The sequence below is a fragment of the Protopterus annectens genome, chromosome 10.part0, assembly GCF_019279795.1.
Source record: "Protopterus annectens isolate FY-2018-M chromosome 10.part0, PAN1.0, whole genome shotgun sequence".
NCBI classification, from domain to species: Eukaryota; Metazoa; Chordata; order Ceratodontiformes; family Protopteridae; genus Protopterus; species Protopterus annectens.
This window is the reverse complement of record NC_056744.1, coordinates 687,141,307-687,213,395: the sequence shown is the minus strand read 5'-3', so window position 1 is coordinate 687,213,395 and position 72,089 is coordinate 687,141,307.

The following is a 72,089-nucleotide window of genomic DNA, read 5'->3' as shown; positions in this document are numbered from 1 at the left end:
GTCCCCTAATGCTCTCGTTTTTTCAATGTCTTCCATTTTTCAAAAGTATTAGAACTCATATCATTACTATTGATGATACCAGTAGTCTTTCTATCCCTTTTCCTCTTTTTCTTGGAAATTACAGGTGTCCAGTTTCCATCATTATTCAACAAATTTATATGAGAACTCAAATCACCTATTCTAAATCAATTAGTGCTGTGCAATTTTGTTTTGGTAGATCACACAAATAGCCATCAGAAAGATCAATCAGATTTATATTGTGACTAGATACTTGTAGCATATCTGTTTGACAGCCTATAGAGCAAAACATAACAGCAACACCAACTTGTTTTCTCTTAGTATCTCACTGTTTTTATTTTTTTTTTAATTTTACAATTCCTGTTCTGGTCATATTTATGACAGATTTCCTTCCAAAGTCTGTTAATTTGGCACTCTAGCTCATCTAACAATGTACATTTTTGTAGTGAAATCTAAACTATAAAATGATTTCTTACTCAGGCTGTACATACCACATTTACAACACTGGAAGAAAGCATTAAAATCCAAAAGAGACAAAATCAAGTTTCTGAGCTAACTATTCATGTTTTAAGTCTAAACTAATTATATACATTATAAATATTTTTCTTATACAAAATCCTGTCAAAGGCTTCTTAACTATAAATTATAGCTTCATAAGCAGCAGCAAGAACCTGAGAAAACTATGATAACTACTGTTAGTTTAATCTCTAAAACAAAAGACAAGTAAAGAATCCATAATGCTATTAACCTATTTATTGTTTCATTATATCAGTTTAACCAAATCATGTGCAAAGCTGTCTTTGCATCTGCTTTTTCTCATGGCTATTCTTTTAAAGGTATCCAGATTCTCTTAATTGACTGACCTGCCTGTCGGTCAAGTGTAAAATAACACCAACGTGGAAAATAAAAGAAATAAAAAGAAGCTGGTTCCCCAATGTCTTTAAAAAAACAGGAGAAAACTCACAGAGTAATAAAAAATCAAATTAGCAGTTTTCTAGTGCCTAAGTAAGGCTGATGTACACAAACAAAAATATCACATTTCCCTATTATTTATCATGAGCACAAATGCTAGCCATTGCTTGTTAAGCACGCAAAGCAATAGAAAAAATGTTAGCATATTTATAACATTGAATTAGAATGTGCATATTACTTGTTGGGATACATTAGATTCTTCACATAATATGTATTTCATCTTATGCCTGGGTATTATAGTGATAGCCAATGAGTGATGACAATATATGAGTACAGTGTTAAGCACGTTGATACATTTGATATGTGTACAAAATGACAATATTCTGTCAGTTTAATTTACAAAATTTGTCATCTTCCAAGTACATCTTAATATATGTAAGGAATAAAATGTAATATTTCACATATGAAATTTGAAATAACATTTGATATTTTGCCTTTATGAACCAGAAATGAAATTGCTTTACAAGATTATTTAATGGATGACAAAGAACAGTGTACTTTTTGATTTACAAGATTATTTAAAGGATGATACAGACAATGCATTTCTTTATTCTACCAGTTTGCTATTCAGTATAACAAATGATAACAATTACAGGTTTATCAGTTTATACATTTATAGTTTAGCTTTATCCCCTTACTTGAAAGCATGATTATGATTTGGTAGGTAAACAAATCTAAAAGTGAGATCTTAGATGTTTGATGGATGCTATTATTTTGTAGTGATATAATATACATATTTTTCTATAAACAATCTTTATATGCATTTTCTAAAGTAAAGGAGCATACTGCAGTTATGAGACAGGCCAATACTATATATCAATGAATATGTTAATGAATACCATACAAAGAAACTCTTATGCTTTTTTAAGTAATCTCACAAAGACTATTCCAAGAGAAAATATTGCTATTAGCTAACAAACAAAATTCATGCTGAAAAAGCTATGCCACTGATTTCCATCTACCTCAGAGACATATAGCAAAGAAAAGTAAGAAATGATGAAATAACACAAATCATGGATGCTATCTACTGGGCAACAGAGAGTGATTGGATAAGGTCCATGTAAAATGATATTACACTGATTTATAGAAATGCAGTGCTAGCACCTAAATATGTGATAAGTACTAGGCAATTAAATGCAGTACTGCATTCACTGTAAACATTTCTGAATAGTATAAAAGACATAGGTTATGCCTTAATTAGACCATAAAATGTTTATGTGTCTTGCTTATAACTTAAGTGTATTATACCATCTTCATGCCTCCATGAGTGCTTTGCACTTCTTGTGATGTCTATGATGCCTTCATTACTCCTAGCACCTATATGTGCTAAACTGCCATATAATGTTAATAATCTCCAGGATCCATTTGGTCTAGCAGTATTAAAGGCTCAGTTTTTTTCCTAACATGTCTGACTTGATTATCCAAACAATTTATTTCTACTGTACAACTGAGATTGTGCTAGTCTTCTGCTGGAACCCCTCTCTTATCAAGATCAGATCTTATCAGATCAAGTACAATTTTAAATACCACCTCTCTTCCAGCATTTATAGAGACAACCTACATGCACTTCTTTCTCTTCTAAAGTGCAATATTATTTTGTCTTTTGTGATGACAGATAAACAGGCCCTGGGATTCATTAACAACCATGTAGGCTTCGCACTAAGCCTACACGATTTAAGAGGGTTAGTGCGATGAGCAGCAGTGATAACTGAATATGCATGCTGTTCATCACACCTACATGTTTACAAGTAGGTTTTCATGGCTAGCAATACCGTTTGTGGCCACGGAATTGTCCATGCAAGCATGATAACAGAATGTAAACAAAATGGTTTGCCTATAGGCAAACCTCAGATACAAGCACTCGCTGTAGTCCAGAAATATTAAAAGTACAGTGAAAGGATTCTGAAGGAGGAGAAGTGAAGTAGGGGAATTGTACAGAAATACTAATGAGTTGTACTACATAACTGAATAATAGGCAAGGGGAAATGGGTAAAGTGAATGCATATACTGCAGGCAAATGTGCTGAAGTGCCCAAGAAACACTTCTAATATAAATTCTGCCATACAATTTAATGATAATCAATGTCAATGACAATGCCTGAGTTATGCACATAAATAAAGAGGGGCATGCTAACGAAGGATCGGATGGCGATATAAAGCTGCAGTGTAACAAAAGGGAGTTAAAATGTGATATACATGTTAACAAAATACTAAGTTGAGATAAATTAATGCATAGATTGTAGTTATTGCATATAAGATGTATATACAGGAAATTTATGTAGGCAAGCTGACTCCACTGGTGCATTCTCCACATTAACATATATACACAAGAACAAATGGACCTTACAGCTGTAATGTCATACACATCAGAATTGGACAGGTTTTGCAAATAAATGTCAGTGGCACCCACAGAACAGGGGTTTATCACCTATAAACATGTAATGGACAAGAAACTGTTGTACAGTCATGTAAATGCTAGATGGCAATATAGTAACACTTAACACATGTAATTGACAAATGACAACACAGATTAAAATGATATAGCTATACTGGGCATGCTCACATGGAATTACAGGGAACAGCCACATAATACCAATTCAACAGCCCCAACACACAAGAAAGTGTTACAACAGAGGACCAATCACAGTTTCTGATGGTCTGGCATGCCATATGGTAAGAAATGTTTACGGAAGCCCTCATCTGCCATTAAGCTGCAGAGTGTAATGAAAATAATTACAGTCATAAAGAAACAGCCTACTATGAGAGAAGAAGAGGAGCCCACCCTAGAAGAAGTAAGAACAGCACTAAGGAAGATGAAGTCAGGGAAAGCAGCAGGCTCAGATGAGGTTACAGCAAATATGATAAAGATGCTGGGTGAGATGGGGAGAAATGACTCCTGAGGGTACTAATAACAGTGTGGAGAGAAAGGCGTATCCCAGATGACTGGAGAATAAGCATACTCATGCCAGTGTACAAGAACAAATGGGACAGCCACAACTGTGGGCAGTACAAAGGCATCAAACTCCTATAACATTGCATGAAAGTTCTGGAAAGGGTGATTAATAAACGGATACTCAGAGTAGTAGAATGTAAGATAGAAGATGAGCATTTTGGATTCAGATCAGGATGCAGCACAACTGACCTGATGTTTGCATTGAGACAGATACTGGAGAAGAAGCTAGAGATGAGGAGAGAGCCCAACTGGACATTCCTAGACTTGGAGAAAGCATATAACATGGTCCCAAGAAAGCTGACCTGGGCAGTACTGCGGTGGTTTGAACTCCCAGAAATATTTGTAGAATTATTGCAGGCTATGTATAAGGACCCAATGACTCAAGTATGAAAAGTGTTCGGCCTCACAGAGGGGTTCCCAGTGGGTGTGGGTGTACATCATGGTTCAGCTCTGAGCCCACTGCTGTTCATACTGGTGATGGGCTACATTAGCAAACAAGTTGGAGGGAACAGATCAACAAAGCTGCTGTATGCAGACGATGTGGCAGTATAGGCAGACTCTGAGCTAGAACTTCAACAAAGGATAGGAGAGTGGAATGCAAATCTGAAGACACATGGGATGAAACTAAGCATAGATAAGATGGCGGTAATGGTAGCAAATTGGGGAAATCAGAAGAAGCTGAGAATAGAGATAGAAGGGAAGATAGTAGAACAGATAAACAGTTTCAAGTATCTGGGAGGAGTAGTTGAGGAGAAAGGTAGTCTGAATGAAGAGGTCAAAGCTAGAATCAGAGGGGCTGCAGTCAACTGGCATAGAGTATCAGGTGTAGTCAATGACAGAAGAATGCCAAAGAAGCTGAAAAGTAAGGTGTACAAGACACTGGTGCAACCAGTACTACTGTGTGGTACAGAAACCTGGGCAGTCAAGGCAGAACAGTTGAAGAAACTAGAGGTGATGGAAACGAAGTGCCTGAGAAAGGTGATAGGATGCACACTGTGGGACAGATGAAGAAATGAGGACATAAGAGCAGAAGCCAAAGTAGCTCCAATTGCAGAAAAGGTGAAATAAAACAGATTACGGCGGTTTGGACATGTGTAGAAATGTAGAAGACAATCTGGTGAGGAAGATTTGAAACAGACAGGAAGAAGGTAAGAGGAAGTGAGGACATCCAGCAAAGAGGTGGATGGATTGTGTAAAAGAAGATCTGTGACAGTCAGGCATGAGTGTTGAAGAAGGCAGGAGTGTGGTACTGAATCAAGAGAGTAGGTGACAGTTAACACAATACCCCAATGCCATGTAGAAAAATGGGAAAAAGGGGGCTGCTGCTGCTGATGATGATGAAAGAAATGTCTGGATGAAGGCATGCAATACAGAGCATAATTATTTTGGCAATAGATAATACCTGTGAGCAATGAATGACATTATAAACATTTGCATCATATCATTTTCAAATACATGCCAGGAAAGATATCAGAGAGAAGCATACCAATCATGGACACCACAGAAATACACATATTTGTTATGTTATGAAGAACATCCTGGAAGGCCTTCCAACACTTTCCTATCATAAGGGGTATGGATGCCCTACCTTGTAGGACAGTAGCCTGAAAAAGGTGTCTCTCTGACTGTGCCATAACTATTGTCTGTGTGTAAGCCACTGGTAACTGACACAGTTGTCTGACAAACATATGTAATCAGATTTAACCCCTACCTATGATATTAGGCTCTCAACAGACTCCTGCAGTGACTGCAGAAAATAGCAATGGAGGCTGTCAAAAATAACTGAAATTGATGTGTGCAATAAGAAAGGAGTTACAGGTATAATATGAACAATCTGATTTACTCAGAATTCTGAAAATGAGCTACACATGTTACTGTCCACACAACAATGAGAAGTACAATATAAATGCTTCTTTGCCAAGGAAGCTGTTTCCATCATGTAGTACACACACTGTCCAAGAATTGAACCACAGTCTGCCTATGCAGACGTATGCTATACAATATTCAATATATGTGCCACAACAGCACTTGTAGCATGACATACCCCAAATAAACATTTCACTGCCATGCAGTCACAACCTGTGATGATATATCATTGTCCAACATAAAAATGGACAGTAATAGCTAGATACAATGGCATTTGTGCAGCATCAGTGCATTCATATAATGGTGTCTTTTCAGGAATTAAACAGCAAGCTATGTGGCTCTACTGACTAATGACATGTCGATGAGCCACGTGCGCCACAGTGGAAGTTTTAACACAAGTGTAATACTCCACCTATGATAACTTATTACATCATATGTACATGTTGTAAACAATCTCTTTAAGATAAAAGGGATGGTGAATGTCTCTCCCACAGTAAATGTGCACATTATATCTGTGGAGGGATGCCATTCATGCATTACAGTTTAAGGCCACATAGTGCTAACAATCACTGAATGTGGATGTTGAACACCTAAGCATTTGATTTAAAAAAATACATGATATTGTAGAGAATGAATGCATCACAGCAGATTTGTCACTACACTTGTGAGGCATGATGGTATGGCAAGGTACTGCATCATGTTATTGCTGCAAGGGATACGGGTGCCTGCAATTGCTGTAGTAAGGCAACAACATATAGAATGTAGTATCATTCCCTTGTGCCAGAGGATAATGCTTCCTTCATATGTTATGTAAGGACAATGTAATCACATCTCATCATTACTCTGAATAAAAGCATTGCTATCTGAAAAATGATCATATATTTTTGTAAGAGGAATCAACATCTATATGTGTACACAGCAGATGTGTTTGACAGCAGTGCTAGCAACATTTATGGTCACAATAAGACTGACACAATGAACTACCTCCCTAAGATCACAAGCTACAGTTAGTGCTTGAATCACAAGTGCCACATGACATGTTGTGGTATATCTTTGAATGAATGACATCACCACTGTTTATTAGTTAGATGTTTATGCTAAAAAGTGTTTCAAGGGAACAATAACACTGTACAGCTACACATGCTACACATCATATATGTATTTGAAGAATAGTATACACAGTATGAGGGTAAAAGACACACTCACAGCTGGCCTTAAACATCCTTCATATGTAGTTATACACTGTACAAATCACAGTATCAGGGTCAAGCACCACAGGAGAATTTGCACTACAAATGTAAGGTAATGCAGTTATGGTAGTATTATGTAATCATTGTGTGACCAAAAAATATTCTCCCTGGGGATGTTAGGATTTGCTAGTGTAACACTATGCCAATGTAAATCCATCTCATAAGTGGAAGTGTACATAAAGGTGGTTATGAGGTGGCCAATGGTATATGACAGTAATCATAGTCACACAATTTTAGCAAGGATGGACTTAAACCACCTCCTTATCTAGTTATACAAGCTATACAGCACATCATCAACAGACAGCTCCACAGGAGAATATTGAGTAAAAGTGAGACATACAGCATCTATGAAGGGATGACATCAGCACTGCATTGCCAAGGAGATTTGTGTGGTAAAATGACTTGTACAGTCATCTGGGGTTGTAAATGTTGCCACTGCAACTGTGTGTAAAGCAATCCTGAATTAATTCACAGTCACACACACACAGTTGTAGAAGTTAATCACTGCTGTATTTGAGAAACCTACCTCCCTATTTACACATTCTAAAGAATAGTGTAAGAAATGCAAACTCCACAGAAGTCTGCCTTTTAAAGTGTGAGAGTGTACTTTAGAAAGAATGACCTCATTGGTGTGTTGCACAGAAGAAGTGGTTGTGAAAGGTGGGATAAGGGGATGGACTCATCTACCAGTTTAAAAAGTGTCTCCAGAGTAGAAGTTGACTGAACACAGCTGTGTTGGAGGACATGCTCACCGGACTCTATAACCCCCTCACACACACAAGTTCCCCACATTTAGTGTTGAACCTCCAATTTATGTAGTTACACAAGCTAGAGAGGACAGTATCAGTTGCGAGTGCCACAGAAGAAGTTTGATCCATAAGGGGAGAGAGAGTACACTTTTGACAGAATGATCTCATCAGTGTGTTGCAGAAATGATGTTTCTATAAAAAGTGGGACAAGAGAGCTGTGTGTAAAGTGAAATGAATCCCCATCAGGAAATGTGGATACAGCACAAAGAATTACACACACACACAAACCCAAGTTCCCTGCATTGGGAATCCATTATACAACATGTTTATACAATTTAGAGAACACAGTATTAGTTGCAAGTGCCATTTCAGAAGTTGGACTCTTAAGGGGAAATAGTGCACTTTTGATCAAATGATCTCATCAGTGTGTTGCGTGGATGATGTTTCTGTAAAAAGTAGGATAAGGGAGCTGTGTGTAAAGTTAAATGCATTCTTCTCATGGGAAGTGGATACAGCAATAAGCATTACACACACAGATAAGTTTCTCACATTGGGCATTAAACGTCCTATCTTTGTAGTAACAAAATCTAGACAGCACAGTATTACTTGCTAGTGCCACAGAAGAAATAATTTTCCTAATGGGAAAAAGTGGCTTCTGACTGGATGGCCTCAAAAGTGTGCTGCAGTGAGGATGTTTCTATAATAAGTGGGATAAGGGAGTGGTGTGCAAAGTTAAATGTATTCTTCTCACAGGAAATGGATACATACACACACACACACACACACACACACACACACACACACACACACACACACACACACACACACACACACACACACACTTATTTATTTATTTGTTTATTTATTGATATTTGTTTACAGGGAAAGTCCAAATGGTTACAGGTGTCATTTTTCAGCACAGGCCAGGGGAGAAAAGTTCCAATGTATTATATTGAATGCAATCAATATTAACAATAACAACGTTTATAGAGCAGTTTCAGTGAATAATTTTTATAGATAGTCAGAAACATTAAATTTTCAAGCCTTGTACTGAGATTTTACAGATATAAAAGTGATGCATGAAATAGGTAGGAATAATTTAAGAAATACAACAGAGTGAGGTATTAGAGGAGATAGGCAAGGCTGAGTGTTAGCAGAGAAGTAATGATGGAATAGTAATTTGGTTGTGCTAATTAGAAGTAGGCATAGTAGTTTAAGAAGTACAACAAAATGAGTTGTTATTAGGGGATAAACAGGCTAGCGATTTAGTGTTTTAAAGGGAGACATAAGAAAGGTGATGAAAGGTGTTGGAGAGCTGTGTCCCATATTAGGAACAGGGACAAAGACATGAGGCAGAGACAAGGTCTTTTAGAAAAGCTTTGAAAAGATGAAGGTGTGTAATAGACCTGGTTGATATCTGAATTTTATTCCAACGTCTGTCTATACTGTTGGAATAGAGACTGACACAAGCAGCCCTTTGTGGTTTGTAGATGGCAAGCAATTGCTTATTATTTGACAAAAGAGGACTATTTAGAAAATAATATTGTAGTGGGGGTCTAATTGCTGGGCAGGTGGACTGGTGTGGGCAGAGCCAGAGCATGGTGAAATGGGGCCCTAGGCAGAGTAATGGATCAGGCCCCCACCCCAGAGCACCACCCCTGCAGCCATTCCAGTTTTCCATTACTTGTCTATTTCTCCCTTAAAATAAACACTGTCCAAACCTGTCAGTCTGCATACTATGTTCTTCTTTACTTCTACAATGATTACATATATTTAGATTTAATTTAAAACTTCTATTTCAAATTTTATAGCATAAACATTGATAGCTTTTTTCTAAACAAACAATACAGTCTCACTATGAAAACAGACTTAGCATGAACATTAAACTTATCTGCCCTCGAAAATGACATTAAAAGCCACATTCAAAGAAAATGCATCTGGCAGTGGTGGATTAAGTTTACCTTTGGGCTGTTTTCAAACCATAGGCTCTTAATACACATTTTTAGGACCATGCATGCATACATACATAGATGTGTTCTTTGATTCACCTTCCTGATTGTATGAAACTGTATTGCTTGTATAATACACCACTTGTTAGAATGTGTTTTAAATTTGTAGTTTTGAACATTTTTTCAGCAATCAAAGAAACAAAACATATGAATCAATAATGACAAAACTAAACATTTCAGAACATTTCAACCATAAAATGCCACTCAGACCTCTGACATTACAATTAACTAATATCAGTCAATATGCACATTCTCTACAGAAGTAAATGTCATCTGAATAACTCCACATTAAACTGATCTGTAACTAATGAAGAAGCTGCTACTGGCAAGCAACTCTACATTTTTGGGTCTCATCTACAAATTCAGTCCCTACTGACCTTGAAGAATTAATTGCCTATGTTACATTAAACGAAAAAGGTGGTAAGCTGGTAATATTGCAATAGGGAGTGGCTGACAAACTGACAAGTTCATAGTCACTAGGCATCTCATCCAAAGGAGGACACACTCAGGACTGCAACCCCCACACACTGACAGGACAAATGGATAACTCCTCCATATAACACTGCACCACAGAAAAACAGTGATGGATTATGTGTGAATAGGTTAACCAAAATTGTAACACAGTTGCAAGTGTAACCATTGGACAGCAGACATACATTAACTGACTGAAATAATTGAGTCAACATCACCCTGAAATCAAGATAACCTGTTGACAAAATTAATAGACATGCAAATGTTGTGCAACCTAAAACAATAATTATCTACAAACAACAAGAATCCAAATAGTAAAATATGATGAACATCTAGGTGTGGTCAGAAATAATTTAATAGCAAGCAGCAAATAGCACAAAACAGTAGCACAAACGAAGTAGCACTCTAGCACACTCCTTGAAGGCTTATGTGAAGCCGAGGTGCTAGAGTGCGACTTCATTTGTGCTACTGTTTTGTGCTACTTGCTGCTTGCTATTAAATTATTTCTGATCATACCTGGATGTTTGTCATATTTTAAAACAATAATTATTTGATTTTCTTTTTTATATTTTATTCTTTGAGCATAGTGCTACCAAGCTGAATTGCATTGCTGATGGCAAAGTATTATCTCATGTGTAATTACATCTTGAAGTGTTGAACTTAGAATGGGAATTAGTAGTACTCTAGGTGATGTTTTACAACAGTACCCCTCCAGCCGTTTCACGCAGGAATGGGCATGGCCACAGTGATCGATATGCCTAATGGCCGCGATGTAGCATGCAAATGATGCATGACTGACATGTCATGTAAATTTACCTGTGATATCACAAGTAGTTTACCTGCTTCCTCAAAGTAGTGCAATCTCAGAGTTGGTATATTTGCATTTATACACATGGGGGCTGGCCCCCCTGCAAAAAGTACAGGGAAAAAAATGATATTTGTGAGCTACATGGATACATGGATGTCTTTGCCACAAACATTTATATACATGGGGGAGCAGGTTGGCTGGCCCCCCCTACAAAAATGCAGGGAAAAAATAATATTTGTGAACTACATGGATAACTGGATGTCTTTGCCACAAACTCTTGAAGCCAGAGGTTGAAATCATCAGATTCAAATTATGTTATGCTTATTTATTTTAGCAATGACATTCGAACAATAATGAGAAAATCAAATAGAACTTAAATAATAGAATGTTAGGCAGTAACAACATTTAAAAAAAAATAAATGAATAAAACAGTGAAAGATAAAAAGTACAAAATAATACACTCTGAGCAGCTGCTCTTATAAAAGATAATTAAAGTAAAAGATTCTATTTTGCCAGCAAGGTTAATTTCACTTTTAATGTATATCGCATGCTGGTAATAACAAATGAATATTTATGCAGACTTCCTCACATCTTCATGTTTATTCATGTGGGCAGACTGTTGGGCGGGGTTTGAGTAGGCCTTGCTACTGCGCATCGGGGGTGTAATGTTGTAAAACAATGCTGTCCTCTATGTAGCTCTGTGTTGATGCTTGTGCAAAGATCCGGTAAAAGACAGGCTTCACAATCGGTAACAGGCACATTACTAAAGCAGAGGATAATGATGTATTAAGGAAATGCTACCAACATTTACATTACAGACAAAATATTCTGAAACATTTTTTTCAACCATCTGGATTCAAACCTTTCGAGCATTCCAAAAAAACATTTATACTTGAGTATTATCTAAGTACCCCACATAGGAAGTAACTCTTCTCATACTTAACTTTTGACAGCATATTTCAACAAATGTAATTGGAAGTATTCATCTTCATTACCGTATTGACCACTGTAATTTGTACATTCAACATGTAAGCTTGTTGAAAAATATATTAAACTGAATAAACATAGCTAAGCACAGAGGCATGATGAGATTTTTCTTTTGTGGTATGGGTGCCTATTTTTTTTTTGGGGGGGGTGAATGTTGTAGATGGTGCTTAGGAATGATACGGTCAGGAAGGTAGGTAGTGTAGGTTAGGAAGCATGCACAGACATACAGGATATACAAGACAGGCAGAGATGTTGATATAGACAAAAGGTTGGGAGACACCATGATTGGGGATAGGTAATGGACATCAGAGGTGCACCGACATCTAGCTTGTGAACAGTGAGACTCTAGTCCTCATCCTCAGAACTGTTTTTGCTATCCCCTGTATCAGCTGCCTGGGTCAGTGCTGGATGTGGCATCATTTTAGCAATCTGATACAGGACCTTTTCAACCCTACCAAAACATGCACCAATGCCCTTCTGTATAATATCCTCCTCCAGTGCTGTTAGCTTCTCCCAGGAGACAAATTTGCCATCTCCACTGGTACTGCTCCTGGGGAGTACCACTGCATCAGCAGCTGGGGAAGAGCTACCTGAGGTAGGTGGAGCAGGTAGGTTAGGGGTTATGATGCAATGCTGACAGATTGTGAATCCAATATGCTGGGTGCCTGGGCTTCCATCTGTAGAGGTATGGGGGCCAAACTGCAGTGGTTGGTCTACCTCTCTGTGCTGTTGGCCATTTTATTTTCATCAGCAAGGTATGCAAACAAGAATATTAAGAAATTATGAAACACAAAAATAAAAAAGAGAGAGATAGGGTGTGGAGTGAAAAAAATGACATCCATGGCATGTTGCATTAATTTATTTATTCAATACAATTTTGTGAAAATATATCAACAATTATGACAATTTAGTATTCTACACCTTTGCCACATCCATATATGATGTTAAGGTATGAATGTGCCATAAAGTGGAGAAACTTCATTGCTATGATATAAGAAAGAGCAGCCTTTATTTCCCTACGACAGATAGAATATCTGCATTCAAATGTTATAATTGCAATTGCCATATATGAATTGTTCCTGACATATTAATGTTGTTAATATTTTAGAAATATTATCTTGTAATAAAACTAATTGCTGCATCTGGGTATTGAACCCACACACAGTTAAACTGGTGTTACTGTTGCTTAATGCAAGCAGCAAGAGTTATTGAGGATGCTATGCATGCTTGATATCAAGGTTGAGGTATGCCTGCACAAGATGGTAGTGACTGAGTGACTGAAAATAATTTTCTGGCTTGAATTTAGACCTGAGTTACACTTATCCTGTTCCTCTCTGTGGAAGGTTAATCTCTCCTTTTATGCCTCATGGTCTGCAGCATTTTCCTCTGCTATTGTACAGTAGAAAAAGAAAAGAAATATATATATGGAAAGGTTGATGAGTAACTGCATTGGCAGGCTAGATAATTAATAGCATATCATAGACAGGTTATGGGTCAATATACTAACACAACTGAAGGGTGTTTGCAGTCTTAAATTCAGCCTCCCATCAGCTTAGAAGGTCTTGCTTAAGCTTCTTAAGGTCACTGTAGTGGTGGAAAAATTGTGCCCCAGTCCATGGAGTGCCAGTTGCACTGGAGACTGCCTTGGCTAAGCTATTCCAAGCCTCAGTCTTATACTGAGACCAGGTATAATCCTCCTGTAATAGCATATGGCTGTAACACTTTGCAAGCAGTTACACAAATATCCTGGACTACTCATCATCCCAACTTTGTGCTCTTAATTTAGCACCATTCTCACTATCACCAGCCATGTCTGCAAAAGTCAAGCTAAGAAGATATGCCTAAATTGGACCCCAATTCAGATCTTGCAAGTAGCTGGCTGTGTTCAAATATGCACAGCCTTGCCAACTGTATTTGCCCAATTGAAAGCATATGGATTTCTTAGCAAAAACATTAGCACTACTTACATCAGATAGAAATAAAGGTGTGAAACATGGCATTGAGCTTTGTCATATGTGATGCTTAACCTAGTTACACAGGTTTCAATGTTCAACAATGAAATGCTTCATGGCATGGCTTTTAATCCTTGCAGTCTGTAAAGATAAAGAGGATGAATTTTGACATATTGTGATGTTGGGGCTTATATAATGTCAAAATTTTGCTGTACCATATTGGAATCAAGTCCATGTGATAAAGCATGCAAAAATTAAAGCGTATTAATTGATGTTGCCACTGAAGAATTATGTTTTAACAATTGTAACTAAAGACATACTAATTTCAGAATGAATAGAGATGCAGTTCAGAGATGCCTGTATGTATGTGGCTTTAATTAGTCCTTTGAATGCATTCCTACAAAAAAGACAGCATTTCTGTTTGCAAATATATTTCAGATGGATGCAGTTGCATTAGCTGAGTAATACAGGTTAGGGTGTTGCATACATAATTCACAAGATATAACTGCCTGAAACACATAGGATATGTGAAGAGTCATAATTATTGTAACAAAAGCATTGTGCCCATCATACATATGCAAGTAAATTTTAAATTAAATCTCATCATTGTCATATTTAAGGAAGTCTACACATATTAACTTGAGGTTACATGTGAAGCATTAATGATGTATGCTAAATAGAAAAGTTTACTTATGCAAGCATTACTGATACATTGTTTTCCATAAACATGTTTAACACTATAATTTGTCTTTAGTTTTACAGACATAATCAAAAATGATATGAGAAACGGGATTCTGACACCCTTTGTCAAAGCATCTTTAAGCTGGACTTGAACCATTAATAACCTGTGTTCTTTATCAAAGCTCACTATACTTACACATTATGCCACAGATGGATATGTGACAGGTGTAATTTCTTTACTCAGTACTGACTAGAGTGCTAAGGAAAGCACACAGTTGCCAAGTGTGTAATGCCTTATATAATTCAGCCTAAAACTGAAAGAGAAAATAAGCTGAAAGGAAAACATAATTCAAGCATAGGTTATACCTAGCACTGATCAAAGGAAGAAGTGGATCACAGTGGCACATTCATCTTTCTCACATCTATTTGATACATTTAGTACATCAGATCTTTAATTTCTGGCACAAATTATCAGGACTGTGTATATATACAGTCAAATAATGTTAAAGGGGGCATGCAACAGCTTACATGTTGTTAGCAAGACTGACAATAGTTGAAATAGCAGCACAATGATATCACAAAATGTGTGTACATATGTATTCAAACACTATTGATTTAAAATTGTCACTTCACTGGATTTAATCCCAGTATCAGCTGTTTTATTTCTCTAAGCTCACAGCACTTACACCTTCTGCCACAGAGACAGGTGGGTGAGAGCTAGAGTTTCTCCACTTAGTACTGTCCAGAGTGCTGAGGAATTTGTACTGTTGACAGGCATGTTTGTGCTACATAAGGTAGCCTAAACTAAATTGTTCACTTTTTTCCTTAGATAGTGAGCCATGTTGTGCACTGCTAAGCAGACAGTAAATGTAGATTAAAAAAGTACATATTGAGAATAATCAAAATGTGATCTCTAAACAGGATTTGAACAATGTATTATGTGTCTTATTTCTTTCAATTCACTTAACTTACATCTTGTGCCACAGATAAAATTAAACAATGGGTGTTTTTTTCTTCAGTGAGTACTATCCAGGTGTGTTTGCACTACATAAGGAGCCTAAACTAAAATGTTCACTTTTTTCCTTAGGCAGTAAAATGTGTTTGCACATTACTGAGTAGAGAGCAAATGGAAAAGACATTAAAAAAGTATATGGCAGAGAAATAAATCTGACAATAAATTAAATTCAGTCAGTGGGTGTATGCAACAATTACCAGAGCAAGAAGTGCTTTCAGGTGACACATTCATCCTTCTCACATCTCATTGCAACATCAGAAATGTACTTTGTGGAGCACATTATCAGACTTGTAGTTAATCACATATAATGTGAATATAATCTCATTGCAACATCAGACATGTACTTTGTGGAACACATCACACTTGTAGTTAATGACATATAATGTGACAATAAACAGATAACATCTCACATGTTGTTAGCAATAGTTACAATACCTGATTTTTAAACAACAACACAATTGTATCATAAAATGTGATTACATATGTATTCTGACGACCTTCTATAATATTATCAGTTAAGTTGGTTTGAATAATGCATCATTTATCCTTTTCTCTAACCTCATAGCACTTAAACCTTGTGCCACATAGAAAGTTACCTGACAGGTATATTTTCTTCTCTAAGTAATATCCAGAGTGCTGATGGCCACGCAATGCTGCCAGGCTGTTTTGCATTATATAAAGCAGCTTAAACTAACATTTTCACTTTTTTTCCTTAAGCTGCCAAGTTGTGAGCAAGTGCTGAAAGCAATATTTGTAAAAAGCATTCACAAAAATTGTTTTGGATAACAATTTGAAGAAACATGAAATGAATCACAGTGTATGTCTAACAATGTGAAGAGGTACTATTGCATTACTGACACATTCAGCCTTCTCACATCTTCTTGTCACATCACTACTAACATATATGTCTCACAATATCAAGACTTTGGGTAATGGCATGGGAATGGAAAAGGGGATGGGTAACAGGAAAAATGCTTTCTTTTTTTCACACAGCATACACAATTAATATTGACATAATTTCAAGTTACATATCTGTCACTTTTATATTAACCTTACTTGATTTTCCCACCTCAACACATTCATACACCAAAATGTGGGTTAAGATTTATTATGACCTCCCTCAGTAAAATGATCTGTGAACAGGTGGAGAACCCTGTATCCACTGTACTGTTTTTCACAGCTCAGTAAATGTGCACATTATGCCAGAGAGATAGGTGTGTGACAACTTGAAGTTCTTCAGTCAGTACTGTCCAGAGTGCTAAGGAAAGTTCTGCTGTGCTAATCTCAATTGAACTCTTGATGGTATTCTAAATTAAAATTGTCAGTATTTACCTTGAGCTGTGAACTGCAATTCACTGCTGTCAATAATTGAGTACAATGCTAAAGGCATTAAAATAATTAAAAAAAGACATTTTAAAACAAGTATTTGGAATGCTCATTTCTGATGTTCAATCAACTTTATCTTACAACATGAACCTGTATGGATTTGAACTGTCAGACCACGGTATTAAGAACAATCATTTATGATTATTTCCCATATTTGCCACAGACAAGGACATATATTAGCAAAGAGAAAAATTGTTTAGATGTACTCAAAATGTGACATTGCATAAAGTCACATTGAAAGTGCAACTGAACCAAGTTATGAAAGTTGCTCTTTCTCATTTGCCAGTAAATGTCTGGATGATTGGGATATTGCCAACAGTTAGGATACCCATGTACTTTGACAATATTAAACAAAGATTGCAAAGACTGAATGTGAATTCTTAACTTTCTTTACAGTGCCTCATTCAATTTTCTATGCTTTCCTAAGAGCAATGCTATATAATTGTATTGCATATATTATCTGTATCACTGCTTAATGTACTCCCTTGAATATGCACACCATTTCTTAGTAAGAGACAGCAACTGTGGTTATTAAAACAGCATTTGAATGTTATGAATGTTGCTCTCCTAACTTGGTCAATGTACTTTCAGACTTTATGGTAAGTCTCGTCTCCTTGACACACCCTCAGCAAGTACACATCAAAGAGGAAAGGGAAGACAGTGAAACACCAATTTTTCCTGCTGTCAAACTAACCATAGACACATTCAAGCCATTAACAGGTAACACTTCTCAATGCTTGTCTCCATTGCTAGGGCATGTGCATGAAATTGTGTTGCTCCTTACACCATGTTTATGTTCTCTGCACTTAGTGAAGATTGTGGTATTCAGGAATGCTAACAATTTAGCACCTCATTTGCATACTCACAGGATCACAGGGCTGACTCTGCACTATATAAAGGTAATTGTGTAGCTAATGCACTTGTTTAGTAGTGGAGAGACTGTTTGGATCCACAGAGCTTGATATTGCTAAATACACACAACTTTTGGAAATTATTTGCTTTTTATTCTGCTTTCTTCTCAATGTATGTTATTATCTGTTACATAATGCGTTTAGTGTAGCATTAAGGATGAATTTCAATGCCCAGTACAAGGCATTTATTTATATTTTGCTTTTATTTTATCATTTACTGTTGGCATAGCACATGTATGTCAGTTATGTTTACATTAAAAAAGTTTGCTGCAGAATACTACCTGACCTATATTTAGTAGATTTTATTTTACTGGAATTTGAGCAGTTATTGCAGATAAGTATAATACCTTTGTAGCAAGGTCAGGTATTTTTATTTGTGTTATTATAAAGAAATGTGTTAAATTTGTGATTTCTACAAGGTTGCCTTCTGCAGCAGTGGAAATGGCACTTTAATAGCTTTCTACATTTCTGCTTGTACATTGTGAGTAATTATTGTTAATTGCCACTGTATCACACAGTTACACAAACCTGTTCTCTTCATTACATGCTTGTTATATATTGTTACTATTTTATTATTTTTGGGGGGTGTCCTAACTTGTGTGTAGTCATAAGGAGCATTACCTTTTATTTTAAAGTGTTGTGTGCATGATAGATGCACACATTCTTAAATAAATGAGGTCACATCCATCCTGTCTGTGTATTATATATTTAATTTTTTGTCAGTTTTCAGTTGCATTTCATGCAGGAATATGGCACCCAGGAAGAAATATGTACCCTGCAAGCCACCAGACTTTGATGCAGAAAATTAATTAATTATCCAGTCCTTACATTGTCATGGATCTTTTGTCTTAGGGAGAGGTAGAGATGAACAATCTGCCCAAGACAGGATATGGCAGAAGGTGATTAATGTCATCTATGCTGTTGGAGGGCATGGGAGAAGTTACTCCCAGGTACGACACAAGACAACTGATATAATCTCTAACAAACCACAACTAACTGAAGCAGAGGTGTTCCTGGCTACTGTCAGAGATCCAGATAGCTTGGTAGAGAGTTTACAGAGAATCTTTAATATTGGTGCTGATGTGGATGACAGACCCAGAGTGTCTCATGCAGAACTTCCAAGCATGCAAAATACAAGTGCCATTATTAATATCTGTATATGTGTATGGCTTACATGTCTGAATATGTAGAGCCAGAGAAAGTGTTAGGCAACACAGTAATAGACAGATAGAAGAGGGTGTTTTGTGTGTGTGTGTGTGGGGGGGAATTTGACAGGTTAACAGCTTTTTGTATGAGAAAATTCTTAATCTGTATATGTAAAGGGAATTTTTCTCTGTTTTTTATTTCATTTGCATTTTGATACTTATGAGCCTTCTTTTTTTTTCCTTTCTCTTCCTTACATACTATAATACCACCTGCACATGGTAAACATACATTTAGTAATTATTATTACTGTATGTAAGGCATATTCAGGTCTAAAAGAGAGTATAATCTGTGTTGCTTTAGAATCTATTATAGTTCAACAAACCTTTTGTATAAGAAATGATTTTGAACAATTTTATTCTCTGTTTCTCTGTTTTTTGTGTTTGCTGCTTGCTATCATAAGTGATCCTGACAGTGGCACTGTGGAACTCCTACCACCTGATGTCAGAGTATTGGTAGCTCTGATGATGATGGTGGTGATGAAGAGGCACAGTCTGGGGGTTCAGAGGGTCAGTCTAACACTGAGGCTGTGACTCCAACATTCCATCCCCATATTTTGGATGCAGCCAGTATGTCTATATGTACACATGACATGAAGAACTCTGATATAGTACAGGTTGAGGGTGACACAGTTGATCAAGGTTCTGTGGTTACTCTGGTAACAGATCTGGTTGCATCTCACTGTAGCTATTTTTAGAATGAGGTGCCACACAGGAGGGTTGGTAGAGGTCCTTGGAGGAGGCCTGTTGTTCACTCTTCTCCTGATGCTTGTGTCATTAGGTGCTACCAGACATATGTGTATGGCCATAGTGGAGGCACAGGCATATCCAAGCAGGACCTCAGAAAAGATACTATGAATACTAAATGATGTGCATTCTGAATTGCATAACTCCTTGAACCATGTATTTGACTTGTTGGACAGGATGAATGATATACACTGGCTCGGGCAGTGTCTGTGATGGAACGTTTGCTGGAGGAGGATGGGCATCCATGTAGCTGGAGAGCTGCTACATCTTCTGATGTTAGTAGACATGGTATGTATGATCTTGCTCCCTTAGTGACACTGGTTCTGCTTCAACCATGATTGTGGTGTCAACCTTTAGATGTGGTGAGCCACAGGATTGTGGTCCTGGACATAGTCTTGAGGAGAGCTCATCCAGCAGACATCACTCACATTCATGTAGAACCCCAACTTTTAGCAACAGATGTGGAAATAGCAGTGCAACTCCTGGCAGAGGTGGTTCTTGTGTCAGGGATGGTGATGCTGAACTGACTACTCTCCCACTGAATTCTCTCAACTGTCCAAAATGCCAGGATGTAGAGCTAGAACAGTGCCTGATTGTGTTCATGCAGAAACACACACACACACACACACACACACACACACACACACACGCATGCACACACACACACACACACACACACACACACACACACACACACACACACACACACACAGACTAAAAAAAATCACTTTGCCTATATCACCTTACACACATACAAGCTATCTAAATAATACTGTTGAGTGCTATATACATCTGTTGTTACCCTAACCACTGTATACTCTGATAGATACATGTGTTTTTCTCTTGCACACACTCACTTCTTTGGTGTCAGCCTTGCCCTGCTACGCTCACCTCATGCAAGCAATGATGACTGTGCCCTGCCTATTGCACATGCTTTTGTAATTTAGGGTTGCATATAAATCTGATGCACACAGTGGGTAGCTAATGCTTGCTTACTCACAAACTTGCATTTATCAATATGTATTGCAGAAGAAAATGTATTAATTTCTTGTTCCTACTCATTTGTTGATGATTGATTATATATTTTGAACTTCATTTTTTTCAGTTAGTATTGTAAGTAAAACATTGGAAACAGTAGGTACTTCAGTCTTATTTCTCATTATAGTTGTGGAAATGAGAGTATAATCGACCTGTTCCATGTTTTAGAGACAGTGGTAAATTGAAATGATTGATGCACAGTACTGGTTAGAATATGTAACTGTATATTGCAAAAATCAGACCTAGGAGATATTCATGACATAAATGTACACCTCAGACAAATGCTCTGCTTAGGAGAATATACATATTACCATATGAAAGTACTCTGTTATGTACCCTTCTTATTGTCATTACAGGTTCCTCACTTACTTTGTCAATACTGCAGGTAGCAGTTGTGTCCCTGGTGGTTGTGTGCCTTATGCTTTCAGAACATGGCTATCACATGGTTAAATAAAGGTTGTGACATTTGACAGACAACAGTTTTCCTTTGTGCATGTGTTTATGATCCTAGGCTTTGACTTAGGTAGTGATTGTGTGCGCTATACTCTGCCACTTAACCAGAGCCAGAGCATACTTTTCATGCCACCATCTGCCAGCACCATCTGCAGTTGGTGGTTCTTCCTCAGGCCCCTAAGCTGTACCTGCTGTTTCTGCTGCTGCCAGCCCTGACTGTGTTCCTTGAAGCTGTGCTCCTGCCCCTTACTGTCATTGTTGAAGCTGTTCTTGAGAATTATATTGTGTAACATAGCACCGACTGAGAGGTTCCTGGGTCATACTGCAGTGCACCTCCTGATGTGTCTAAACACCAAAACCTTGACTTAAGTAATCCAAGCACACATTCTACAATATTTTTAGTTTGAACATGGGCCTCAAGGATACAATGAGACCCACGCTCAGACTAGGAATATCATAGAGCAAGGGCTCAGTGGGGTTGTGTTGTTTCTCATACATGTCCTGGGCCAGGGCTACAGTACATAACCTGCATTTCCCACAACATGTCATTGAGAAATGTCAACCCAAAAAAACTTGCTGTACACACACAGGTGTGCCATGAAAACTCCCTGGGTTACCTGCACAGACATTGTAGCTGATCCCTTGGGCATTATAGTCAATCTGTCAGTTTACAGAGTGGATACTTTTCTGTTGATGTACCTCCTTCCCTGTTCACTGGGTGGGGCTTTTATTTCTATGTTTGTGCAATCTATGGCCCCAACACTATAAAGAAGTGTGCTACTGCATAGAATTCGTGAATGTTTTTTGCTTTATCCTGCAGGGTGCATGGGAGACAGATATGACTCTTGAATGTAGTAGTACTGCATTTAAAAACTGATATATTATTCTATAGACTGATACCTGTTGAACCCCTAATATATACCCTGTGTGTCTCTGGAGATTACCAATAGCTAGTATATATAATGCTTCACATACCTTTGTTTCCACTGGGATGGGTTCCCCATGATTTCCCTGGGGTCTGAGGTGGGGGCAGCAGAGGTTGCATATTTCCTCCAGTGCTTCTCTGTCTACCCTGCATCTATCAGCAATTTCTGTGTCATACAGTCCATGATAGGTCAAACAGTCTAAACACATTACTTTTTGCCTGAGATCTGGCAGCATCAGCAGTAGCAGTACCCTGATATAAAGCCTGTTGCACGTTCAATATAATAAATAGCAGCAGCAACACCAATATGTTTTCTTCTAAGTATAATTATGCCTGTATTCCAGAGAGTATTGGTGTACATGGCAAAAGTTTACATTGAGTGGAGATGATTGCTTTATAGCTTCCTGAATAGCTCCACCATGTTGGATTGATTAATTAGCATGTACTTTGGCTCTTTATTCTTCTGTGTTTTACCTTTGTTTTGCAGCTCTAGACATCATGTAGACTCATTTAACTGATACCATCTAGTGGACTATTATGTAGCTGTTAAAGAATCCAGTCCAAGATTTTTACTCATGTTAAGTGGACAGACTCTTAACATTCCAGGTGAGAATTTTTGTGTATGGAGTTTTGTACATCACTGCTGAGATGGATAATGATGGATCCTTAGTTGGCCTTGGGTAAAAGACTGAATCATTTCAATCTGCCATTAGAGAAGAAATTACGCACAAAAAAATACATTTTAGATCGACTGGGTTGCAAAATTCAGTTACAATAACTTTTGCAAATAGGGGAGAAGCACAAAGCTTCCTGTAATTTAATATCATATTATTAAGAAACTCAGTAATAAAACTTACTGGGTAAGATTCACGAAGGCTTGCACGGAGTGTAAGAGACGTGTAACACTCCATGCAAGCCTCGCGATCCAGGAACAGCCCAAAACTCCGTGTAAGAGACCAGCTAAAATGTCTCTTACACGGACTGGGCGTGGATATGCTAAATACCTCACTTGTAGCCGAAAGGTATGCAAATGAGGTATATTAGCGATCCACGAAGCAGAAACCAGCCCGTGTAAGAGCCGTTTTAGCTGCAGAAATGTACTCAGTTGACAATTGAGTACATTTCTGCAAAAATCACAATGGAGCCATGTCAGCTCCAAATAAAGGGTGCATATGTGTCAGGCAGCATGCCAATGGCCAAATATGTGGCCATTGGCAATGTAAACTGATGCAAATATAAAAAAAATATATATTTTTTTTTCGGTGATCGCTGATGTTTAAATGCAGCGCAGCCCCGCGCAAATGGACTGCGCTGTATAAAACATAAAAATGAAGGTTATAAACCCACAAATGTGGGTTTTATGCACTACATGGAATGACAATGCAGGGACCAGCAGACCAAAAACAACATGGCCACCGTGTAGTGGTTGCTAAGGGGGGAAGTTGAGTCTAAGACATGTAACTAAGCATTAGTAGGCAATCTCATGTAAATGAGGGTTAGGATACTGAATCCCACAGTCACATAGCAAATGAGCACAGTCTGAGTAGAGTAAGAGATACATAAGGGGGAGGAATAGAGTAGGAGATAGGTGACATCACAGGGGGAATGGTAGAAAGAAATGCAGCTCATTGGAAGTCAATGTAACATGACAGATGACAGACACAGATCAGGGAAAGAGGAGTGCCACAAGATAAGCATGGGAAAGTCAAGAAATGAAAGGTGTACACTGTTACTTACACCAAAGTTTCTTGCTGGGCGTGCATGCGCATGTGTGCACGCCATGAAGCGCGAGTAGGGCAGTGTGCGCGCGTGTAAGGCAGACTGAGCATGTGGGAGTGTGTTGGTAGATTTGTAACACTGTTTGCACTGGTGTGTACGCGTTTTAACCCAAATAGGCAGATCCTGAACAGTGTAAGCATGTGTGCGAGTGTAAGCCACTGTGAGCGCATTTCTGCTGGTATGCACATTGCTCCCCCCTGAGGAAACAGAAAGGAAAAAGGAAGCAACAGAATTAGTAGGAAGCTAGCAGGGAATACTGCTGGAGCTAGCAGGTGAAAACAATTAGAAGCAGGCAATTACACAGGCAGAATAGTAGCCCAGCCCAGCACGTAAAACTCTGCAAACAGCAGTGCAGGATGTTTCTCTCAAGAGACACTGCAAGACAGGAGTAAGCTATTAGAAGTGAAAACTGAAAAAGCTGAACTCAGAGCAGAAATGCTAGGGGCTGCCATAGCTGTCATAATGAGACATAGGCGACTTGCTGAGGGTGGTGACAATGCAGATGGTGCCAGACAACCCACAGTGAGGAGACAGAGAAGAGTGTACAGGCCCAGGGTCACCTACCATGGGTTACATGAGCTGGAGATAGTAGAGCACTATAGAGTGGACAGAGACCTCCTGCAGCAAATATTTGAGCTGTGCAGGCCACACCTCACACACAGAACCAACAGAGGGGAACCCATCCCAGTGGAAACCAAGGTATGTGTTGGCCTAAGAATACTAGCAACAGGTACCTTCCAGAGACCAACTGGTGATATGATGGGGATATCACAGACATCAGCCTCCAGGGTACTGCACCAGTTCCTGGATGCCATGTCAGCACATGTCGGTGATCATGTATATTCCCCCAATGCCCGTGAGGTATTGGCCAGCAATATGCGTCTCTTCCAGCAAATAGCGGAATACCCTGAGGTAGTGGGTGCAATAGACTGCATGCACATATGCATCAAAGTACCAGCCGGCGAGCGGGGTAGGGCCTACATTAACCACAAGGGCTTCCCCTCCATCAACTGCCAGGTCGTGTGTGATGCCCAGGGCATAATAATGAATGTGTGTGCTGGCGGCCCTGGGAGCTACCATGATTCCCACATCTGGCATTTGACGCAGCTGTATCAGACATTTGCCAATGGGGACATCCTACACGGACACCTAGTGGGGGATGCAGGTTATGCACTGGAGCCGTGGCTGATGACACCCATCAGAAATGCACACACACCTGAACAGGAACGCCATAATGAGGCACATGCACAAACACGTAATGTAATACAGCATGTGTTTGGGCTGCTCAAGTCATGGTTCCGGTGTCTGGACACATCTGGTGGAGCCTTGCAGTACTCACCAACTACATGTACCCAAATTATCATGGTATGTGCTATGCTACATAATATGATCTTGCGAAAACAGCTGCAGCAGGACCAGCATAGGGCTGGGCCAAACAGCCCCCCCACCATTGCCAAGGCCATCACAGGCAGAGCGTGACTCAGAGGAAGAACAACCTGAGTCTGCCCCAGTAGGCAGAAGGAGACGTGCCCAGTATGCCCTGGCCTTGGCAAAGAGGCAATGCATAGCACATACACTGGCTCAGTAGGAACCCTGAGAATGATACCCCCTCTGACTCACTCAAATAATAACAGGGATGCCTAAAATGACATGACCTGCTCACAAACATGTACAGGGAGTGTAATATGTGCATCCAACAGAGGCAGCCCTGCAGCACCACATGAGGCATGAATGCCATGTGTTAAGTAATGTAACACCATGTAGTATATGCACACTTGAGGACCCTGACTAACATCCACCCTCACCAAGCATGAAGCCACAAAATGATGATGGGATGATCAATTGCAATAACTGGCTGAAGTAATGCAGTTCGTCAAAGGGGAGCCAATGTGTTTCAGCCTGGGAAGACATGCTGAGCATGACATGATGCACCACCTGCTAGGGGTGGCGTGCACCTATCAGTCCAGGCCCCATGGATACTGGCAAAGGCTGTCAGTACCCACAGCATGCCCTGAATAGGTGAGTCTCAAAACACAAACCCACCTTCATAGGTTCCACAAGGAATAGGAACCTAGATGTAATGCTACCCAATGCCAGAAGTCTAAACAGCAAGATGCGTGCAGTGTAAATGCACACAGTATGGAGAATGTTGATATCAGTCCTATAATAGAAAACTGGGTCAAGGCTCACATCAGCACCCTAACACTACCAGGTTACACCTCATACTGTGCTGTACAGCCGCAAAACATGGAACAAGCTACAAAAGGAGGGTGACTAGCAATAAATGTCAAGGATAACCACACCCCCATGTTGGTACCACAACAAGAAGCAGCATGGATTAGCCATGGTCAAATACCAATGGCTAAAACCACCTCCCAGTATATAGCCTGCTGCAGACTACTGTCCTAATACCAGGAACTGCACCTGGCCTATGTTGGAATACATGAATATATCAAGCCCCCCAAACCACATTATATTGCTTGACTGAAAATACCCAGACATACACTGGGAGCATTATACTAGCACCAACACAGTAGGAGAAAAGTTCCCAGAATACATAAACCAAAATGCCCAGGAACAACGTACCACTCCCACAAGAGTGGTAAGCATACTGGATGTGATAATCAGCAACATGCGTACTGGATGGCAAGATGAGAAGTGTATCCCTCACTGGTAAGACCAGACCATAGAGTAATCACACCGGATATACACATCCTGACCACAGTCCCTGGCCAGAAAACCACAGTGAAAAACATGTGTAAAGCATAGGTTGCACCCCTCCAAACTGATGTGGAATCCACGAAAGGCCCTGTGCAGGTGCAGAATATGGGACACACCACAGAACATGTTATACAGGCATTCCATGAACACAGCCAGGAATGCTTGGATTATGCAATCACAAATAACAACAAGACACAATGCCATACACGCAGGCATCTGGCATGCTGGACTCCAGCCATTACAAAACCATGCAAGAGAATGAGGAAGCTACAACATGATAGAGCAAACATAAAAAGGGAAGTAATCACTGATCAGTAGTATCGCAATAAAATATGTCCGCACATACAATCCACTAAGGCCAGCCACAACAAGTAGAATCTATGAATCCAGAGGCAATGTGACACCTGCCCCAAGTACACAGACAACCCACAACTCCCCCCAATAAATACAAATATATGTGAGAGATGCAACCATTTATCCAAACTGGAGGCTGAGCTCCCCCAACTCAGTACCGTCAAAACCAGTCAGGAGGAGAAGGTAACCACATACACCACAAACCCAGTCCCACATAGACCTATCACAACTGTAAACCAAACACATAAACACAGAAAAACATTCCCAGAGGCCCTAATTACAAACACACCACACCAACAGAGGCCTCCAAAGCAGACCCCAAGCAACCACAACCTCCAAACATAGCACATGCAACACATAGTACACAAAGCTGGTGTGCCAAACAGTTACAGGCCAGAAGGAGAAACAACATGCCTGATACAGTTGTAATAGGTGTCTGTATAGGCAGACACACTGCTGTCCCACTCACCAGACTGAACAAGGGAAAGGGTGCAGTAAGCTGCCTGTAGGCTGCCACAATATGCCACATAACGTCACCCCAAAGCAAGCAGAAATATGATGCACTCATTGTCCATGCTGGTGTGAATGACCTGAGATGTACCTCCCTGGACTACATGAAAAGAGACATGGATGAGCTCTCTGAGTATGTACTCCAGGCCAGTATGACACTGGCTGTTTGCAGCATCCAACCTTCACCAAGAATGATGCCACAGTACAAACACAGAATGATCAGCATTAACAGGTGGCACAGTTACAGCTGTCAGTCCAAGAGGGTCTAATGTCTGTCTGCTTGAGATGTCATGCATGACAAGCCATGCTGCTGTTCCAGGGATGGCTTGCACCTGTTACCCCTGGGCGTCTGGATACTGGATAAGGCCTTTGCCACCTCCATAGAGCCATACGTAGGCAAGGCCAAAAAGACTAACCCATCACCCTAGAAAACATAAGTGGTAAGAAACATAAGGGTAATGCTGACCAATGCCAGATGTGTAAACTGCAACATGCATGCACCTGAGGCACTTCCCAGTATGGAGAACATCGATGTCTGTGCAGTGACAGAAGCCTGCTGCAAGCCTACTGACAGCACACCAGCACTACCAGGTTATACCACATATCATGCGTTATGGCCCCAACACCTGGACCAAAACATCAAAGGAGGGAGAGTATCCATATGCAGCACAGACACCCATACGGCCAGGTAACTGACAATGCACAAAGCAGCGGAGACCACCCATGTGCACCTAAGTGTAGTCAAAACTGCTGTACAGTCTGTAGCATGCGACAGACTACACTCTCACACACAGGAACCCCACCCAGACATCCTGAAGACACTGGACAGTATGAATGTCCCACCAAATACCAGACAAGGTACTCACAAATTACCACATAGGTGGTAAACCATTATGTATGCAAGGAGTAATCAGGGACCTAGGGACACAAGTCGACAGTAACCTGTCATGTGACACTCACAATGCCAATGTGGCTAGGAAGACTGTCTATATTGGACACCGTATCATGAAAGGATTCACATCTACATCAACAGGGGTCACTGTGTCCCTGTACTGTTCCCTTATCAGACCCATAATCTTGTACAATGACTCATATGGGATGTACCGTACCTGACACTTGCAGCGGTTAGGAAGACCTCAAAGGTACCTCACCAAGAGGATAAGGGGTGTCAAATATATGTCATATGCTGCCTGGCTGTAGACACCCCAGCTGAATGCAGTCACAGACTGCCTACACAGAGGCATTGTATGTCTGTTGTACAAGGCCATGTCCAACACAGGAGTAATGGACATGCTCCACCCCAGGAAATCAAAGCCATTGGAGCTGTGAGAGTGACAGATGTCAGCCTCAACACATAATGAAATAGGATGTGCTGGAGGGACAGATACATAACCCAGAGGCTCCCCACACCCAGAAACAGGATCCCAATCCATGTTAGGCACAGCCCCTCACTGACACCCCTCAACAGGAATATTGCCAAGTGGATGGATGATCGTACATGTACACTGGGGGTCTTCACTGTGTCACGTCCAGACAGAGGCACAGTAAATAAAATCTTAAATGGCCATAATAGTCACAGAGCAAGGGGCTGCGAAAGACACACACACTCTGGCTAGGCTTACTAATGCCCTAGGGTGGATAGCCTAGTATGAACCTATGAACCTATGAAGATACAAATTGTACAGGACACTAAGGATAATCACAAGGCTTACTCAACTGATGGTAGGAACCATGTTGGGAATTCACAGATATGCTCTGAATCACACAGATATTACAAACAACATACCAAACACACACACATATTGCCAACATACAACCTGACAGGTTCAGTGCAACCCCCCCCCCAGAATGCAAAATATCTATCCCAGCAGACTGCTGGTCCCCTGACATTGCAGATGCTGAGGTAACGGCCATCATCTACAAAGCAAAACACACAGCAGCAAAGGTGAGGTGATGTGATGGTGTCCTGGGCTGAGGCCAACATGGACTCCAAGAATAATGGAATGCCAAATCACACTACTGCCCAATGTCAGCCTTACCACAGGATATGTACCCAAAGAGCAGTGTACAACAACAGTGGTCCTTCACAACAAAGGTGTTGCCTAAATGGATACTGCAAACTACCACCCCAGGATCCTGACAAGCTTGGTCTGCACAGCTATGGAAAGGATCAGTATGTACAGCAGACATAAAGCTGTCATGGACCTACTGACACTGGACCCTACCCAGTGTGGCTGTCGTAAGTGCAGATCCTGCCCCTAAACATGTTTGACCCATTTGAAACAGTCATTAAGGTCATTGATGAGGGCAATGTGGTCCACACAGCGTAGCTGGACCGTGCATATGCTTCCAGACAATACCCTACGAGTTCAGTATGGATATGTTCACCAGCTTAAATATAAACCCCTATGTCAGTAGAGGGGTTGCAAACCAGACCAAGGACAGAACTGACATGGTCAGACATGCTGCATCCATGTCAGACTATAAAGCAGATATGAGTGGCATCCCACAAGGCTTGGTCCTGGGACCACCCCCATTCCGTATATATGTCCCATAGGTACAGGCCAACATGGAAGGACTGTGACTGAACATGTATGCAGAGGAGTACAAACTGCCCACCATATCCGACCCCAGCTGACACAAGCAACCCACAAAAGGGCCACATAGAAACAGACAACTGGAGCCATAGCCATGTCAGCAAGCTAATTGCAGAACTGTGTATAGACAACCACCGTGGATATACAGTAAGTGCCCACCAATTACCACACAGGTGTTAACCCATTACGTACCTAACATGTAATGAGAGACCTGGGGACACAAGGTGATAGATATCCTGCACTGGACAAATATGTGGCTGTAGTGTTCGCAGAAACATACCATATACCCACCCAATCATGATAGTTGTCAGATGTAGATAAGGGGAGGTCACTGTGGCTCTGCAGTCATCCTTCATCAGTGTCACAATTGACTACAATAGCCCCTGTGGGATATACCTCAGCAGACACCTCCATCAACTGTAAGGTCCACAACAGTACCCCACCAGGAGTAGCAAAGAGCATGAACAGATGCCATGTGTTGCCTGATTAAACAAACTGCAGCTCCACACACTGCCATACTGCCCACCCAGAGGCAAGCTATGCCTGATGTATAAAGCCATGTCCAAGCTGGAATCAATGAACATGCTGCACCTTGTACAATCTGAATGGCAGTGAGCTATGCACATGAGAGACCTGAACCCCAGCACTGACATACATAGGACAAGCTGTACAGAACGATCCATAACACAGAAGCCACCCCCACTCTTGAGTAAACTCCCAGTACAGGTTAGCCAGAGAGTCACCTATCGACACCCCTCAAGAGGAATTCTGATGAGTGGATGGGAGATGGTAGGTTAACCCTGGGTATCACTGTTATGTCAGAGGTAGACGGAGGCACAGTATACTAACCATGACATATGTCATGGCAAACTCCAGTTACAATGTGTGTCAAAGGACAAACACACTCTGTAACTAGCATCAGAAATGGCCTAGGGAACATCGCTAGTGTTTGCCAATGTCCACCTATGTTGTGGAATACACTACCAATGTTGAACAAGCCTGGTGTAGGTAGTCCATATCTGAACATAATGCAACATGGTCATATGTGCACAACTGGCCACTACACAGTCTGTTGTGCTCACTATGAAGATATCAAGCAGTGATAGGACTAAAGCCCAGGATACTGTCCACCACAGTGAAAGTACTGAACCAGTACACTATACGGTACTACAGTGTTAGGCCATTATGAAAGGATGTTGACAACTGTATGCAAAGTATCCCGTGCAATCCCTGCAGGCACAGTATAATCCCTGTTGTGGCAGACACGAAGAAGTTGGCCAGTTAGTACACAACATGACACCCAACACACAACCATAAACATGAGATATTGTTGAAGTTCACACACACCCAAATATGTGGTGGACTGCAGAGTTCAACATATGGAAAGCTCACACTGGGCATGCTCACACACTTGATAAATGAGGCATATGTCAGACAACATGCCATGGAAAGGCTGAACTGGGCATGCTCACACACTTAGGCCATATCTCCATTTAGCAGTTGGCCACACATATCTGGTATTTGTACGTGTCATTCCAGGAACCAACCACAACACAGCAATCTGCCCAGTGCACACAGTAAATGACTACAGAGACATAAGTGATATAGTGGATCGCCTCATATTCAAACATCTTCCACAGATACACAAGTTGTTCATAGGAACAGGGAATGCTATGGCAATAAAGACCTGCAAACAGACTAACAGCAACAAATATTGTGCATCTGACAATTAAACATATGGGTGTAGAGGTCAATATTAGGCTTGTTGCCCTAGGGAATGACAGCTTAGCCAGAGTGTGCTTGGCATCTGCATCCCCAGTACAGTAGGCTACTGTGCCACTGTAAAGTAGGTCACATAAGGCAACGTGTGAGGCTAGTGAGATGTGCCTCTGTCAAGCAGGGGCACAGTGGAGATCCCAGGGTTTGAATGTGCTAAGCCACATCCATGTTGTTGGCGTGTGCTGGAAGAGGGTTGCTGAGGACCTCTAACAGTAAGTGGTCGTCAATAACAGACTGAGGGGAGCCCTATCTGCATTTTCTGGACAATTCCACTGTCAACACTGTGTTGTGATGATTATGTCCTCCCTCTGTGGGCTACAGCTCTGCAATGTATTAGCTCACTCTGTCTGTTGGACGGCTCATATATGGCTGGTGTACACCTGACAGGTGTCTTGTTGTGGAGCAGTCATGGGTATATGTGGGATAGCATGATCAATGCAAACCTTACACATGCTCATAGAATGCAATTGTCAAGGATTATGCAGAGTGGCCAGTATAGTCCCCCAGCATGGGTCCTTTGAAGTCGTCCACGCCAGTCTTCACAAGTGTAGAGTCTGCTTGTGCTAAATACAGTTTGTTTGCAGTGACAACCTTGCCTGGGGGTGGGGATGGGATATGGATGTCCAGGGAAAGGTGGGTATGGTCAGATATCAACAATGGTGGTCTACCTCTGTTGTGGAACAGTGAGTACCCATGTTACAGATGGACAGGTGCAATATGTATTCCCCCATGTGGCTGTGGTGAGTGGTTCTGCCATAGCACATGGACCCACAAATTGTAGTGGCTGTAGGGTAAAGTTGTAGAGGCCTGAGTAGTTCCCACACACAATATGCCTGTACCTGATGTTAACAACTGGAATGGTGTATGTGAACACCTGCATATCCCGGCACTGTTCCCAGGGAAGCAAAGTGTGTGTCCTGGATGTGGGAGTGGTGTTCTGGACTGGTTGTGTTGTGTGTTACAGGTCTTGTGGTCACGAAGCATGGTATAGAACATAACCTGCCAGTGCGATGTGCATATCTGACCCTGAATTAGGTGGCTGGAAATGCATATATATGCTATCCCCCACTTGACAGGTAGTACTAGATGTACATACCTCTGTAGAAATAAAGATGTCAGCACCCTATAAATACTGCTGGTGCAGAACAGATGCCCAGTAATTCGGATAGCGCACTCTGCTAATGCGTCTCTCTCAAGTGTCATAATATAGTTAGGTAGGAGTTTGAACCATGCAAATGCTCAGTGTGTGTGTGTGTGTGTGTGTGTGTGTGTGTGTGTGTGTGTGTGTGTGTGTGTGTGTGTGGGGGTGAGCAGGGTTGATGTGTGTGCAAGTCTGTGTGAGGGAAGTGTCCCTTTTGGCAACAGGGAAAACACTCTACATGATGCACATTCCCCTATCTAAGCACTGATGATGTCAGCACCCTATAAGTACAGCAGGAGAAAAAAACCCTTCCAGTAATGCGAATAGCATGCTCCACTTTTGCGTCCATCACGAGTGTCATAACATAGTTAGGTAGGGGTTTGAATCCTGCAAGTGCCCAGTGTGTGTGGAGGGGGATTAGTGTGTGTGCAAGTCTGTGTGAGGGAAATGTCCCTTTTGGCAACTGGCAAAACACTCTACAGGATGCACATTCCCCTATCTAAGCACTGATGATGTCAGCACCCTATAAGTACAGCAGGAGAAGGGAAACCTCCCAGTAATGTGAATAGCGCGCTCTGCTAATGCGTCTGTCACGAGTGTCATAACATAGTTAGGTAGGGGTTTGAGTACTGCAACTGCCCAGTGTGTGTGGAGGGGGTTTAGTGTATGTGCAAGTCTGTGTGATGGTGATGTCCCTTTTGGCAACTGTGAAAACACTCTACAGGATGCACATTCCTCTATCTAAGCACTGATGATGTCAGCACCCTATAAGTACAGCAGGAGAAAGGAACCCTCCCAGTAATGCGAATAGCATGTTCCGCTAATGCGTCTGTCGCGATTGTCATAACATAGTTAGGTAGGGGTTTTAATCTTGCAACTGCCCAGTGTGTGTGGAGGGGGGTTAGTGTGTGTGCAAGTCTGTGTGAGGGAAATGTCCCTTTTGGCAACTGTGAAAACACTCTACAAGATGCACATTCCCCTATCTAAGCACTGATGATGTCAGCACCCTATAAGTACAGCAGGAGAAGGGAAACCTTCTAGTAATTCGAATAGCGCACTCTGCTAATGCGTCTCTCTCAAGTGTCATAACATAGTTAGGTAGGAGTTTAAAACCTGCAAGTGTGTGTGTTTGGATGTGGGGAATTTGTGTGTGTGTAATTCTGTATGAAAGACATGTGCTTTTTTGCAATCAGGAGATCACACTACATGATGCACATTATCCTTTCCAAACACTGATGATGTCAGCAACCTATACGTACAGCTGGAGAACAGACACCTCCCAGTAATCCGAATAGCGCACTCTGCTAATGCATCTCTCTCTCAAGTGTCATAACATAGTTAGGTAGGAGTTTGAAACCTGCAAGTGTGTGTGTGCTTGGATGTGAGGAGTTTGTGTGTGTGCAATTTTGTATGAAAAACATGTGCTTTTTGGCAATCAGGAGATCACACTACATGATGCACATTACCCTTTCCAAACACTGATGATGTCAGCACCCTATAAGTACAGCCGGAGAAGAGGAACCTCCTAGTAATCCGAATAGTGCGCTTCGCTAATGCGTCTCTTTCACGTGTCGTGACATAGTTAGATAGGGGTATGAATCCTGCAAATGGCAAGTGTGTAGGGGGGTAGTAGGGTGTGTGTAATTGCAAGTGTAAGAGAACAGATCCTTTTGGCAATTACTACAATACACCAGATGCTGCACATTCCCCCAGTAAACACAGGGGATGTCACCACACTATCAGTACAGCCAAACAGGGCTACTTGGCCAGTAATGTCAATAGTGCACTCCACTACTGGGTCTATTACCATTGTCAGAGCACAGATAGGTATGTTTTGGAAACCCACAACTGCCACGTGTGGTTGTGTCATACAATATGACCTTGTGTGGGTTTCTGTGCATAACAATGCATGCCATTGCCTAAACCAGCAATGGCAATGCACACATGATGTATGTGTGTGACACATACACATAAATACCTGTGACCTGCAGTAGTTACCATGTCTGACACGTGCCTTGAGTGGATAAATGGTATTCGCAATGCATAACAATATGACTGTGTCTTACTGTGCAGGGGCCGCACGCGGTATGTGTCTATACGGTGTGGGTTGTATATGGTATAATACCTACAGCAGGGGATACACATCTGGTCTGGGCCATATAGTCTACATGTAGTCGATGAACAGGTGCTGCATGTTCCCACCTGTTGTGGGAGTGGTAACATGTTATTCCACTGCAATTCAGTGACCACATGCTGGGAACCTTTCAGCTAGTGTGTTTTAGCTGCAGTAATGCTCATGCACAATGTTTGGCTGGATGCAGTCCAGCCATATAAAGACATTTCTTGAGACTGTCATATTGCCAGTGCTGTTAGGGAGGATAGGTGGGTTTCCTGTGTATGGGAGGGTTGTGTGTGCCAGGCTATGAACCAGAAGGCAGTCCAAAACACTGTTAGTTGCTCATGAATAGGCCCTGATGCTTTGTGCTGTGCCAACAACCTGGAGGTGTGTGTATCTGTGGTGCCTTGGGAAACCACCCCCCTGTCCATGTGTGTTACATGTGTAGGGGACGACAGGCATGGTATGAGGTATAACCTGGCAGTGATGGGTTGCACCTGTGAGCCGTGAATCAGGACTCTGGTACTGCACAGACATTGCAGTTCACCGTGCTGAGGACAGTGTCCAGTGCATGCATCTTGCGGTGTACACTGCTGGTGTTGTGTAGCATCACTGTTAGTGTCCTATCCTGTGTGATACCCATAGAGGTGGCTATGTAATCCGTGTCCTGCAGCAAAAGGCACTATGTGTGTATGAAGGGGCTTTGCCAATATACAATGGCCCATGGGTGTCACGTGCAAGCTGCCCCTCGCAAATCATTGTGTCTTCCCTAGCATGTAAGCACACGTTGACTGCCAGTGGATACCCTATGAATGACATTGGAGATTGAGCAGAATGTAGACATAGAACACCCTTCCTACATATAGTGGTAGCATACCTGGTGAGGGTATGATGGCAACCAAGATCAGGCTCATACTGGCCCATGCCACATGCTGAGAGATCCCTTCTATGTTCCCTATCATGTAGTCCAGGGAGGTATGTCTCAGATCATCCATAGTGGCATGGTCAATGACTGAGTCATATGTGTCCATGCCTCTGACTGACCTGTATGCATGTGTTTTGTGGTGAACCATAGTGCCCCACAGGCATATCACTGTGACCTTCACCATGTACAGCCTGTTGAGCTGGACCCCACTGCAGCGGCCAAGAGATGTACCTGACACATCTGTAGCAGGTGTGTTGTGTAGCCCTACAGGCTGTGAGTGTGTGGCACACGGGATGTGTATGCCATGTGTGGCATGTGCTCTGTTCTGACATAACGTATGCCTGTGTGCCAGCTGCGGAGGTGTGTGATGCTCAGGCAGGATGCTATTCTGAGTCTCCAAGTATGCCCCAGTGTGTTCAGATTGCTGTTAGTGTGGGTCTATGTCAGACTGGTATTGTAGTCACTGTAGTATGTCATGCCATCTGACAGGGTATGGCAGTACTGGGTTCAGAGTGCTCAGTCCCCAGATTGGCTATGTGGTGGCATCCCACACATGTGTTGTACGTTCCTGGCCAGGGGTGAGGGTTGACTGCATACATGTGGCAGCTGTGACATTGCCACATGGCTCACATAAACCACAACTGGACCATAGAGGTGATTCACAGGTTACCGTTGCACATGCTACCATAGTAGTGTGATTGCCATGGTGATTACCAACACATAGGGTCAATGGGGAACAACATACTGAAGGTGTGTATATGTGGGTGTACTGCTACTGATTTCATAGCACTGGCATATATGGCTGCACACGTGGGTAAATGCCAGTTAAGTCATGTGTAATGTGTCACAGGCAACATACATGCGAACAGGACAGACAGTGACGTTCTGTCATGTGGAAACTTGACATACGTATAGTACGCTATGCAGATGTCACTAGGAGTCCACAGAAGCCTGTAACTCTGCATTGCAGGTGGAAGCAGTGTTCCAGGGAACCCCAAGCGAACATGCATGCAAACAAAGCTACAGTAAGCAGGGCTGGAAGTAGTCCATTGAACAACAAAGAAGGGGTAACACTAACAGTAGGTAACAGTGCAAATATGTAGGCACTATCAACATGTACCCAGGAATGCATAGCTCAGATGTCCATGGTAGAACTGATATTATGTCATAGTTAATTGTGATTTGTATTACATTGGTACTGCACACATAGCAGCATGTGCAAACATCCACATTGCATAGTCATTGTGGGCAACTTGCCATCATTACTGTACATGTCCATCATTGTGTATCACTACTTGCATTAGCTTCCCCTCTGTGCTACCCATGTATGTGGCTATCTGTTGACATCCTTACCACCGGTATGCAATAATGTGCAGCTATTACACTATGGTACTTACTATGTGTGTAGATAACAATTCAGGACAGTCATACAGTTACTGCATCAGGCATGCTGGGATATACACACAGTCATATCAACACACTGTACTGTTACCAACATGATACTGCTAATACACTTCTATGTAGTCACCCTGTGCCTCAGCAACGTATTTACCTGTTCCTGCACTGATGTTGGAAATTACAGGAGGTGGCACAGTTTGATCATATGCACAGGATGTGAATTAGGTATGCCTGAGTCTGCCACTGATACCACCAATTGACATGTGTGTGTATGTGTGTTGGTGAGGGACAGCAGTACAGGGTGGGGCAGTGTTGGTGCAGTGTGTGCATGTATGTGGTAGCCCTAGGTGTTAACATTTCGCATGTGTGTATGCACGCACACAGTTCCACCTCATGGCTGCCATATACAGGAGTTTGTGGACAGCCACAGACTGCACCTGGCAGGTCATACAGATCAGTGTCTGTGGGCACGGGCACGGTACCTGTGCCTGGCAGGGGTGCTACGGACCGTATCCGGTACTAAGCCAGACTGGGTACTGTCATCAGAAGCGGGAGTGTGTTGACTGGACACAGGTCCCTGTTGGGACTGTCCAGAGCCATGTGCACGTGGTCTCCTGGGGTGTTCCGATGACAGCACAGACCCAGCATTGCTGGGGCTGCTGCTGGCACTATGGGGGCATCCGTGGGCCTGTTGTCCGTGCCAACTGCCAGCTGCTGCTGTTGCTGGCATATGGCCACGTCGATGCCACAACTGTCCACCATTGCCCTGGCTCATGGACATGTGGTTGTGGAACTGTTGTAATATGTCCCCATAATGTCTGTCTATGACATTGATGAAATTACGGAAAGCATCCGCGATGTCACGCATACTGTCAGTCATAGCTGTGCGACATGCTCTCAGCTTCCTCAGACCCTGTCTGGTGTATCTTTCCATATGCGACTGTGCCTGCATGACAGCCCAAAACATAGCTGAGGTTGACAGACCTCTTTGGGCACACCTGCCAGAGGCAGTACACCCACGGATGCTCCCACAAGAACCCATGGGCAACTGTCTGTGTGGTACCATCGCAGGACCCTGCCCATGGCTGCTGTGTGGGGATGCATGTGCCACAGATACCACATTACCCTGGTCAATGCCCACTGTATCCTGTCCATCACCTAGGGACAATGGTGACATAGGATGTACTGGCAGGATGACTGTGCACAATGATGGGGTTGACAGCTGTGTACTGTCAATTGGCTGACCAATGAAAGACCCTGACACACCTTCCTGTGCCATTACACAGATATCATCATTATCAGTACCTGTGGCACCAGATTCAGGTTCCCTGCTGCAGGATACCAGAGCAGCACCAGAACTTGTGGGAGGAAGACAGGAAACACAGTTTACAATGTCTACACAATGTTACCAGTGATGCAGTTATGCACACATGCACACGTGGACACATGCACACATGGACACAGGCACACATGCACACATGCACACATGCACACGTGCACACGTGGACACAGGCACACATGCACACATGAACACATGCACAAGTGGACACGTGCACATGTGGACAAGTGTACACATGGACACATGCACACATGCACACGTGGACACAGGCACACATGCACACATGCTCACGTGGACACAGGCACACATGCACACATGCACACGTGGACACATGCACATGTGGACACGTGTACACATGGACACATGCACACATGCACACATGCACACGTGGACACAGGCACACATACACACATGCACACATGCACACATGCACATGTGAACACAGGCACACATGCACACATGCACATGTGGACACAGGCACACATGCACACATGCACACCCCGCAGTATACACACAGAGCACTACTGAGTTACACTAGTATTACTAGCACTATCAGGACTATTATAGATATTGTTAAAACACACTCACCAGCATGCATGGGCTGCCTTGCTGTAACACCAGAGGGACCTGCAGAAATGAGGAGATTAATGTCAGTGGGCACAACTGTGCCATTGATACTGCATATGATACAGTGCAGTAGTACACCAGTTGCCTTTCACATGTCAGCTGCTGATATTGGCAATATCACATCTGCACAATTACATACTATGTTGACAGCTACATACCACGGACACACCTTGCACATGCATAAACTAACAGTGTACAGAACAGTCAAGTGTACATATGGCATATTACCTGCATGCTCCATGTCGTGCTGCTGTGTGGACCCAGCCTCCATCATGATGCAGGTGTGTTGCTGTTGATGTTCCGGGGCTGGAGCCATAACACTTAGGAGTAGCCCCTCCAGTCTGGTGAGGGGGGATGTGTGGCCCCCCCCACCTCCTGTGGCAACCTGTTGCCTGTGGATATCCGATGCATGCTGACGGACATTTCTGATTAAATCTCTGCAGTGATGTCGTACCTGCTCATATGTCCTATTATGCGTGCCAATGTCATTTACCCTACGAACAAGGTCTTGCCACAGTGCAGCCCTCTCCTACTGATTCTGTCTGGTGCGGGAAAACAGTATGTCATAATCCCGCACCAGGCTCTGGTGTATCTCCTCATCTTCTGCTGCAGAGTAGGCAGGATTACGCTGACGCGCCATGTCCCTGGAAGAGAACACAAACAGGATATCTGCAGAATATGTCAGCAATATATGGCACACATACTATACATGATACTCAACTGTAGTGATATACTACTACTCCCATATGTAGCATGTGTGTCTCTTGGTGGATACACAAGTACATGGCCAGATATCAGTGCTCAGCCAACACCTGTGCAACAATACCTGCCACATTCCATACAACATAGTAGCATGCCCCATCGGTCAGCACACTGTGATGGGTCCAATGCACAACCTCACTCTGGGGGTTCATACCAAGGTACTGTATGTGGAACACCATCCACTAGTGTGATCTGGACACAAGTTACTCAGCCTGGATATACATATCCCACCACCACCACCACCAGCAGAGTAGACTACTTTGATATGTATGTGATTAGACAGTTATTCACTTGTTAGGACTGAGATGGTATCCATGCAGCCCACTGGGCCAGTGGAAGCCACAACCCCCACTGCTGACCCCTTTGCGAATGCTTCCCACGGACATCCCAAAGAATGCATGGAACATGCACACACATTTCTAACCCAGACCCTATGCACAAAGGTTAGGCATCCTGTCCGGTGGACCCCAGCCAAAGGCAGATTGTATAACGATAGAAGGAGGCTACTGCAGGACAGAGCAGATTCACATTAAGGGAAGGCATCTGTGGTCAGCACTGGTAATAAGCTACGGTCTCTCATAACAACATCCACGGCCTACTCTGGGAGGGAAATGGCCATGAACACTATAGATAACCACAAGGCCTTCTTCAGTTATGTTACACATATGGACCAAACGCCTCAGATATGCTCTGAGTTACTACACACCTACTTAACATTCACTGAACACACAGATATTGGCAACATTCTTGCAGACAGGTTCGGTGCACGTATTCCCCCCTCCTTCTCCCCTACACTTAGAAATACTTATCACAGCTGAATGTAACCTCCCTATCATCTCACATGTCCAGGTGAGGGCTGCCCTCAGCAAAGCAGAACACACAGCATCAATGTAACCTGATGGTATCCCTGGATGTGTGCTACGTGAACTCCAAAAGAACATACACCCGCATATAAGACTGATATTTAACCTTGGCCATACTACGGGATATGTACCTGAACACTGGCATACAGCAACAGTGGTCCCACTCCACTAAGGAGGCACCTCTACTGACCCTGGGAACTACCGCACCATAAGCTTAACCAGCCTGGTCTGCAAAGCTATGGAATGATTCAGTATGGGATGCATATACAGCGATTTTGGGTACCTGCAGACACTTGTTCCCAGCCAGTTTGCCTTTGTGATGGGCTGATCTTGCCTTTTGAACCTGGTTGACCTTTCAAAACAGTCACTACAGCCATTGATGAGGGCAACGCAATCCATACAGCCTACCTGGACTTGCCTAAGGCCTTCAACACAGTACTCCACTCAAGCATCATAGACAAGCTCATTAGCTTACATGTTACTACATATGTCACATGATGGGTTGCACACTGGTTGACATACAGAACCCATAATATCGATATTGTAGGAGCCATGTCAGACTCAATGCCAGTCACATGTGGTATCCCACAGGCCTCTGCCCTAGGACCCCTCTTGTTTGGCATTTATTTCTCAGATGTAAAAGCAAACATGTGCGGGTTGTGGATGACAAAGTTCCCAGGTGACTGCAAACTAAGCGCCATAGTCGTTACAACAGCTGACACACACATCCTACAGACAGGCCTCACTGAAACGGAAAACCGGTGCCAGGATCATGGCCTAACACTGAATGACATGTAATGTATAGTCATCCCCTTTGGGTTGAACTACGTGCACACAACATATCACATGTACATACCTATAGATACAGACCTATGACACATATGGAGGGTTCACAGTATGCAGACTATTAACTTGTTACTTTACATTACCTGTGTTTGTCGCAGCTGGTTGTGTTACCACTACTACAGCTTCCTGCTGCTGCTGGCACAGCTTGGTACTGACACTGCTGACAGCTTCAACTTAATTTGTGTACCATGTGTTGTTGTTTGTGTTCTTAATTTTTTTTTCTTTCTCTCTCTCTCTCTCTCTCTCTCTCTCTGTCTCTCTCTCTCTCTGTCTGCCTCCAGACAGTGCAATGAAAGTATTGCATGTGTGGAGTGTGAGTACAGGATGCTTTTGTAGGTAGCTGCATAGGTCCATGTGATGGCCTCTGCACCAATTGTAAGCCAGCATTTGCTAATTGCATGCAGCCAGTTGTGTACTGATTGCAGTTCTCACTGTGATTTCAGGACAGTGCTATAAAAGGGTATGTGAGATAGGCATTGCCCTTTCAGATTGTAAGGGCGGGGACCATGCTGGTATGCTGTGGACACTGTTCTGTGAGTGTAAAGGTTAGTATCTCTCTCATGATTCAGGCTGTGTTGTAGATTCACATTTCTCCATTCCTCTCTCCTGTTTCCTGTAGTAAGTGTGTATGCACACTGACACCTACAACTAGATATATATATATATATATATATATATATATATATATATATATATATATGTAAATATACATACATTTATATATGTACATTAACTGACATTATTACCTACTAGCTACCAACTAGCATGGCTGTTTCTGTTCACACACTACTATTATGGAAATCCACAAGTTTTGACAGTAAGTATAAATGACATGGTTTGTGTACTACACATCCTATATTCCCTTTACATTCATTCCTACTATTACATAATATATTTATTTTAGCACAATGCTCTTCTATAACAGTCATGGCTTAGTGGTAGTTCATGCAGACTAGTGTTTCCAAGATCCTGGGTTTGGGACTGACAGTGGGATTTTATTTTGCTTTTGAACTGACTACAGGACCTGTCAAGCAGAGTGACTAAGGCACTTTTAAGCAGTTGTAACCGGGTTAGCGCTGGTTTGCGTGGAGCTCCTGCATGCGCACTGGCGTTCAGCTCTGCACACACCCGCTTACAACTGCTTAATAGTGCTTACTCTGGCGCACACCCATGCTATTTTCTTTGAAAGAAATGAAAATGGGGAGACAGGAAAGTGGTGAAAAAGGGGTCACAAAGAGGGTAAGATAGTAGGGAAACAAGCTTGGGCTTTGCAGGAGGGATGTAGGTAAGGCCCATAGCTGCCCATTTCTTCATTAGAAACAGCTGTGCATATGTATGTAATTTGGTGTGACATTTGAAACCTTCCACCCCTGAGAGAGGTGTCAGGACAATAATAATACTTGTTGTACAGCCAATTGTAATTGATAGTTTCTATGTCCAGCAGACATGTGTGCGGAATGGGCAGCTATGTATGGGGCGTAATTTTTTTGTGGGTACAGAGTGCCCTTTTTTTTTTTTTTTCAGGTGAGAGTGGTATGTCAGGTGAAGGAAGTCGGTATAGCTGGGGAGGTAGGTTGGGTAGGTCAACAGACAAGACAAACAAGACTCATACAGGGGCGGTGTATGACACGTGTGGGGGGGTTACACAATTGACGGGGACGGATGTTTGGATATCCAGAGCCCATGAGCCCACAGATGGCAACAGTGGAACTGATATCCCCACCCAGGGGCAGTTGCCACTGCTCCTTCACTGCCCAGGACGGGGCTGTGCTGGGGGCTGTGTAGGCCGGGCAACAGGCATGCCCATAAGTTGTGCCACCTGTGCCTCAAGCTGGCATAGGGGCCCAAGAACAGAGTCCCGGATCTCCCTACGCACCACAGTCCGGACGCTACAGAGGGTGAGTGGTGGTTCTCCTCCGGCCACATTTGCAGAGGGGGGATGGGCCCCATCCCCTGCAGCGCTTCCACCCGCAGGTGGCACAGGGCCACCGGAGGAGGGTCCAGACTGGGCACTAGTGACAGGTGCACTCGCCAGCTGAGGTGGCAGAGGTGGGTCCACTGGAACCTGCCTTCCCTGTCGTCCTATGTTTTGCATTATGTCATGACAGTTTGGGTTAGTAACATACAATACCATTCGCAATTAGTTGTAACAGCATGCATTAGTATTCCCATTAACCAAACACCCAGATATTCACACCATTGAACAGCGAGCATAACACATGCATAATTTGAACAGCAATACACAGTCCAACAACATGTAGGGTTGATTGATGGCAACAGGCCATCAGGTTTGGATGTATGAACAGGGCAGATGCATCAACGTACATGCAAATATTTATGACCCAACAGGACAAATGTCCAGGGGTGTTAATTGTGATTGCACATACCAATTTCACGTGGAATGGATTATATGTGGTTATAGGGTGGGGTGAATAAAATATTATTAACACCTTTGAATACCAATACATATGCTGTACATTTCTAATAGCTGCAGATATATACACACTACTGTTCTAACTACAGTTTCCTATATGATAACTACTTCAATTTTGTGATAGGACTGTTACTGCTACATCAATATACATTTTATTGTTATTCATACTTGTTCATATCTGGCTTTGTTCAGCTACATCATCCTGCTACATTTGCTTTATATAGCTATAGACAACTGTGGATGTTTGGTATTTCAGACAATCATACTATCTGCATATTGTAGACTGAGAGCAACATATCCAGATTTTGGGATACACATTCCAGCTGCAGCAACACTTTGAACACATTTCGCAGTTTGGTTCTACTTGTCACATTCTTTTCATTCTGTACTGACTGCAGTATACTTTATTCAGGGGTTATTACTACTTTATTGGTGGATTCATAACTCTTTCTCACACTCTCTCACTTGTTTTCATTTTACTATTCAGGATGGTACTTACTTCTAAGCTTTATTGACATGTTTTACCTGTAGTTATTACAATCCTTTCCAGCAGTCTCACTTCTGTCATGTTTCAGTATTTCAACAGGGATATATTTCACACATGTGATTTGCTCATCTTCTGCAGCTGTACTTTTCACCCTGCTGCAGGTTGTGTACTATTATATTACAGGTGGGGCATCTTTATTTCAGACTTTATTTCAGACATTTTCATTTTTCTGTTTGGATTACAGACTGCAACACACTTTTGTAATCAAGCAATACTTGCAAACACTCTTACACTGTTACTTGCACATTTTATTACTTAGTGACTACACTGCACTCTTTTGCTAACTGTCATACTTTTATATTTCTTTACAGTTACTGGGAGTGGATTACTGACCTGCCTGGTGGTGCAACCGCACCAGCCTATCGCCATAGGCTCTGCGGTTCGCAGAACGGACACCTGCAGCTGTAATATAAATGAAGTAATATTGGAATACAAATCTCCATAATATCAGCTAGTTTAATTTCTTACATACATAATTAAATGTAACTTAGTAGTGGGGCGTTGGGCATTTGCCGGGCCTCCTGGATCCAAAGGTTCAATTGGTCCTGCTTACATTTCTTCAGGTCCGCATGGTGGTGACGGACCTGCTCACCAGTCCTTGGAATCCCTGTGGCACTGGTGAGATCATGAGCCAACCGGTCCCACGCCTCAGCCCTATATGCTCCCCACAGGACCTGGCCGTGCATGAGTTGGGCCTCATGATTGTGGACTAGGAGCCAGACCATGTATCTGGACTCCTCAATGCCCCACCTCTGTGCTCGAAAGCAACTACCCTCACCTACTCCTGACATTCTGGCTGCAAGTTAGTTCTACAATCGTTTATGCTGTGTATTCCCGCCTATGGGGCTTATATATGCCGTTTTTCCTGCACTTATCTGTGATTGGCCATTTTGGAATTGTATCAACTTCACAAGACCTGCTTTGTCATGCTCCACTTTCTATTCATTCCTATATATTTGCTATTACTGCATTTTTAAGTACAGCTGTCATGGCTTAGTGGTTCAGTACCTTGACTATGGTGTATGGTATGCTGGGTTCGAACCTGGCCACTGCTTTTTATATTTTATGACTGTCTGGACAGGCTAGGGGTGTGTCGGTGTAAAGGCAGTTTTGATACAGATTGCTCAACGTTGCCCGTTGGTAAGCTTGTTGGCGCGGTGCGCAGCTCCGCGCAAATGAGTTACGCTAGTTTGCGCTTCATTTGGCTGTCAGCATGCATATTACACTCAGCTCAGCTAGGGGCACACAGTTTCAGCATGTTAAACCACTGCTCACCTACAGGCACTCATTTTACACCTGTTAAACCACTGCTCACCTACGGGCAGATGCACTCACCTTGTTAAACTGTAGCTCACCTATAGGCACATCTGGCATTTTTTATTGTTTTGTTATCTCACATTTCTTCAAAATAAATGGCCTATTTCATTACATTTTACATAGAATATAATTTTATATGTGTACATATTTGTCAGGGACTTGTTTCGTGCTTATTTTACTAAAAATAAAAATTGATGTTGTGGGGGCTCGAACCATGACGACCTGCTCTTCAGCCGACATCTCTACCGCTATGCTATTGCTTCTTGGCTTACTTTGCATATTTAGTTCTTATATGCTTTTCCACTGACTGCTAACTGTGGCTAAGCTACGGGCATGCCCGTGCAAACAAGCGCACTCATGGGCAAACATCTTTACAATTTAAAAAAATATATAACATGTTCATTTATATATTTTATGTTCATAATCTGTGGGGGCATGTGTTGTGTTGTGTTTATTCACATTTACATGGACTCTGTCGTGGGTGTTTACTTTGAGCACTTTTACTCTTCTGGGGGTGTGTCCGCTTGCAGGGCTCGGCTTACAGACACGCCCCCTACTGTCTTCCACGGTCCGTGTTAGCCTTAGGTGTGATTCAGCATGCCCTCATGCATATGCATGACATGCTGACTTCACACCGTTTAACTGCAGCCTCCGTGTAAGCCTTGTATCTCTTACACGGAGGCTTTGTGAATCCTGCCCACTGCGTATTTGCACCAGTTATACATTTCCAGTGACAGGAATTGTGAAGTCTGAAACTCCTCACGATGTATACCTGACATTTCTACTAGCTGTCCTGGGGTACAACAAATGAATCAAGGCAGAGATAGAGATTCAGTTTTAGAACAGCAGTGAAAATAAATGTCAGCAATAAAAAAGAAAAACTCAGTGAACCAGCTCTCCTCACATATTTACACATTTTATTCTTCAGTTACAGCATGTGTATCTGGCTGCCAGTAAGATTCTTATAAAAGACCCTTCAATTGAACAGAAGCTCAGCAAACATCAACAGAAAATAATAGGTTCATAGGTTCATAGGTTCATACTAGGCTATCTGCCCGAGGGCATTTACAAGCCTAGCCCATAGTTTTGTGGCTTACGCCACCCCTTTAGTATGGGGAACTATACCCATTATTTTGCTGTGCCTCTGTTGAGCAGTGACACTGAGGTAATCCCTGGGGTATATCTGCGATCTCCCATCCATTGGTCAAGATTTCTCTTGAACAAGGCCAGCGAGGTGCTCTGCCTCACATATACCGGGATTTTATTCCACAGCATAGGGAGTCTTTGGGTGATGAATCTATCCCTCCAGCACGCCCTATTAATAGCCGTGTCGAGGTTTAAGTCTCCGCCCTTGTGGCTCTGACGGATCTAGATTTTTGAGGTGAAGCATATTCATCAAATCTGGGTTTGACATGGCCTTGTATGTTAGGCAAAGGTCACCTCTGAGCAAGCGGTGGCGACTGAATAGAGCTGGAGTTCTTTCAGTCGGGCAGCATAGGACAGATGTTTGAGACCCTTTATCCTTTTGGTGAGGAACTTTGTGGCCTCTCCAGCTGCTGCAAGTGTCGGGTCAGATACATTCCGAATGGGGCATTGTACTCAATCATTGGTCTGATGAGTGATGAGTATAGAGAGACTATGACCTCCCTTGATCTAGATGAGAATCCCTTCATGATAAGGTGGGCAATGTAGAAGGTCTTCCTAACTACTTTAGCTACATGGGTGTCGAATGACAGACTACTATCAACCTGGGTCCCCAGGTCCCTGATAACTTCTTCTGTACTCAGTGGATTGCCACCTATTTGGTAGCTAGGGGTAACCTTGTTTTTCCCGAAGGGTATGACAATGCATTTTTTGGCATTTAACTTTAGGCCATGGCTCTGGCACCAGTTATCCGATTCTGTGAGACCCTTCTGAAGGATATCTGTGTCAGATGTGTTTTTACTATGGCCCAGTTTGCAGTCATCTGCAAACTTTGTCAGCCATAACCCTCCTGTGTTTGCTTGTACTGGAAAAGTAGATGCCAAACAAGAGTGGGCCCAGGACTGAGCCCTGTGGTACACCACTTGTGACAGGCTTTGAGTCTGACATGGCGCCAGCAACTCTGACCCTGTGGGTTCTGTCACTCAGCCAGTTTGCAACCCATCTTATGATGTATGGGTTAACATTTAAGCTGATGAGTTTTTCAATGATACCGGAGTGGGGTATTGTATCAAAGGCCTTCGCCAGATCGAGGTAGGCTGTATGGACTGCCTTTCCTCATCAATGGCTTTGGTGACTGTTTCAAAAAGTCAACCAAGTTTAGAAGGCATGATCTGCCTTTGACAAAGCCAAACTGGGATGGATCCAAAGTCTGCAAATTCCCTATGTCTTTATTTATGAGGTCCATTATGATCCTCTCCATGGCTTTGCAGATAAGGCTTGTCAAGCTAATGGGCGGTAATTTCCAGGGTCGGTGGAGGCACCGCCTTTGTGAAGTGGGACCACAGTTGCAGTGCGCCACTCCTGGGTACGTATCCAGAGGTAAGACTATGATTAAACAGCTGTCCTAGCTGTGGGTTTAATTCCTCATTGAGTTCGTGGAGCACACAGCCGGGGACACCATCAGGTCCCATGGATGCTGTGTTTTTGCTTTGGAGAGAGCAGTTCTCACTTGGGCGTTGGAGATGTTTGGGGGCTGCAATCGCTTGGTATAGATATCTCTCCTTTGGGGAGGGGAGAAGTTTGCACTGAACCTGTCAGCCAGTATGTTGGCAATGTCTGTAGGATCAGTAATCTTCACATCATTTTGAACTAGTTCTGAGCATATCTGGGAGTTTCCTCCCAGGTTTCTAACATAGCTAAAGAAGGCCTTATGATTGTCTTTCGAGTCTTTAGCTATTTTTCTCTCAAAATTTGCTTTGGATGATTTTATGAGAGCTCTTAGTTTTTACTTATAGTGATCAAGGGTGTCTTACCTTTTAAGGATTTTGCTCTATCTTGTAGTAGCTTCCTCCTTTTGTTGTAGAGTTTGTTTATGGCTGGGGTCCACCAGAGTGGACGCTTGCCTTTGGTACAAAGAGTCTTTGTTTTGCTTGGGATTGCCTTATCCATGCAGTCCTGCAGGTGCTGGTAGAAGGCATTTGTAAGTGATTCAGCGGCTTGAGTACTGTTTTCTGTCGGCTCGGGGCCTTAAAGGAGACCACACTAGTCTTTAGAAGTGTGACGTCGGCTTTGGGACAGTTCTTTATTGTGGCTTATTTTATTTCAGGTGGGGTGGGATGAGATCCTCCAGCGAGATTAGTTTGTGATCTGATCTCACCAGTGAGGGGTATACTTCCGGTGTTGAACATTGTGCTCCCATGTTCGTGATGATGAGATCAAGTATGTTTTCTCCTCTTGTGGGGATGGTGACTAGTTGTTCCATGGCATTTGAGTTTATGAATTCCAGGAACTTTTGGGCTAGGGTGTTTGGGCTTGAGTAGTGTTCCCAGTCTATATTAGGGTAATTGAAGTCACCTAGTATGATGGTGTTTGGTGATACATTTATCCCTCTAGTGTTTTCAGGAAGGCCATGTGAGGTTCCTGAGTTTGTGAGGGTGGCCTGTAACATGCTACAATTTGCAGAGCAGTCTTGCCTATGGTTAATTGCACCTGGATGGTCTCCGATGCATCGTGCTGCCACCAGTCTTGAGGTGTGGGTGTCTTTGATGAATATGGATACCCCCTCCTTTCTTGGTATTGTCCGGATTTTGGGGCCGAACGCATGATAAGAGGTAAAACCTGATAGTGCTGGGGTGCTCTCAGGAGCCTTGAACCAGGTTTCTGTCACTGCACAGACATCGATGTTCTCCATACTGAGAAGGGCCTCGAGTGCGTGCATTTTGAGATTTAGACTTCTGGCATTGAGCAGCATTACCCTTAGTTTTTTCCTTTTTGTGTTCTAGGGTGGTAGGTTTAGAATTTGAGCCTTGCCTAAAAAGGCACTATGGGGTGGCAAGAGCCTTTGCCAATATCCGAATCCCAGGGTGACAGGTGCAAGCCGCCCCTCTTGCAAGCAGCGTGGCTTGTCCAGCATGTCATCCCAGGCAGACAGACATTGGATCCCCTTTGAATGACACCAGAGTTTAAGCCAATTGTTAAAGCTGATCATCTTATCTCTGTATTGTGGCATCATTCTTGGTGAAGGTAGGATACTGCTCAAGGTCAGGGTCATACCTGCCTGGGCTACATAATCAGAGAGCTCCTCAATGTCTCTTTTCATGTAGTCCAAGGAGGTACGTCTCAGGTCGTTTACACCAGCGTGGACAATGACTGAGTCATATTTGTACCTGCTGTTGAGAGACCTGAGTGCTTGCGTTATGTGGCGGATTCTAGCGCCCGACAGGCAGCTTACTGTGACCTTCTCCTTACTCAGTCTGGTGAGCGGGACGTCAGTGTGTCTGACTATGGAGTCACCAATGACTAGTGTGTCTGGCATTGTGTTTGGCCTTAAGGGCTGTGACTGTTTGACACTCTGACTGTGAGGTCTATGTGTTGCAGGTGTTGTGTTCTGAGGTGGTGGTTGTTTGGGTGTCTGCTTTGGTGGCCTCTGTCGTGGGTTATGTGCTTGCACAGTAGCTGTAGCATTTTGTTATAAAGCAGGCTTTTTCACTGTGGAACACCAGAGTCAAGATCTAATCCCTGGAAATATTCTGTCCAACCTACATTCAACTTGCAAAAACACAAAAAGACAATATTTCACAAGTTTACTCTCAAAATGTGGAAAATCAAAATAATTTTCCACCTTTTCATCAAACCGGTTTGCCAAAATTGGTAATAATGAATTACTACAATTTCAGAAATGGTAACATGGAATCGACATTTGAACACTGGAAGTTCCAATGTCAAAAGTCCATGTTACCGGTAACGTTTTTGCAGGGTGCTGCACCACCCACACCGCCTGCATATTATGTATTCCAAATCCAAGATCACACTACATTGAGAAAAGGGTACATTTCCCGATCCCCACTATAGTACAGTCTGTCATCAGAACATCGATTCCAAATTAACAAATGCACACTAGCATTCGCTAATGTGGAGACAAACATTTTCCGGATCCGGATTACAAAACTTGAAAACAGCCTTTCAACCTTCTCAGCTTTGCGTGTCAATCTAAATTTTGATAGTAAACCTATTTCACACATATACCAGCTGTCTTTTACTAATGCATCCTTCTAACTCCTTATTTTTCTTTGGACCATGCATAGCACATTTCTGAAACTCATGTGCAGTGCAGAAGTAAGATTTACAATGTCTGTGGCCAATCTTGCAACTCTGACGTCTTTATATACCCTCCATTTTAGTTTCTGATGTGCATGTGTTGGGGATATAACTGGTGCACTTTTGAATCCTGGAGTTGTAAAATGGGTCCCTATATACATTTATCCACCCGTAATAGCACTTAATTTAATAGACTGCTGCTGTATTATTGGTGACAGTGGTCAAGTAAGAACCTTGATGCTCTGAGATGCATTGTGCAAAATAGATTTTTTTCAGGTAATGCCATTTTTCCAACATTAGTCAGTTACCTGGAATTCAACATTGAATCCTGCAGCTGTGAAGTGGAATCTGTCCACTGGAGCATTTTGTCACAGGGACAAAGTAAGGCTAGGATTCACAGATGTTTTTCATAGTACATAGCATGTAGCTGCACAGGTACTGGCTGCATGCAGGCTGCTAGTGACTCATAGTCCGATACTGAAAAAAAAAAAAAAAAAAAAAATATATATATATATATATATATATATATATATATATATATATATATATATATATATATATCCAAAAATATACATATGTGTATATGTGTGTGTGTGTTTATATATATATATATATATATATATATATATATATATATATACATATATATGTGTGAAATGTGCTTTCAGTGAAATGTCCTAGACCCATATATACATATATATATGTATATATATATATATATATATATATATATATATATATATATATATATATATATACATCTCCAAGTGACCACATATTGATATGCAGCTGAAACTAGGCAGGGAAATGAGACCATAATTCTATGCAAATGCACATGAACAAAGTCATGATCCAGAGTCATACCTGGCGAATGGTGCTCCAGTATGTGCCTGACTATAAAAGCCAAAAGCATACCAAAAATATTTGAAGTATAGGCTGAATGCTAGGCTTAGAAACAGCAGTCATACAGCATCATACATTAGTAATTACCATCACTGCTTCCCAACAGTATGAGCAAGGAAACATCTGGTATCAAAGTAAATGGCATTGTCGGCAGGTGATATACCACTACTTTACCAGTCAGAAGATTTTAGATCACTTCCAGGTAGTTTGGGATATTTTGAAGACCTTGGTTACCTGCTCATATAATTTATAAGAATATGTGCCCCTATGACTATGAAAATCAAGGTATGTAGGATTATAGCTGTTCTAGCTACTTGGACCCTTATAGGCAAACAGTAGACATGCTGGTAGTTCCCAGGCCTCATCCTCTAGAATAGGAAGCAAGTTCGCCAACATTAATGCTTCTCCATGTGGATGAGCATATATATGGTTTTCAAGCATACCACAGGAGAGAACTAACATCATGCTTGCTTTCAATAACATTTCTCACCTTCTTGATATACTGGGTGCTATGGATTACACACCTGTAACAAAAAAAGGGCTTATTTGTTCCACATTTACAAAGGTCTGAAAACAAGAAAGAACTATCATTCCATTAACTGCCAGGTAATGTGTGATGTATGTGGGATCATAACCAATGTGTCCATACAACACCCAGGCAGTTTGCATGAATCCCATATATGGCACACATGTCAGTTATATCACTAATTCTAGCACAGCAATATTTCACAGGGTCATCTGGTTGGTGTGCACAGATGCTGTGATGAATGTAAATGGGTACAACTGCATTTATAGTGTACCCAAATGCATTAAACCACCTCCATACACACACTCTCACACACACCCACACACACACACACACACACACACACACACACACACACACACACACACACACACACACACACACACACACGCACACACATCTGAAGATACTGTATTGCAGATGATGCTGGTCACCTGCTAGAACACTTGCTTATGACTCTTTTCCTAAGATATCAAAAATTTTATCAGACCTGATCCCCAGCAATTTAGCTTTTGAAGTGTAGATCCTGTCTAATGAATCTTGTAAACTTCTTTCAGGGTGTTACTCAGGCTGCAGACTGCGGACAAGCTGTCCATACAGTGCATCTTGACCTCAACAAGGCATTCAGTACTATATCACATACAAATATAATAAACAAGTTGAAGGAGCTCCATGTTGACCCATGTGTGGTTAGGTGGGCAGTTAAAAGGACTCACACAGCATGAGTAGTAGGTGCATCCTCTGAGGCCATGAATGTGACCAGTGAAGTTCTGCAAGGATCTGTGCTGAGACCTCTACTGTTCAGCATCTACAAGTCTCACTCTGACATACAGGCACTCCAGTAGGAGCTTACACTTGTTAACAGCCAGTGTACTAAAAATGGGCTCAAGCGCCATGCCAAAACAGCAACATTGTAGCATTTGGCAAGCACTCCCTAGCTCCAGCTTATGGTATATATAACACGTCACTTAAAAATGAACATGTCATGACAGATCTGGGTACTTGGATGAAGAGCTCCCTTAAATTTGATCATCATGTTGCAATGGTGGTTAGGAAATCCTTTTACTTTTCACAGCTCAAAGCAAAAGCTATTTCTTCCAGATGTAAAGAAGTTTTCATCTTCTTGTACTCTGCACTGATTAGACTCATTATTAATAAGTACAGCACCTCTTTTGGGATATACCTTATTGTACATATCAAGCAACTGAAAAAAAAACAGATGTTTGTAGCTAAAAAGATCAGGGGCTTAAAAGATCTAAACTTCCAGGAAAGACTGCAGTCTTTATCACTATTTTCAGTTTTATATATAATCATTAGGGTGATCTGTGCCTTGTTTATAGGGCTATAAGGGATCTGGTAATCCAATAACTATTATACCTCAATACGTCAAACTGTTTTCCTGTCAGACTTCATACGGACCTATTTCAGTGTTAAACCATGATTATTAGGTATTTATATCTATACTACCTAGGAAAATGACAAAGGTGTTGCCAAACTTGATATATATGGATCAATGTGGCTGTAGTGTAGCTAGGATGTGGCAAAAGGGGAAACTGCCTTCCTTCCTACACACTCCTACATGTTGTCTTTCTGTGTGTCACACTGCTGTCTTTCCACTTTTTTCATACTGACAGGTGTATGTATATGTGGGCAGCATAGCAGTGCATTTGCAAATACTTCTGGACAAATATGCATAATGGTTGTTTGTAGTTTCAGGAAGATGTAAGTAGCCAGGAAGTTGCATACTACATTGTTTTAAAGAAAAGAACTAAAACTAAGAAGAGAAGAAATTAAAAATGTTAAACGATTTGTTGTTTTAACTTTTTTTTGTGCCTGCTTGCTAATGTTGTATATTGGAATGCAGACTCAGCAAGCTGCTCAGAAAATAGTCTGAAGATTTTAGGAAGGTACTGGAGCATCAGTGGGTCAGTGTTCAGTTCTTGGAATCTGGTTATAAGTGGACAGGAGCTACTGAGCTGTGAAAAAGACATTCACCAGGAAAAACAGTACCTATAGAAGCTCAGTAGAGAAACAAGATGGTGAAGTGGGAGCACTTTTTCTTGCTGGAGTGGAACCAGACTGATGGGATTTTTTTGGCAGTTTTAGGAGGTTATTTTGGAACCATGCAAGTTATAGGAGCAGAACATTGCTTCACTTTGTGTGGTAAGTGGATGTCACTATGGCTATAAGAAGTGTGCTGTGTTATTAGAGACAACTAATGACAGTAATTTTGTTTGCTCTTAAAAGCAAATGCTTTAAAATGGAAAAGAAGTAACTATACAGTAGTCACTAATTATATAGCAATGCACTTTTAGTCCATCTGTTTTATTATCTTAAACAGTTATATAAGTTTTCTCTTTAGTTGTAGACTCTGAATGTTCACTTTCATAGCCGTTCTTCCTTTGCTTCAGTGTAAGCCTACCTTAAATAACATGAATGATTTCTATTTAGGAAAAAAAGCATTAGCACAACATTGTTTTGTTAATGCTTTCGTCATAAATGACAACCTTTCATGATGATATTCAAAGCAAGTTTATGCTGTAGCAAATTAAATGAGATTGTGGCTTGAAAGCAACTAAGCAAGTTAATCACTACCTGGAAAATTCAGAAAAAATGTGCTGGAAGCTGAACTATTTAACTCATACTGTGACTGACATTTGAAATTCAGTTTCAAAAAGTGTCTGGTTTAATAGACAAAGTAATACATTCACTGTTATTGCTTTTTGTTGTAGAAAAACAAAAAGATTGTCAGTGCCCTTATTACAAAGCAGCAGAACTGTAATTTCTAAATGTTATAGTAGTGGGGGTCAGATTTTAGTCAGCTATGATGACTGTAAGTTGCATGTTATTGTTCGGTGCTGGTATTATTTGAAGTACAAAAAGTATTTGTGAAAATCTGAAGAACAATGTCTTGTGATCTGTTATTGTTGAAAGTCAAATAGTTTCAGGCTGATATGATTTTTGTAGGTCTAAGTAGTGTGCATTAAAAGTTAAGACCTGAGAACATGAGGTAACTGGTGACCTCTCAAAATTCATGAAATAGGAGACTGCACTAGATCCAGAAACATGCACTTGACATAATCTAACAATCCTTTGTGAGACGTTAGTAGCAGCAGTAACCTGATAAATTAACTTTGTATGTATGATAGTAAATACAACAGGGTATGGTAGTATGCTGCTCGTGGCATTGATCCTGTATTAGTTACTTGAGAGACACAGCAGTAATGGGCTGGTAATGGATATATATATTGCCAATCTTATACTAACAGTTACAGTAGCTAGACACTGGTTAGCTTAAACTTTTCTTACACATAAGTGATGAAACATGGACATTTTTGCATAATCAAAGCAGTTTATGAGCAATCAAGCAACTACTTTTTATCTGACATTTGATTGCAGGAAAATGCGACTGGGCATAAACCCCATTTTCATCAGAGTACCAGGAAGAAAAGCTCCATAAGACACAACACAAATTGCGTATATATAATCTTGAAAACATACAAATAGTAAAAGAACTCACGACATAGTACAAATCTATATCATCATCTTCTTTCAGCTGTTCCCGTTAGGGGTCGCCACAGCAGATCACCTGTTTCCATTTCTTCCTGTCCTCTGCATCTTGCTCTGTCACACCAACCACCTGCATGTCCTCTCTCACCACACCCATAAACCTTATCTTAGGCCTTCCTCTTTTCCTGTTACCTGGTAGCTTCATCCTTAGCATCTTTTTCCCAATATACTCAGCATCCCTCCTCAGCACATGTCCAAACCAATGTAATCGTGCCTCTCTGGCTTTGTCTCCAAACCTTCAAACCTGGGCTGACCCTCTAATATACTTATTCCTAATCCTGTCCACCCTCGTCACACCCAGTGCAAATCTTAACATCTTTAATTCTGCCACATCCAGCTCAAACTCCTGCCTTTTTGTCAATGCCACTGTCTCCAACCCATATAACATAGCTGGTCTCACTACCCTCTTGTAGACCTTCCCTTTCACTCTTGCAGGTACTCGTCTGTCACAAATCACTCCTGACACTCTTCTCCACCCACTCCATCCTGCCAGTACTCTCTTCTTCACCTCTCTTCCACACTCACCGTTACTCTGAACTATTGACCCCAAGTATTTAAACTCATCCACCTTCGCCACCTCTACTCCTTGCATCCTCACCATTCCTCTATCCTCCCTCTCATTCACACATATATATTCTGTCTTAGTCCTGCTGACCTTCATTCATCTTCTCTCTAGAGCATATCTCCATCTCTCCAGGGTCTCCTCCACCTGTTCCCTACTCTCACTACAGATCACAATGTCATCTGCAAACATCATAGTCCACGGGGACTCCTGTCTGATCTCGTCTGTCAACCTGTCCATCAGCATTGCAAATAAGAAAGGGCTCAGAGCTGACCCTTGATGTAACCCCACCTGAACCTTAAACACATGTGTCACTCCCACCGCAGACCTCACCGCTGTCACACTACCCTCATACATATCCTGTACCACACTTACATACTTTTCTGACACTCCTGACTTCCTCATACAATACCACAACTCCTCTCTAGGCACCCTGTCATATGCTTTCTCTAAGTCTACAAAAACACAATGCAACTCCTTCCAACATTCTCTGTACTTCTCCATCAACACTCTCAGAGCAAAGATCGCATCTGTAGTGCTCTTTCCTGGCATGAAACCATACTGCTGATCACTAATCATCACGTCCCTTCTTAACATTGCTTCCACTACTCTTTCCCATAACTTCATGCTGTGACTGATCAATTTTATCCCTCTGTAGTTACTACAGCTTTGCACATCACCCTTATTCTTAAAAATCGGTACCAAAACACTTTTTCTCCATTCCTCAGGCATCCTCTCACTTTCCAAGATTTCATTAAACAATCTGGTTAAAAACTCCACTGCCATTTCACCTAAACACCTCCATGCTTCCACAGGTATGTCATCTGGGCCAACAGCCTTTCCATTCTTCATTCTCTTCATAGCTATCCTTACTTCCTCCTTGCTAATCCATTGTACTTTATGATTTACTATCCCTACATCATCCAACATTCTCTCCCTCTCATTCTCTTCATTCATCAACCCCTCAAAGTACTCTTTCCATCTCCTCAACACACTCTCCTCACTTGTGAGTATGTTTCCCTCATTATCCTTTACCACCTTTACCTGCTGCACATCTTTCCTAGCTCGGTCCCTCTGTCTAGCCAATCTGTACAGGTCCTTTTCTCCCTCCTTAGTGTCCAACCTTTCATACAACTCTTCATATGCCTTATCCTTAGCCTTCGCCACCTCTCTCTTTGCCATGCACCTCATCTCCTTATACTCCTGTCTACTTTCTTCATCTCTCTGACAATCCCACTTCTTCTTTGCCAACCTCTTTCTCTGTATACTCTCCTGTACTTCCTCATTCCACCACCATGTCTCCTTGTCGTCCTTCCTCTGTCCAGATGTGATACCAAGCACCTTTCTAGCCATCTCCCTTACTAGCTCTGATTTAGTTACCCAGATATTTGGTAACTCTTCACTGCCACCCAGTGCCTGCCTTAACTCATCCCTGAACTCCACCTCAAAATTACCCTTTTTCAATTTCCACCACTTGATCCTTGGTGCTGCCCTCACACTCCTCCTCCTCTTCTTGATAACCAACATCATCCTACAAACCACTATCCTATGCTGCCTAATGACACTTTCTCTAGTCACCACTTTACAGTCTCCAATCTCCTTCAAACTGGCCCTCCTACATAAGATATAATCCACCTGTGTGCATCTTCTTCCACTCTTGTATGTCACCCCATGCTCCTCCCTCTTGTTAAAATACGTATTCACCACAGCCATGTCCATCCTTTTCACAAAATCCACTACCATCTGACCTTCTGCATTCCTTTGTTTAACACCATACCTACCCATTACTTCCTCATCCCCTCTGTTCCCTTCACCAACATGCCCATTGAAATCTGCTCCAATCACCCTTGGGTACAGTCATCACCACTTCTTCCAATTCACTCCAAAATTTTTCTTTCTCATCCATTGCACACCCAACTTGTGGAGCATATGCACTAACAACATTCATCATTACACCATCAATTTCCATCTTCATAAACATCACTCTATCCGACACTCTTTTCACCTCCAAAACACTCTCAGCATACTGTTCCTTCAGAATAACTCCTACGCCATTTCTCCTCCCATCCACACCATGATAAAACAATTTGAATCCACCTCCGATACACCTAGTCTTACTCCCCTTCCATCTGGTCTCTTGCACACACAATATACCAACCTTCCTTCTGTCCATCATATCAGCTAGCTCTCTCCCTATACCAGTCATACTGCCAACATTCAAAGTTCTGACTCTCACTTCCACAGTCCTAGCCTTTCTCCTCCCTCCTGCCTTCGGCCATGTCTTCCACCTCTTCTCCTCCTTCGGCCAACAGTAGACAATTTCCTCCAGCACCCTGTAGGCTAGCAGTACTGGTGGCGGTCATTGTTAACCCAGGCCTCAACCGATCTGGTATAAAAATTTTAATTGGTGACTGCATGAAATGTTTTGGTGAAGTTTTATGCCGGATGCCCTTCCTGACGCAACCCTCCCCATTTATCCGGGCTTGGGACCAGCACAAAGAAATGCACTGGCTTGCGCATCCCAAGTGGCTGGGTTATAGTACAAATCTATATAATCTTGGAAAATACAAGTAGTAAAGTAAGTCACAGTAAATTATACAACTGAGATCAACAGAAGGAAAAAAAGCATGATTACATAAGAGATGAGCAAAAACATATATATGTATATATAATGATCTAAATATATTTGAATATTATGGAGAAAGAAGTAATAATGTGTAGGAGGTACAGAAAGAGAAACTTGACAGTAAGAAGAATGTTGTAGACCAAGAAAGGTCAAAGAAAGGTAAAAAAGAAGATGGTAAAAGAAAAGATTTAAAGATGAGGATACAGAAGAAAATAAGAGAGAAATAAGCATAGGCATTAGGAGCAGTAAGAGGGATAGTGGGGTATTTAGTAGATTGCAAGGAAGAAGAAGTATGGAAGAGAAAGGGGTGAGAGAGAGTGTGCAAGAGAAAAAAATAAATCGGTCAGTTTAACCTGGGGAAAGGCCAGTACAGAGCTAAAAGTTGGGAAGGTATTATTTTAGGGCACACTTAAAAATGGGATGGTGATAATCTAATGTCCATAAAAATCTTGTTCCGGGTTTTGATTACTATGCAGGAGTATAAACTACGTCCTATTATTTTTTATGTTCATGAGTTTTAAGAAGCTGCTCTCAAATGAGTGAAGTGGATGGTTAGGAAAGTATTGTTTGAAAATATTACTGATGGATGGACAGTGAAAAGGATTATATATTATTTTATGGACAAGTAGAAGTTGAGTGCACTTGAAGTAATTGGGCAACTCAAGTCAATTTAATGATTTAAGAAAAGAGCAGTGATGACTTTTATGTGACAGACTCGTGATAAAATAGTTCAGGTTTTGTGATGAGGGAGATTTGAATATTGATAAGAACTGATGAGTATAAAGGTAGAAATGTGACTTAGGAGGAGTTGATAAGGAATTTTTTTGATCATAGAGCATACCAAGTTTTTGATGTTTATATATATATATATATATATATATATATATATATATATATACAATGTTGTACATGAAGATCAAACTTCAGTTGATCATCAATTGCAATGCCTAGTACCTTGGGATGAGATACAACGTTCATATCTGTGTGATTGACAGATGTTATTTTGAAGTTGTTTTTGAAAGGTGTTAGATATTTGGGGAGAAATAGTAAAAGCCTGGTGTTATTGAGGTTTAGAAAGAGCTGGTTTTCACAGAGCCAGTGCTCGATGGAGTTGAAGACATTTTGAGTAATGGAGTGTAAATGGGAAAGTGTTTGATGAGCAGATGAGGGTGGAGTCATCAGCATATTAGATGAGGAAAGCCTGTGGGGAGAATGTATGTATGTTGTTAATAAAGATGATAAAGAGAAGAGGTCCAAGGATTTAACCAAGGGCACACCAGTATTAACTGGGAGGAATGAGGACTATTTAGATAGCTATTTTACAGATTGTTGCTGATGCAAAAGGTAGCCAATGAACCAGCTGAGTGTTCTATTGGACATTGTAGAGAGCAATTTTGAGTGAGAGACTGTGTCAAAGGCTTTGAAGAGATCTAAAAATACTAAAAACAGGGAAGAGAGGAATTTATTATTATCTCTCACTGATGATGTTATCTAAAAAAGAAACCATAGTGGCTGTATAATAGTAAGCAGTTGTGCTGTGGTATGGGCAAAAACTGTGCTGGGTAGAGGTTAGTAGATTTTCTTGAAGAAGCTTTTGTAAGATTTGTTGATATATGCACCTTTCTAGAATTTTAGAGAGGGGAGATAAGATAACAATAGGTTTAAAGTTTGTATTTCAGAGGAGTTACAAACTTTGTGAAGAGGAAGAATGTAGATGTTTTTCAGAGAGATGGGACGTGATTCTTGAATAGATCTATTGATCAAGATGGAGACTAGATATGCAATGGAAGCAGCTTCAAGCTTTAGATATTCTGTAGGTAGATTGTCAAGTGAGGGTGAACAGGGCTTGAGTTTATATGTCAGGTAGAGACACTTGCTAGGATAGCAATAGATTCTAAAATTTGGGAGTTACATTTATTAGCAGCTTCTATGGGAAAGCTACTGGGCAGGACCTGGGGGCAGTAGGAGTTCTAGGGTGTGAGACTTTGTTAATAGAGGGATTTTTAATGGTTTATTTATGGACCTAAGTAATACTATTTTTTTCAGCAGTGATTTGTGTTTTAGCAAGGTTGCAAAAATTCTTATAAGTTTGAAGGTAGACATGAGATTTGGTTCCATGCAAGTTTCACAAAGCTTTGTCTCTCATATATGTTGGTGTGCAGCTACTGTAAGACAGCCAGATAATTTGAGTGTTTTAACATTATTTTTCTTCTGATGGGGACAAGGCTATTCAGGGTACTGAGAAATAATGAATTCAATTGAAATGCAGCATCGACCAGAGATATGGTGTAAAGAGTGGACCAGTTAAGGGAATAAAGAACATTGTTGAAAACATCATGTTTAAAGTTGGTAAGGTTATGACATTCCTTAAGAAGTTGATCTTTGGAGTTGTAGTATATTAATCTCTTGACATAGCCGCCTGAAGTTCATTAGTGCATGAAGTGTCCTTTTCCTTTAGCAATAGCACTGGCTGCAACCTCAGTGGTAAAGAGGGTTTTAGCAGCTTACCTAGTGGCAGCCAAAGGTATCAATCTGTGTATTGTCCACACTGAAAAAGGTTTTTGGCAGGCTGCAAATACTTCAATCAGAAGAAAGATAATTTTATGCAGAATGAAGCAGAATGACAGGGAAACCAATGACTTTCAATTTTGTGTTGAAGGGGCGATCTTGCAAGCCCTGATCAGGTATGATCCCGTGTGTGTAAGCGAGAGGGGGCTGTGCTGACACTAAGTAACTTTCTGTCCTGGCGATTCTAAAACAGGACACATCCTTTGTAAGCATAACACCATTTGACAACAAATTTCATTTGGGAGGATTCAGACTGCTGCAATGGTAGTTAGATTGAGTCTTGTTTTAGAAGTTACTTGAAGATCATTGATGAATTGTTTATCTTAGAAAAGCTGAGAGCTGAGCTCAAATTCAAAGAAGCTAAATTTATCTAGGTACTTATTATGGGTAGGTTTAGTGGCACTGGAGAAGGTGTGCCAGTGGTTCAGTGGGTTGTAGACTCACCTTTGATTCTTCTGAATATCAGAAGCTTATGAGTTCTATTCCCACAATAGGTGGTTGGACTGTAGTCCAAAATAAAGAGAGTGTTAAAATGCTGTTGTGCCATTCTTTGGATACAACTATAAACCAAGGTTCCATCTGCCTGAGTTTCTAGTAGTTCTGATGTATCAAATGTTCCAATGGAACTTGGTAAAAGAAAAAGAGTAGGAAAATTACCAAGTTATCCTGAGCCATTTAATATGAACATCACCTCTTCCATCCAAGGGAAATGTATCAAAGGTGTATTAGAACTAACCCAGTCAACAAAACGCACCAACTAACTAGTTAACTAACAACTATTACAACTGAGATGCATGTTCAACTTGTAAATACAAGTTTTAGAAAATGAATGCTTGTTAATTTTCTTTAATTTTGCAGAGAATAGAAAATGTACAGTTTGTAGATGGTTTGCTAAGAGTATATGAGAATTATCTGAGATACGCTCTGGAAGGAGAAGTTGTGGGGTAGTTGCTCTTGTTTGCTGTTTGTTACTCTGTGTTAGGTACACTTAATGACATAGTAAGTGCCCAAAATATGACCCTAAAAAGTGATCCTAAAATGTGACCACAAAATTGAAATTATTCATTGGAAATATACCTTTCAACTCTCTAGAATTTTGCAGAATATTCCTGATTGCCCCTCATATTTTTGACTTTTCCCTCATAAAGTTGTTGATAGACTACAAAGGATTATAGTCAGTTAGTAATGCCAGTCATTAAAGTTCATACTTCTTATTGTTCAGAACCTTAAAGAAATCTCCTTTCCCAGTGTTAGAACTCAGTTAAAAAACTTTTCAAAGAAGCACAATACGCCTGCCTAGAAATGGTCACATCATTTAACTCATTACATCCATTTGCTCCTTTTTATCATCAACCTCTTCCAAGTTTCTTGCCACTGATATCTTATTATATATATTGTAAATAATGGAATGTTTTCAATGTATCCACTCTTTTGTATGTGTTAAACTTGTGTTCTTATTCAGTATACCCTTTGGAATACCTCCCTATATTTTATGCCCTAAAAGCTATATTCTACTGTACTAGTGAGCGTGTGTTAGTTTCATGTTTATGTTCTGCAATTTTTTTTTACACAGGCTGTGTACAAAAATGGTCAGTGATGATTAGTTTACAATCCAGTAAACAAATAAAATCAGTCAATCAATTAATACATACATACATTATATTAACTCTTCAAGTGTGAATTAGAATAATATTTAATTTATTTAGTTTATTTAAACATCAACCGTATTACTGACCTCAAACAATGCAATTGGTCACCATTAAAACATCTCGACCTAAATGAGGCCATCAAATATTTTAATTCTACCTTTCTAAACATCCTTACTCTACTTGCACCTCTTAGAACCATTAGGATCAAAGCTAACAGTGCTCCTTGGGTAAGCAAGGAAACCAGATTCCTCCTCAATGCCAGAGACAAAGCCTGGGTACACTGGCACAAAATTAAATCCTTAACCACTAAGCAAAACTACCAGAAGCTCAGAAATAAAGCCAAGAAACTAGTAAAACTGGACAAAACTAATTACTACCATAAAATACAAATAAAACATCAGCACAATCCTCAAAAATTCTGGGCAGCCATACACAATATACTGTCACCAGGTCAAAGTAGTACTCCCTCACCTACCTCTGTAAACACATCAGAGACCATAGCAACACAATTTAACAAATTCTTCATTAACACAATTCATACCTTATCCAACCAACAAAAGATTTCTAACAACCCTCACTCTGTAAAACCCTGCAACCCACCAAGCAATAATAACTTATTCCACTTCCATCCCATCTCTACAGACAAGATTAAAAAATATCTTAAAAAACTTAAGCCCACCACCCTAGAATCCACTAAAATACCAGGTGAATTCCTACAAATAATAGCAGATGCTGTAGCCTATCCTATTGCCATTGTCATCAATAGATCCCTAACAGAAGCCCTTGTCCCTGAAATTTGGACGATATCTCATATTATCCCTCTTCATAAAGGAGGGAATTCCACCGAACTGACCAACTATTGCCCAATAGCTATTTTATCCCCTTTAGCCAAATCCTAGAGAGTTGCATACACTCTCAACTCATGCACTATTTGCATACCAAAAAAAATCCTATAGCTACACAACATGGCTTCCATCTCTCTCATAGTACCACCACAGCCCTAATGTCCTTCACTAACACAGTCAACAACCACAGAAATACTGGTAAATTTGTTTCTGCAACCTTCCTTGACCTGTCAAAAGCCTTTGACATGGTTAGACACAGTACACTCATCAAAACTCTCTCCAATATTGGCCTCAGCATCTCTTCCTTAACCTGGTTTCAAAGCTACTTAGCTGGCTGCCAACAAGCCGTATTGTGGCAGAACAAAATTTCCCCTCTGCTCTCAGTTACGCTTGGTGTGCCACAAGGCTCTATTCTAAGCCCACTACTATTCTGTCTGTACACTAACAACCTCCACACCTCCACTCCCCTTGCAACTGTTGTTCAATATGCAGATGATTCCACACTCATCTGTGCAGCTTCTTCCCTACATGAACTCCCATCACTTATTCAACAATCTTTCCTATCAGTTGAAACATTTCGATACAACATTCAACTAATTCTGAATCCTAGCAAAACAAAACTACTTATCTTCAAACCAATCAGATCTACCCCCTTTAATATTACATCCAGTAATAAAACTAAAATTTCTCCCTCAGCTCACACAAAACTCCTCTGTGTTGAGATTGACAATAATTTGAGATTTTACACTCACATTGCCCACACAATTAAGAAAGTACACAAAACACTGGGGACCCTCTATAGAAATAGACTATCTTACAAAACACTCAAAAGCCACAATAGCACACACCCATCTCCTGTCCACCCTACTGTACGCCTCCCCTATCCTTATCAATCTCAAAAAGACTGAGTTAACAAAACTAGAATCCTGTTACAACAAAATCACCAGGTTTGCCTCCAGCTCCCCATATAAAACTCACCACTGCATTGCCTTGAAGCACCATGACTAGCTAGAATTACCCCAACTCTTAAAATACAATCAACTCATACTATCTCATAAGATTCTGCAATAACCTGATAAAACCCCATCACTGCAAAACCTACTAAAACCATACTCCAACAAGCGGACTCGCCACTCTAACAATAAATCCCTTCTTGAGGTAACCAAACCCCACAACACAGCAGAGGAGTCACTCTTCTCCAATTTCATATCCAAAATATGGAACTCACTACCTACACACATATCTTCCATCGCATCCTTACCACAATTTAAAAACTCACTAATAACTCACCTCAAGTCAGTCTGGCTCTTCTGCTGTAATGGTCCAGGCTAGCTCTTAGTTTTCCTCCTCACTGTCCCCCATTTTGTTCCATGATGGGAAATAGCTCTTTTCATGGCAAGCCATGCCTACTGCCTACATAAACTCATAAGTATCTTGTCTATTGCTTAATTATGTGTTATAATCATGTTGCAACTGTGTTCACACTGTTCTTGCTTTCATATCTACCTAACTTATGTCCTTTTATGTAAATGTCAATAAATGTTTTTGAACATTGTACTTAATCACCATATGTATACTGCTTTTTGCCTACCTCATTCATTCATTCATATTGTCTGTTTCTTAAATCTGCAGCTTTTCTCCTCGGGCCTCCACAGAAAATGGACATGTGTTGGGTGGACTTTCCCGGTTAACAAATGTGAAATAAATAAATAAATAAATAATTTGTCACATATTTTGGCCCTTTGTCCCCACAATGCACAATGGGGTAACCACTGGCAATTATAGGTGTGAAAACTTCTGTGGATAAATTTTTCCTTAATAGCTGCCCATAATCCGGGCAAGAAGTCCTTAAATTGTGCTTAGCTGTTCAGAGAGCGCCTCATCTGTGCTTTTGCCCCTTAAACTGTCCCAAAACCACCAAATCTACAATAGTATCCTACATTTAGAGAACTCCTGCTAGTATAGACCCTTTATAGAGCATCCCATTAGTACAGATCCCATTTAGAGCACCCAGTTATACCACACCCCTTCATTGTCTCTCCCCACTGTGAAAACAGTATTTAACCTAGCATTATGGATGATCAGTTTCCCTCCATTTCTTCTTCCAGCCTGATTGATATGGTTATCCTGAGGCAGTGCAGTAAATGCCTCATGTGCACTGACAACCCCCTACTCTTAGATCACCCAAGTACAATTTGCGAGATATGCATCAACACTAAGAATCTGGAATCCTTGCTTTCTCCCGCACAGAACAGTAGCACTGAACAGGTTGTCAGCTCACATACTACACTCACCAGAAACCTACCTAAACACCAGACACTTTCCAAGCACAAACATGCTACACCTAATACAGCACATACAGCACTCAATACACATAAAAACACAAGCACCAGTGTCTCACCAAATAAGCCCATAAGGCAAAGCAGATCTAAACCAAATTATTTAGTCATAGGTGACTCCATTTTGAGACACACAGATGTCCCACTTACCAGGCTGGACAAGGAGAAAGTTACAATCAGCTGTCTTTCGAGTGCCAGAATCCATTAGATCACACATGCACTCAAGTCTCTCAACAACAAGTACTATTATGACTCTGTCATAGTTCATGTTGGTGTGAATGACTTGAGACGTACCTCACAGGATTATATGAAGAGAGACATGATTGAGGTCTGTGAATATATGTCCCAGGCAGGCATGTCCCTAGCCTTGAGCAGCATTCTAGCCTCATCTATGATGATACCACAATATAAACAAAAAAAATGATTGGCTTCAACAATTGGCTTGGTTTCTGGTGTCATTCTATGGGGATCTAGTCCCTGTCAGCCTGGGGTGACATGGTTGATTGACCACGCTGCTTTGGCAGAGATGGTCTTCACCTGTCACCTCTAGACTTTCGGTTACTGGCTAAGGCACTTGTCTCCTCCATTTTAGGCAAGGTCACAAGAATAAAATTTCAGACGTGAAAATATCACTCACAGATAAATTAAATCAGAAATTGCCCTCTATGGACACACTCCTCTCCCTGGAGGATGTTGACGTCTGTGCAGTCACAGAAACATGGTTCAGGGCTGCAGACAGTACCCCAGTCTTGCAAGACTACAATGTCCTTCACACTTTCAGACCACAAAATGAACATGTGAGAACCAAGGGAGGAGGAGTATTTATCTTCATCAAAGATAAATACACTGCTAGACTGGTTAGACAGGAAAACTTCATGGAGTTACTCCAAGTTCAATTAACTGTGGGTAAGACTCCTCTTCAAGTCATTGTTAACTATAGGTCAACTTCAATGAACCAAGATACCCACATTGCTTATTTGGACCTACTTGAGTCAATCAAATGACAACCAAACTCTAGTCATGGGCAATTTTAACTATTCTTCCATTGACTGGGAAACTTATACAAGAACCAACATGCTCACAGAAAGGTTCCTGGACTTCGTTAATACTAATGCCCTGGAACAAATAGTATGCAACCTCTCAAGGGGCTCAAATATTCTCGACCTGGTCCTCACCAACATGGGTGACTGTTGCACCACTACAAGTATAGGACCCTTACTGGTTAAATCTAATCACAAATCAGTCACATATGAAGTAACTATAAATCCTAAACACCTCTTACATGAAATCAGGCTAACAAATTCCACCAAAGCTAGTTATACCCTCCTAAGGGATGGCATAAATAATTTCCAATCTCTTGTTCCCACAGATGGCATTGACAACAATGCTAAGGTATACACAAATGCCCTGTACAAATACTTACACATATTTACTGACACAGCTGCACCTGATAGCATCAAAACAAAATCCTCAAGAAAAAACAAGCCTGCCTGGTGGACATCAAGCATTAATAAGGTATATAATAAGAGGAATAAGTTGCTGTCTAAGAATAAAAAAGAGGTCCCAGTTCAGGAAGAACACCCTCCTCTTCTTGAACAAACAAATAAGGCAACTTGCAAAATCCTCTAAAGGCAACTTCAAAAAAATTTAGTAACCATAGCTAAGGATAACCATAAGGAATTTTTCAGCTATATCTGTAGCCTAAAAGGTAGGACCCAGATGTATGCTGAACTAGCTGTGGATGGCATCATACACACTAATCCTGTGAAAATAGCTAACCTATTAGCCAACAGGTTTGGTGAAAATTCCACCCCCTGTCCCCTCCAAACATTCTACCAAGCATTCGGTCTACATCTCCCCCACCTTGCGTCTCCAAAGAGCAAGTCATTAATGCTCTTTCCAAGGCCAAAAACATAGCCTCTATGGGACTGGATGGCATCCCAGGTTGCATTTTAAATGGTCTGAAACATAAGTTAGGTACTCCATTAGATGCTCTCTACAACCACTGTCTGAGTACTGGTTTTGTCCTTGCTTAATGGAAAACAGCAACCGTCATCCCCCTTCATAAAGGGATTAAGCAACAGACCCTGGGAACTACAGGCTACATAAGCTTAACCATCCTTATCTGTTAGGTCATGGAATGAATCATCATGGACTTGCGTACAGCCTACCTTGACTTAGACAAGGCCTTTGGCACATTCCCACATTTGGGTATCATTGATAAACTCTCCCAGTTGAATATCAATCCTTATGTCATCAAGTTGGTTGCTAACTGGTTCACTGACAGATCACACTTAGTCAAAGTTGAGGACATTACCTCAACCAGCATACCTGTCACCAGTGGGGTTCTACAGGGGTCAGTGCTGGGCCCCCTATTGTTTGGAATATACTTCTCAGAAGTTCAGGCCAAAGCAGAGGGGTTGTGGCTGACCAAGTTAAATGACGACTGCAAATTAGGTGCAATCATTGAATCTCCAAACAATGTCAATATACTTCAAGAGGGACTTGCACAAACCAGTGATTGGTGCCAAAGCCATGGACTCAAACTCAGTGCTAAAAAATGCATAATCCCCTTCGGTAAAAATGATATTTCTGCAGGCTATCATATAAATAATAATACCTTAAGAAACAACTCAGTAGTGACAGACTTGGGAATGTAAGTTGACTGTAGCCTAAACTTTGACCACCCTGTGTCTACTGTGGTAAGGAAGACATTCTGCATCGCACACCTCATTATCAAAGGCATTGTCTCAAGAGTGAAACAGGTTATAATACCCCTGTACTCGACCTTCATCAGGCCAGTAACTGAGTACAATGCTGCCTTTGGTATGTATCTTATCAAGCACCTACAGCAACTTGAGAGACCTCAGAGATTTCTAATCAAGAAAAGGGTCTTCAGCACATTTCATACATTGACAAACTGAAGTCACTGTCACTGCACTCAGTAGTGTGCAGACTACTTACAGGAGACTTGTGCCTGGCCTACAGTGCAGTCTTGGATCCAAATCTAATGGAAATGCTGCACATCTGCAAATCAAATGGGAGAAGGGTCACCCTCTTCAGGGACCTTAACTTGGTCTGTGACATGAATAGGACCTGCTGAAGAGACAGATTTGTCTCTTATAGGTTGCCATTCCTCTGGAATAGGCTACCAATTCACATCAAACAAAGCCCCTCTATGACCCTGTTTAAGTGTCACCTGGATGACTGGATGGGAAACCATAAATTCCTGCCATGGATTTCACCTATGACCCTCCTAGATATGGGCAGTCATTGCTAACTAAGATCTTGAATTTAGGCAAGAGCCTCTATATTAAGTTTCTCTAGTATTATATTGATTACACATGGCTAGGGCTTATACAGACCTTTGGGTCAATAGCTCAGTAGTCACCTATGAACCCATGAACATCTGGAAAGCTGGCAACCATACTGACAGAATGAAGGCCCAGAAACAATGAGTTAACAGCCAGTAGTATTTGAAAGCATAACAAACTGCTGACTCAGCAACCAGAAACAGCAATTAATAATGGAAATGGTAACCAAGAGAATGAAAGCATTTTCACTTGGGGATTTTGTCAGATATTGATTTGAGATATTTATAGATTCTTTAGTGTGTGCTGCCAAGGTAAAAAAGCCAGAGATTGAAAATTGATCTCACATTGGATCACTGAAAAACAAGCGGAAGATCTCTCATAAAACATCAGTGATAATCTCTGAAAAATCCAGAAATCCACCAATTTTTCAGATCGACAATCAGTGAAACCACTGATGTTGGTATTACTGTTCATGTGACCATATTCAATGAAGGACGTATAGGTGGTGTGGTGGAAAAGCTGCTAGATGTTGATGAAGTGAAGGATGCTTTTTAGAAACTGACATGGGTACTGAAAACTGTGAAATGTTATTGTACGACAATTAATGGCGTTTCCTGCATACCTGAGAAAAAAGTTTGGGATTTAACAGCCAGATTAGTACCTCATAAAATTCATCAAAAGGGCCCATGTGCTTAAATCCTTGAAATGACAGCAGTCGTGGAAAAGGTCACTGAAACTGATAATGTCATAAAACTGAGGAGTCTGAATCACATTTCAAAACCTTTCTTGACAATTTGTGTCATTCTGCTTCAGTCTGCATAAAATTACATTTAGGTTCATAGGTTAATACTAGGCTACCCTCCTTTGTGGGCCATTTAAGCCTAGCCATTTACCCCATCTGAGAATCAAATCCTGGACCTTGTGTTTGTAAGGTAAACACCTTGACCATTATGTCAACCCCCCACATTTCTTCTGATAGGGGGATTTGCAGCCTGCAAGACAGCCACAGAAACCTGATCTGGGAACAAGGAGACACAATCCTTCATGGCCAGTAATGGTAAAGGTGTCACCTCCTTAAATGATGAATTTTAACTAAATGAGCTGTCATTTCTAATTCATATCACTGAACTGTTATCAGATATAAAAGTCAAATTACAAGGAAAGAATCTGCTACAAACGGTGTGAATATGTTGCAGTCATTCAAAGCTTGAATTGCCTCAGAAGTGTTTGGTTATAAAGACATGATATTTATTCATTAACCCTTAATGCCTGAGACAGTGAACTAAACAAAATACCATATACTGATAGTAATGCCTAATGAGGAACACAACAACTTCCAAAATGCCATGATAAAATGAAGGGATTTGGATTCTCACTTGGAAATGATGCTTGCACTGATCCCATGTAGTTGGGGCTAATTACGATACAAAATAGTAGTGTCTTGAAGAGGAACAACCACATAGCATGACATTCTGAATTTTTGAAGTCATGTTTCTGTA